General features: G+C 43.5%; 2 protein-coding genes and 1 long non-coding RNA gene across 3 annotated transcripts; 1 reads left to right on the top strand and 2 right to left on the bottom strand.

Moving 5' to 3' along the window:
* Positions 1-384: 384 nt before the first annotated feature.
* On the bottom strand, positions 385-1,121 carry LOC141220416 (oocyte zinc finger protein XlCOF7.2-like). Its single transcript, XM_073666340.1, has 3 exons — positions 1,022-1,121; positions 815-938; positions 385-730 (listed from the first exon to the last, which is right to left on the bottom strand). The coding sequence occupies exons 1-3, from the start codon at positions 1,043-1,045 to the stop codon at positions 609-611; spliced, it is 270 nt and encodes an 89-aa protein (XP_073522441.1). The 5' UTR covers positions 1,046-1,121; the 3' UTR covers positions 385-608.
* LOC141220418 (uncharacterized) lies at positions 1,122-1,906 on the bottom strand. The gene is made up of 3 exons (XR_012288674.1): positions 1,832-1,906; positions 1,331-1,480; positions 1,122-1,201 (listed from the first exon to the last, which is right to left on the bottom strand). It is a non-coding gene; the product is annotated as an uncharacterized lncRNA (long non-coding RNA).
* A 40,648-nt stretch (positions 1,907-42,554) lies between these two features.
* LOC141220420 (uncharacterized) lies at positions 42,555-57,896 on the top strand. The gene is made up of 2 exons (XM_073666342.1): positions 42,555-42,563; positions 51,290-57,896. The coding sequence occupies exons 1-2, from the start codon at positions 42,555-42,557 to the stop codon at positions 52,760-52,762; spliced, it is 1,482 nt and encodes a 493-aa protein (XP_073522443.1). The 3' UTR covers positions 52,763-57,896.
* The last annotated feature ends 14,193 nt before the right edge of the window (positions 57,897-72,089 follow it).

The raw sequence follows: 72,089 nt of genomic DNA, 5'->3' as shown, positions 1-72,089 counted from the left end.
CACATAAAGTGACATCTGTCAGATTTGAAAAATGGGGCCTGATCATCTGCACATTCTACGTACGCTGTCATTTGGCTTTGTAGTTTACAGACCTGGGCAGGTAACGGTCAGCGTCTCCTAATCCCAGGGGTAGGTGGATCCTCCAGGTTGTAAGTTCTATAGAAAAGGGCTTTCACAATTTCCCAAAGTAATTTGAACAGAGGAGAATGTTGTGGTCTAGAGGCAAAATGGTGATCACACGATTGTGATACAGCTGGACTACACCACCGATAAAGCAGCCACAGCCGATGACTGAGAAGAATCTGTGACTTCTCTGTATTTAGTGATTACTACTCACCTGGGTAGTCATATGTAGGAATCTCCTCTTTACACCGCTCATCACCCCTCACATATGTCTCTGTAGTATTAATATGGGTCTGATCTTCACCCTGAAACAAATATGATAAAAGTCAAAGACAGATGGAGAAGTCACATCTATGATCGGCTCTAATCCTGCCATCTCCACCGTTCTCATTACACAAGTATAAAACATAATAATGGTGGATAAAACAAGACTGAATCCAAAAATACAAAACCTTTTCAGCCGTCTACACATCATAGGTGAGATCTCATGACTCCTTCTCTCCATCTACCTGATGATCCTGAGGAACATTGGGACCTTCTTGTTTACAGTCATGTGGAAGAAGAGGACGGGGACATCTATCTGGTGTTGTCCTCTTACTGGATAGATCTGAAGGAAACACATACAGGGACTGAATTCATTCTTTACATACAGATAATTATAGGCCGTGTGTATTTAGTCCTGTCCTATTACCTGGTGATGTGAGGGGCTGGGGAACCTCCATCATGACGTCCTTGTACAGATCTTTGCGTCCTTCTAAATACTCCCACTCCTCCATGGAGAAATAGACAGCGACATCCTGACATCTTATAGGAACCTGACACATACAATGATACCGTCATCTCCCCGATCCCTTCATAGCGTTACTGTATAATGTTCCAGCATTCCCAGCAGTGTCACCTCTCCAGTCAGCAGCTCAATCATCTTGTAGGCGAGTTCTAGAATCTTCTGGTCATTGATGTCCTCATGTATCAGGGGGTGAGGTGGAGGCCCTGTGATTGGGCTCGGGGGTCTTTCCCATCCCTCAGACACAGGGTCCTGACAGCGCTTATTAGAGGTCTTCTTCACTACTGTGTAATCCTGGTTATGGAGAGACACATTAATAAATCTCACTCCAGACATTTCCAGAGTCCTCACCTCTCCAGTTCTGTCCATCTGTTATTCCCATAGATAAGAATGATGTAATGTGACATCATCAGAATCTCTCACCTCTCCAGTAAGCCGGAAGAGGATCTCTATGGTGAGATGTAATATCCTCTCCGCCATCTTGTCTCTGTCCATATCCATCTTTGATGGGTAAATCATAAAAATTTTCTCATATAGAAGATCTTCACTGAGAGGATCCGATATTGTAGAGACCTGGAGGAGAAAAAGATAAGTTGATGGAACATCATAAAAATCCTGTGTAATAACACAACTATTGGAGATAATGAGGGGAAACATATGAGGAGATTTATTATTTTACAGTATTTCGTTTTTTTCTTTACATCTAGTAATAAAACCTATATATTTTAGGACACATACAACAAGCAGTTTCTTCCTTGGAGTATGTAGCTGAATACGTTTCTCATAGACGCACTGTCAGGGAAATATTGAGAAAATATTAACAATTTCTTAAACAGTGTATAATATTTTGTTAAACCCCATTAATGCGGATACATCATAGTATAGAGCAAGTATATATACAAATTGAAGAGAGGTGACACCTACTAGACTCCTGGATGGTGTTCAAAGGTAGAAATTCAAAAGTGTGGAGATATGTTGACTCTGGTTACTTGGGTCTGCAGAAAAGAGCAGAGTGTGGCAGACACAGAGTTATCAGCTGAGAGGGACTGTGGAGTCAGAGATACACAGAATAGAGCTGGACGTAGCATACCTGTGACCCCTAGTTCCTGGTTATAAGGTGGTGCTGCACGTAGTGGCTTAGAGGAACACTGTGTCCACCGCTAGTTCCTGGTGCTGTGAGCGTTGTCAGGGGCAGGATGGTATCAGCTGACCAATCGCCACCAATCCCGCAGTGCTGTGTAGTGTGAACTCCGGAAGTGCACGTGTGACGTCACCGGAAGTGATGCAATGCTCCCAGGAAGCTGTGCGTTCCGCAGGCTGGTGTAAATGCGTTCCAGTGAGCCGGAAGTTTGAGTGCCAGGGAGAGAGAATGTGCGTTCCACTAGTATAGAGCATAAGACCCAATGGGCATGAGCCAGAGCCTTTGTTGGAGTGGAGAAGGATCCAGGAGAGGGGACAAGAGTGTACCAGAGAGGAATAATCTGCAATAAAGGAGACAATATATGAGTAGGATATGGAGATCAAAACATGTATATTATTGACCTATTCAAATTGAAGACCACATTTCCAAATGTCAAATACATTTCAACATAGGGTCACATAAGATCCCTGGGTGACAAGTTTCTCTATACCAATTGTTCAATGAGAACCAAACTCCAAACATAAAAAAAACTTATATAAAAAGCCAGCAGGTCATAGTCCCTATTAAGGCCTTTCGGCTCTAAGGACTGTAATTCATGAATCCAGTAGGCTTCTCTACGTTTGAGAAGACTCACTCAGTCGCTCCCCCGACGTGGTGTCAAAACTTGTTCCAATACCTGGTACTTGAATTGAGAAATACTATGTCCTGCCGTGATAAACTGTTGGCGAATGGGTAACATTAGGTTTTTGCACCAAATTGTGGACTTGTGCTTTGAAATCCTATCCTTTATGGGCTGTGCCGTCTCCCCTACATAGATTCGGCCGAATGGACATTTAATAAGATATACCACATATGAACTGTCACATGTAAAGTACCCTTTTATGTTGCATATTTTGCCAGTTTGTGGGTGATGAACAATGCTACCCCTGAGGACATTGTTGCATTGACGACATTGGAGACATGGGAATGTGCCCATTTTGGGATTCTGCAAAAACCATTGTTTAGGATCTTGGTGCGCTGTGCCCAAATCGGCACGTACCAGAGAGTCTCTAATATTGGTTGCTCTCTTCAAACAAGGTAGGAAAGGTTGTTGGAATGCAGGGATCGTGGGATAGCCGGTTTGTAAGATGTTCCTGTGTTTCCTAATGGTTTTATGTAAGATGTAGATGAAGGGGTGTAACATGTGAACGAAGGGGATTCAGTCCTTAGTGTTTGGACGAACAGCTCTGGAATTCGACGCCTGGGGATGCAAGAAGCTAGGTGGATAGCCTCGTTCAGTGAATTTGGTCGACATTTCTTGTAACCTCTGATTGTGGATAGTTTCACTGGACACAATCCGTTTGACCCTCTGAAATCGTGATGTAGGTATAGATTTCTTCATCGACCTTGGATAAATGCTAGAAAAGTGTAAGGCTGTGTGCCCACGATGCGTTTTTAATGTGTTTCTGCAGCGTTTTTTGCAACTGCGGAAACGCATTAAAAACGCATGGTAGAAGGGCAGCAATGCTCCCCAATGATAATCCGCATGTGCTGTGCACATGCTGCGGAAATTTCCGCTGCGGATTATCATTGCGGAAAAAAACGCAGCACTACCAATTATTTTAGGGAAGTGTTGCGTCTTCGCCGCCATTGACTTGCATTAGACCGCATGGATTACGCATCACTGTATATGTAGATGCGTAATCCATGCGTTCTAATGTGCGGATGCTACCCGGGTGTAGATGAGAGGAGAGTCTCATCCACACCCAGGTACCATTAAAAAATCTGTAAAAAAAGAATAAAATAAAAAATAAATATATATTTACCTTCTGGCGGCCCGCGCTGCGCTCCTGCTTGCTTCCCGGCACTTTTAAGTGGATTGAAGGCCCTGCGCTGGCGTCAGAGTCATGTGATGGGTCACGCGACGCCGACGTCAGCAGGTCTTTCAATCCACTGCTGCCAGCAGCCGGGACTGATCGAAACAAGACAGTGCAGGCAAGTATATATATATTTTTTTATTTTTACCACTCTCTCGGTTCACACTATATAAATCCATGCTGTTTGCATGGATTTATATAGTGTGACCTAGTTGTCACAAGCACTTTCCAAGTGATGCTAATCGCTTGGAAAGCGCTTGTCAATCCACATGCGGAAATGTCAGTGAATAACGCTCCATTTCCGCAAGTCCCTGGCAGGAAAAAGCATGTACAATCCGCATGCACAATCCGCATGTACAATCCGCATGTACAATCCGCATGCGTTTTTTTCTGCCAGGGAGATGCAGAAACGCTCAGGAAAAAATCCGGAGCATTTCTGCATCGTGGGCGCATAGCCTAATAGGCCATTGCGATCGGTGAGCTTGGAATAGAGGTCAGTTGTTAGGTGGCCCTGTGTATCCTTGATCACCACGGTATCAAGGAAACTAACACGGCTTGAATCATATGTCATGGTGAAGCGTCTTGAAACCACAAACGTTTAATGTTGTGGGATTGATTGCGTCAGATAAATGTCTTCTAATACATTTTTTTAGCGACTCTGACGTGCATCCCACATATTGTAGTTTACTCTCTATACATTCTATTAAATGCACTGCTCAAAAAATACAGGGAACACTCAAATAACACATCCTAGATCTGAATGAATGAAATATTCTCATTGAATACTTTGTTCTGTACAAAGTTGAATGTGCTGACTACAAAATCACACAAAAATTATCAATGGAAATTAAATTTATTAACCAATGGAGGCCTGGATTTGGAGTCACCCCCAAAATTAAAGTGGAAAAACACACTACAGGCTGATCAAACTTTGATGTAATGTCCTTAAAACAAGTCAAAATCAGGATGAGTATTGTGTGTGGCCTCTAAGTGCCTGTATGACCTCCCTACAACGCCTGGGCATGCTCCTAATAAGGTTCCGTAAACTCCTGGACAGTCTGTGTTGTAACGTGACGTTGGTGGATAGAGCAAGACATGACCCAGCTTTCGTCCTTCTCCATCACAGCAACATCCCTTTAAAAACATATAAAAACTCGATACTGAGACTCTTGATCACGTCTGCTAGAGCATGTATTCCCTCGCTATGGAAAAGTAACACTATCCCGACAATCTCACTATGGTTCTCCAAAATAAATGAGATTATGTTAACGGAGGAGCTCACCTACACGATCAATAACTTCCATGATAAATTTTATAAAACATGGTTCTACTGGAGTTTAAATCTTCTGTTGATTACCTTGACCTCATAGGGGAAAGCTAAGTCTATACTTAAGGAGCCTCTCCGAAGTTACCCTAACCCTCTTACCCATACATTACTTCCCTTTGTCTTTGTGTGTACTTGTGTTTTTGGTTTTAACTACTCGTTTTTTCTTTTATAGCCCTTATTTGTTAATCAACATGAATATGTAATGACTTAATGTTTAAGTCTGAGTCACCACGCTGGTATATCCTAAAACACATTGAACCAATGTTCTACCAGCGACTCTACTTTGTATTGTGTTTAATTATTTCATTTTCAAATGTTTTGGAAATACTGGTTATTGTTGTGGTTATGGGGTCATGTTTGACCTACTACTTGTTGCACAACTAGTACCCGGTGTTTGTATTTGTATTTCCTTTTCAAAACTTAATAAAGATAAATTTATAAAGGATAATCAAGTCACATTGCGTTTGATATTTGTTTCTTGAAAAAAACTCGGTGAAAGTTTTCCGCCCAGTGTAGAAGCCTTTATGGATACAAAACTCAAACAAAATATGCAGAAGAATTTACAAAGTCTGGAGGATGGATCTCAGACATCAAAAAAACTAAGTTTGAAAGAGATATCAAAGACAACGAGTCAAATTCAATTTACGCATGGAAATGAAACAAACCAAGAGCTACTGCTCTGAAATACAGATCACACAATAAATTCAAAGGAAACAGAGGAGAGCGGAGGTCAGCTTCACAAATCCTAATGTGTCCATGGGTTCCTCTAATTATAATTCTCTGAGGACTTATCTGATGCATCAGTGGGACCAACTAAAGACAGATGGAACAAAAATAAATTCTCAAGTATTCCCCAAAATTCAGCACAAAACAACGGGCGGGCAGAAAGCAAAAACGTGCCCGGACATGTGCGTTCCATGCCGGAGTGCATCACGGTCTCCTATCTGCGAATGCGCATGTTCGGAAGCATGCGTTCCACACATATGGTATTGGATTGCATCCCACCAATATAGAAAAATCCTATCTCTGAGATCAGCGTCATGGGAGACTAAAAACAAGTATTGCACATCATCCCATAATGCAATAGGCATGTAGATCTACTTTATCACTACATAAAATATGGGATGTTGGCCCACAGTAAATTCCTAAATGGTCATATTTGACCCCTATTGCATAATTAGAGATACAGAAGGATCACCACACTTGTTAGTTACTAAATAGTATAAATGGGATATAACTGATAAGAAATAATTCTGATATAGAAGCTCAGATATCTCGATGAAGTACAACAATATGTGATCCCCATTCACAGGGAACTGAGTAGCAATGGGTAGAGTATAAAATCCAAAAATGTAATCCGGAATGGGTCTGTATTCATATAAAACAGGCATAGGAAATTTGCTCATTCAGTCCCTTAGGGGCTCGTGAATCCAGTCTAAAAATCCACTTACTTTCTTTTTTGAGGATACATCTATTGTGATCACCTCCTCTCACATTGGGTTTAACCACCTCAATGATACAAAAGGAGATGTCTCCGGTTTCACTTCAATGTGCACTGTTAATGTGTCTCGCTAATGGGGTGTACTGACCATGGCATATATCACCCAACTGCCCCCCACCCTCCTCCTAGACTCTGTCTTGGTCTTGCCTACATAATCTAGGGGGCAGGTACATGTGGCCATATACACAAGTACTGAGGTTTTACAGTTGGAATAATCTCTCTGAAAATTTTTTTTAGTCGTGGAGGAACTCGAGAAAGATTTACATGGTCTCATCCAATTACATGTACAACATTCTCCAGATCTAAATAAACCGCAGAGATTCTTCTATCTAGCCAAGTCCCCTTGGGTGCAGTTTTTTTGTAGAAACTATGCACTAAATGGTCTCTAATTGACTGATCCTTTCTGAAAGCTATTGTGGGAGTAGATCCCACAGCACCCTCAGGTCTGGGTCAGTCACAAGTATATCCCAGTGTTTTCTGAGGATATTAAAGATGCAGTCACTCTGACTGTCGCAAGTTTTCCTTACTTGTGTTATCTCATCTTTGTCTTGGTCTCTTGGATAGGTATGTAGGAGTGTCTGTCTCTCCCATTTTTCTGCAAACAATAATGTGGAATCCAAAATGTACCAGGAGTACCCTTTTTCCTTGAATCTGTTGTTCAGGTCTATTGCCTGTATATTAAAATCTGTGACATTATGGCTGTACCTTTTCAACCATAAAAATTAGCTCTTGGGTATTCCTCTTTTTATGGGGATGGGGTGGTGGCTATCCCACTTCAATAGTTTATTAGTGCTTGACGGTTTATGGTAGATGAATGTCCCTAGGGTCCCATCCGTTTCTTTCTTGATTAGTACATCCAGGAAAGGCAACTGGTAATCATTAAACTCAGATGTAAATCTCAGGCCGACTCTGTTGAAGTTGAGTTCCCTGACACATTCAAAAGATTATTCACTCGTCCCTGACCAGATGATTAAAATGTAGCCAATATATCTATACCATACCCCAATAAATGGATGCCACCACTTATGATCATCCCTGAATATTGTGGTTTCCTCCCACCAGCCCAGGAATAGGTTAGCATACGAGAGAGCCCAGGGGCTCCCCATCACAGTACCTCTGAGATGGTGGAAGTACTTCCTATTAAAAAGAAAGAAGCTATGAGTAAGAGTGAATTTTAGAAGATCCTCCATGAAGTCATTATGTCTGCTACACTCTATTGATCTCGATTTCAAGAAATGTCTTACTCCTCTGATACCATCCTCATGCGGTATATTACTGTGCAAAGCCTCGATATCTAGTAAGGACTGCTCCCCTACATGCATGTATACATGCTCGAGGGTATACATGTAGGGGAGCAGGCAAAGGCAAAACCATTTTACAGAGGGATTATTCCAACTGCAAGACCTCAGGCGGTACTGGGGGAACATTACACTGTGTGGGGGCATCATACATCCTGCATAAGGGGCATTACACGGTGGGGGGGCATCATACATGCTGCATAAGGGGCATAATGGGGGCATTACACTGTGTGGGGGCATCATACATCCCACATAAGGGGCATAATGGGGGCATTACACTGTGTGGGGGCATCATACATCCTGCATAAGGGGCATAATGGGGGCATTACACTGTGGGGGATCATACATCCTGCATAAGGGGCATTACGCTGTGTGGGGGCATCATAAATCCTGCATAAGGGGCATAATAGGGGTATTACACTGTGTGGGAGCATCATACATACTGCATAAGGGGCATAATGGGGGCATTACACTGTGTGGGGGCATCATACATCCTACATAAGGGGCATAATAGGGGTATTACACTGTGTGGGGGCATCATACATACTGCATAAGGGGCATAATGGGGGCATTACACTGTGTGGGGGCATCATACATCCTACATAAGGGGCATAATAGGGGTATTACACTGTGTGGGGGCATCATACATACTGCATAAGGGGCATAATGGGGGCATTACACTGTGTGGGGGCATCATACATCCTGCATAAGGGGCATAATGGGAGCATTACATTGTGTGGGGGCATCATACATCCTGTATAAGGGGCATAATGGGGGTATTACACTGTGTGGGGGCATCATACATACTGCATAAGGGGCATAATGGGGGCATTACACTGTGTGGGGGTATCATACATCCTGCATAAGGGACATAATGGGGGCATTACACTGTGGGGGGCATCACACATCCTGTATAAGGAGCATAATGGGGGCATTACACTGTGTGGGGGCATCATACATCCTGCATAAGGGGCATAATGGGGGCATTACACTGTGGGGGGCATCATACATCCTGCATAAGGAGCATAATGGGGGCATTACACTGTGTGGGGGCATCATACATCCTGCATAAGGGGCATAATGGGGGCATTACACTGTGTGGGGGCATCATACATCCTGTATAAGGGGTATAATGGGGGCATTACACTGTGTGGGGCAGTAAAGGGGTCCTGTCCTATGAGAACAATACGTTTCCTCCCTTCCTGTTTCCATAGTTGGGTCGTATGTATGTATTACAGGAAACAGAACAAAAACCTTATGATTCCTATAAAGGGGCAACACAAGACCCCAAAAGAGTCTCCGTGCTGAAGGGGTTAATGCCCCCTGCGCCCAGTAATGGGGGTCTCCACATACCTCCACCCGCAGAGCCGCCACCACATATATGGCTGCTCTGTGCGCACAGGAGCTGTGATGAGGTCACAGGAGGGGAGGAGTCAGGGGTCACATGATCAGGGGCCTCAGTGGATGCAGGACTCTGCTGTGCTGGTTGTCATGGTGCTGGATGAGCTGAAGTTTATGTGTGGGGTCAGGAGGGGTTTACAGTGTGGATGTAGCAGAGCCGCGTGTGTACGAGGTGTACGGAGCGGAGCCGGGCGTGTACGAGGTGTACAGAGCAGAGCCGTGTGTGTACGAGGTGTACGGAGCGAAACTGCGTGTGTACGAGGTGTACGGAGCAGAGCCGCGTGTGTACGAGGTGTACGGAGCAGAGCCGCGTGTGTACGAGGTGTACGGAGCAGAGCCGCGTGTGTACGAGGTGTACGGAGCAGAGCCGCGTGTGTACGAGGTGTACGGAGCAGAGCCGCGTGTGTACGAGGTGTACGGAGCAGAGCCGCGTGTGTACGAGGTGTACGGAGCAGAGCCGCGTGTGTACGAGGTGTACGGAGCAGAGCCGCGTGTGTACGAGGTGTACGGAGCAGAGCCGCGTGTGTACGAGGTGTACGGAGCAGAGCCGCGTGTGTCCCCGCTTTCCCCCACATCTCCCAGAATAATGCAAAGTCACGTCCAATTATTATGGGATGCAATAGGTCCTTAACGACCGCCACTTCATGAGATGTGGTGCCACAGTCCGTGTTTACATCCACCGGGGCTACTGGATAGTTCTTAGAGTCCCCATGGATACACCGGACACGCACCACCTTCCCAGGAATCAGTCCATGAGGGAGTGTGGCCCTTATCAGGGTCTCCAAACTTCCTGAGTCCAATAGTCCAGAGACTCGTGCCCCGTTTACTGACACTGAGCATGCCTGAGGACCCTCGCCATGTTGAGAAACTGCGTTGCAGGCGGGGTAGGCAAAATAAGAGCAACGTCGGCCCATGTTGCAGTCCATTGGCTCAGAGTTTACGGAACACCGGGCGGCAGTATGGCCAGGGGTATGACATCTTCAACACACTATATTATGGGGTGGAACCTTGGGCACCAACTCAGACCCCTCCTGAACTCTGACGCCCCCCAGGTGTGGCGCTAGCTCCATCCTTTTGGTTGTCCGCTGCCTTTTGAGAACCCCAGTATTGAGAGGCTACGACCCCTTGTTTTCCCAACGGACTCTCAACCGCCTGGTATCTTTCCACCAACCCCACCAAGTCATCGGCATTATGGGGATCTCCCTGGGCAACCAAGGATTTCACCAACTTTGGAAGAGAATGTATAAACCTGTCTATAATGACCTTCTCCACCATCTGTGCTGGGGAAGAAGATTCTGGTTGCAACCACTTTTGGACCAGGTGTAGGAGGTCGAACATCTGGGACTGGGGAGGTTTGTCACTGCAATAGGCCCAGTGGTGCACCCGTTGCGCCCTGACAGTCAGAGTCACTCCTAAGTGTGCCAAAATCTCAGTTTTCAACATAGCGTACTCTTTCGCATCCTGCAAGGCCAAGTCATAATAGGCTTTCTGCGGCTCGCCTGTCAAATATGGCGCCAGCACCTCCGCCTACTGCTCCGGAGACAATTTTTCCCGCTCTGCCACCCTCTCAAAGACAGTCAGGAACGCCTCAACGTCATCACCCAGGGTCTTCTTTTGTAATGCTCTTCTTACCGTCTTCCTGACGTATGAGTCATCACCTGGATCTGAGGATGTGGCGGTCGTCCTGCCACGGTTCTGCTCTGCCAAGATTTCATTTGTCTTTGCTGCTGTTGGATCTGCTGCATCAGAAGTTTGTTTCCTGCTGCAGCATGCTCTGCTGGTACTGCTGCTGGTGTTGCGCTTGTTGCTCCTGCTGTGCTTGCAACAAATGTTTAAGCAGGTACTCCATTTTGTCCGGCGACACTTGCTGGCTTATGGTGGACTTCACCCAGGACATATATGTCTTCTTGAAGTAGTCACACTGCAGCTTGGGATCTGTGCCCGTGCTTCTAGCACCAATTGTAGGGATTTGTACTCACTGAGCCGCGTTGGAGGTAGGCACAGATTCACACAGTGATGCAATCCGCGAGTTCAAACAAACTGGTGGTTTATTTAGTGTCCATACACCAGTGAGGAAACAAAAGTAACAGCCTTTTCCTGGCACAAAAAGGAATAACAGAACAAAGCTCAAAATAATAAGTCCATGCGACCAAAAGTTTGGACACACCTTCTCATTTAACGATTTTTCTGTATTTTCATGACTTTGAAAATTGTACATTCACACTGAAGGCATCGAAACTATGAATTAACACATGTGGAATTATATACTTAACAAAAAAGTGTGAAACAACTGAAAATATGTCTTATATTCTTGGTTCTTCAAAGTAGCCGCCTTTTGCTTTGATGACCGCTTTGCACACTCTTGGCATTCTCTTGATGAGCTTCAAGGGGTAGTCACCGGAAATGTTTTTCACTTCACAGGTGTGCCCTGTCAGGTTTAATAAGTGGGATTTTTTGGGCTTATAAATGGGGTTGGGACCATCAGTTGTGTTGTGCAGAAGTCAGGTGGATACACAGCTGATAGTCCTACTGAATAGACTGTTACAATTTGTATTATTGCAAGAAAAAAGCAGCTAAGTAAAGAAAAACGAGTGGCCATCATTACTTTAAGAAATGAAGGTCAGTCAGTCCGAAAAATTGGGCAAACTTTGAAAGTGTCCCAAGTGCAGTTGCAAAAACCATCAAGCGCTACAAAGAAACTGGCTCACATGAGGACCGCCCCAGGAAAGGAAGACCAAGAGTCACCTCTGTTTCTAAGGATAAGTGTATCCGAGTCACCAGCCTCAGAAATCGCAGGTTAACAGCAGCTCAGATTAGAGACCAGGTCAATGCCACACAGAGTTCAAGCAGCAGACACATCTCTACAACAACTGTTAAGAGGAGACTTTGTGCAGCAGGCCTTGATGGTAAAATAGCTGCTAGGAAACCACTGCTAAGGACAGGCAACAAGCAGAAGAGACTTGTTTGGGCTAAAGAACACAAGGAATGGACATTAGACCAGTGGAAATCTGTGCTTTGGTCTGATGAGTCCAAATTTGAGATCTTTGGTTCCAACCACCGTGTCTTTGTGCGACGCAGAAAAGGTGAACGGATGGACTCTACATGCCTGGTTCCCACTGTGAAGCATGGAGGAGGAGGTGTGATGGTGTGGGGGTGCTTTGCTGGTGAAACTGTTGGGGATTTATTCAAAATTGAAGGCATACTGAACCTGCATGGCTACCACAGCATCTTGCAGCAGCATGCTATTCCATCCGGTTTGCGTTTAGTTGGACCTTCATTTATTTTTCAGCAGAGTGATGGGGTGCTACGCCAGATGACCTGGCCTCCACAGTCACCAGACCTGAACCCAATCGAGATGGTTTGGGGTGAGCTGGACCGCAGAGTGAAGGCAAAAAGGCCAACAAGTGCTATGCATCTCTGGGAACTCCTTCAAGATTGTTGGAAGACCATTTCCGGTGACTACCTCTTGAAGCTCAGCAAGAGAATGCCAAGAGTGTGCTAAGCAGTCATCAAAACAAAAAGTGGCTACTTTGAAGAACCTAAAATATAAGACATATTTTCAGTTGTTTCACACTTTTTTGTTAAGTATATAATTCCACATGTGTTAATTCATAGTTTTGATACCTTCAGTGTGAATGTACAATTTTCATAGTCATGAAAATACAGAAAAATCTTTAAATGAGAAGGTGTGTCCAAACTTTTGGTCTGTACTGTATATAATCTGTACTGTATGTACATAGGGTCAGTATGTATATATTCTGTACTGTATGTATGTATATATTCTGTACTGTACGTGTATAGGGTCAGTATGTATATATACTGTACTGTATGTATATAGGGTCAGTATGTATATATTCTGCACTGTATGTACAGTACAGACCAAAAGTTCGGACACACCTTCTCATTTAAAGATTTTTCTGTATTTTCATAACTATGAAAATTGTACATTCACACTGAAGGCATCAAAACTATGAATTAACACATGTGGAATTATATACTTAACAAAAAAGTGTGAAACAACTGAAAATATGTCTTATATTCTAGGTTCTTCAGAGTAGCCACCTTTTGCTTTGATGACTGCTTTGCATACTCTTGGCATTCTCGTGATGAGCTTCAAGATGTAGTCACCGGAAATGGTTTTCACTTCACAGGTGTGCCCTGTCAGGTTTAATAAGTGGGATTTCTTGCCTTATAAATGGGGTTGGGAGCATCAGTTGTGTTGTGCAGAAGTCTGGTGGATACACAGCTGATAGTCCTACTGAATAGACTGTTAGAATTTGTATTATGGCAAGAAAAAAGCAGCTAAGTAAAGAAAAACGAGTGGCCATCATTACTTTAAGAAATGAAGGTCAGTCAGTGTGAAAAATTGTTAGAACTTTGAAAGTGTCCCCAAGTGCAGTTGCAAAAACAATCAAGCGCTACAAAGAAAATGGCACGCATGAGGACCGCCCCAGGAAAGGAAGACCAAGAGTCACCTCTGCTTCTGAGGATAAGTTTATCCGAGTCACCAGCCTCAGAAATCTCAGGTTAACAGCAGCTCAGATTAGAGACCAGGTCAATGCCACACACAGCTCTAGCAGCAGACACATCTCTTCAACAACTGTTAAGAGGAGACTTTGTGCAGCAGGCCTTCATGGTAAAATAGCTGCTAGGAAACCACTGCTAAGGACAGGAAACAAGCAGAAGAGACTTGTTTGGGCTAAAGAACACAAGGTATGGACATTAGACCAGTGGAAATCTGTGCTTTGGTCTGATGAGTCCAAATTTGAGATCTTTGGTTCCAACCACCGTGTCTTTCTGCAATGCAGAAAAGGTGAACAGATTGACTCTACATGCCTGGTTCCCACCGTGAAGCATGGAGGAGGAGGTGTGATGGTGTGCTGGTGCTTTGCTGGTGACACTGTTGGGGATTTATTCAAAATTGAAGGCATACTGAACCAGCATGGCTACCACAGCATCTTGCAGCGGCATGCTATTCCATCCGGTTTGCGTTTAGTTGGACCATCATTTATTTTTCAACAGGACAATGATCCCAAGCACACCGCCAGGCTGTGTAAGGGCTATTTGACCAAGAAGGAGAGTGATGGGGTGCTACGCCAGATGACCTGGCCTCCACAGTCACCAGACCTGAACCCAATCGAGATGGTTTGGGGTGAGCTGGACCGCAGAGTGAAGGCAAAAGGGCCAACAAGTGCTAAGCATCTCTGGGAACTCCTTCAAGATTGTTGGAAGACCATTTCCGGTGACTACCTCTTGAAGCTCAGCAAGAGAATGCCAAGAGTGTGCAAAGCAGTCATCAAAACAAAAAGTGGCTACTTTGAAGAACCTAAAATATAAGACATATTTTCAGTTGTTTCACACTTTTTTGTTAGGTATATAATTCCACATGTGTTAATTCATAGTTTTGATGCCTTCAGTGTGAATGTACAATTTTCATAGTCATGAAAATACAGAAAAATCTTTAAATGAGAAGGTGTGTCCAAACTTTTGGTCTGTACTGTATATATTCTGTACTGTATGTATATAGGGTCAGTATGTATATATTCTGTACTGTATGTATATATGGTCAGTATGTATATATTCTGTACTGTATGTGTATAGGGTCAGTATGCATATATTCTGTTCTGTATGTATATAGGGTCAGTATGTATATATTCTGTACTGTATGTGTATAGGGTCAGTATGTATATATTCTGTTCTGTATGTGTATAGGGTCAGTATGTATATATTCTGTACTGTATGTGGCTACTTTGAAGAACCTAGAATATAAGACATATTTTCAGTTGTTTCCCACTTTTTTGTTAAGTATATAATTCCACATGTGTTAATTCATAGTTTTGATGCCTTCAGTGTGAATGTACAATTTTCATAGTCAAGAAAATACAGAAAAATCTTTAAATGAAAAGGTGTGTCCAAACTTTTGGTCTGTACTGTATATAGGGTCAGTATGTATATATTCTGTACTGTATGTGTATAGGGTCAGTATGTATATATTCTGTACTGTATGTGTATAGGGTCAGTATGTATATATTCTGTACTGTATGTATATAAGGTCAGTATGTATATATTCTGTACTGTATGTATATAGGGTCAGTATGTATATATTCTGTACTGTATGTGTATAGGGTCAGTATGTATATATTCTGTACTGTATGTATATAGGGTCAGTATGTATATATTCTGTACTGTATGTGTATAGGGTCAGTATGTATATATTCTGTACTGTATGTATATATTCTGTACTGTATGTGTACATTTATAAAGATAAGTGATCTAGTGATCGTACACACACACGGCTCCACTCCGTACACACGCGGCTCCACCCCGTACACACGCGGCTCCGTACGCCTCGTACACACACGCGGCTCCGCTCCGTACGCCTCGTCCACACGCGGCTCCGCCCCGTACACCTCGTCCACACGCGGCTCCGCCCCGTACACCTCGTCCACACGCGGCTCTGCTCCGTACACCTCGTCCACACGCGGCTCCGCCCCGTACACCTCGTCCACACGCGGCTCCGCCCCGTCCACATGCGGCTCCGCTCCGTACACCTCGTACACGCGCGGCTCCGGTCCGTACACCTCGTACACGCGCGGCTCCGCTCCGTACACCTCGTACACGCGCGGCTCCGCTCCGTACACCTCGTACACGCGCGGCTCCGCTCCGTACACCTCGTACACGCGCGGCTCCGCTCCGTACACCTCGTACACGCGCGGCTCCGCTCCGTACACCTCGTACACACGCGGCTCTGCTCCGTACACCTCGTACACACGCGGCTCCGCTCCGTACGCCTCGTACACACGCGGCTCCGCTCCGTACACCTCGTACACACGCGCCTCCTCTCCGTACACCTCGTACACACGCGGCTCTGCTCCGTACACCTCGTACACGCGCGACTCTGCTACATCCACACTGTAAACCCCTCCTGACCCCACACATAAACTTCAGCTCATCCAGCACCATGACAACCAGCACAGCAGAGTCCTGCATCCACTGAGGCCCCTGATCATGTGACCCCTGACTCCTCCCCTCCTGTGACGTCATCACAGCTCCTGTGCGCACAGAGCAGCCATATATGTGGTGGCGGCTCTGCAGGTGGAGGTATGTGGAGACCCCATTACTGGGCGCAGGGGGCATTAACCCCTTCAGCACGGAGACTCTTTTGGGGTCTTGTGTTGCCCCTTTATAAGAATCATAAGGTTTTTGTTCTGTTTCCTGTAATAGATACATACGACCCAACTATGTAGACAGGAAGGGAGGAAACGTATTGTTCTCATAGTACAGGACCCCTTTACTGGCCCCACAGTGTAATGCCCCCATTATGCCCCTTATGCAGGATGTATGATGCCCCCACACAGTGTAATGCCCCCATTATGCCCCTTATGCAGGATGTATGATGCCCCCACACAGTGTAATGCTCCCATTATGCCCCTTATGCAGGATGTATGATGCCCCCACACAGTGTAATGCCCCCATTATGCCCCTTATGCAGTATGTATGATGCCCCCACACAGTGTAATGCCTCCATTATGCCCCTTATGCAGGATGTATGATGCCCCCACACAGTGTAATGCCCCCATTATGCCCCTTATGCAGTATGTATGATGCCCCCACACAGTGTAATGCCCCCATTATGCCCCTTATGCAGGATGTATGATGCCCCCACACAGTGTAATGCCCCCATTATGCCCCTTATACAGGATGTATGATGCCCCCACACAGTGTAATGCCCCTTATACAGGATGTATGATGCCCCCATTATGCCCCTTATACAGGATGTATGATGCCCCCACACAGTGTAATGCCCCCATTATGCCCCTTATACAGGATGTATGATGCCCCCACACAGTGTAATGCCCCCATTATTCCCCTTATGCAGTATGTATGATGCCCCCCACACAGTGTAATGCCCCCATTATGCCCCTTATAAAGTATAAACCTGAAGGTGTGAACTGGAACATAAATTGATGTGCATGCAAAATGTAAATGCATGTTCACACAAGGCCATTAGACAAAGAGAAACCAAAGACAAGAAAAATACCCAAATGATTAAAAGTAAATATAAATCGCACAGTGCAAAAATAATAATAAATAATAAAGGGTATTTAGTTAACATAATTTTGATCAAAATAATGTAAAAGCTGTCCCGCCACGTCACGGCATCCCTTGTGGGACAGTCCTAACTCTAATATTAAAAACCTTACCATTTGTCAAGTGACATACATATGGACAAGGACAGAGAGACTGGATCCCTGGTGCAAACATAAAACCGAGGCAGGATCAGCGTCCCAGCCCAGACAAAGGGTGGCCACACCCTTTTATATGCACTCAAGCATACTAACTGCAAAGAAAAAACCTGAAGGTGTGAACTGGAACATAAATTGATGTGCATGCAAAATGTAAATGCATGTTCACACAAGGTTTCCCTTATAAAGTATGTATGATCCCCCCACACAGTGTAATGCCCCCCTTATGCAGTATATATGATGCCCCCACACAGTGTAATGCCCCCATTATGCCCCTTATGCAGTATGTATGATGCCCCACACTGTGTAATGTTCCCCCAGTATCGCCTGAGGTCCTGCTGTTGGAATAATCCCTCTGGAAAATGGTTTTCCCTCTGCCTGCTCCCCTCCATGTATACCCTCGAGCATGTATACATGCATGTAGGGGAGCAGGCCTTACTAGATATCGAGGCTTTGTACAGTAATATACCGCATGAGGATGATATCAGAGGAGTAAGACATTTCTTGAAATCGAGGTCAATAGAGTGTAGCAGACATAATGACTTCATGGAGGATCTTCTAAAATTCACTCTTACTCATAACTTCTTTCTTTTTGACAGGAAGTACTTCCACCAGCTCAGGGGTACTGCGATGGGGAGCCTCTGTGCCCCCTCATATGCTAACTTATCCCTGGACTAGTGGGAGGAATCCACAATATTCAGGGATGATCATAAGTGATGGCATCCATATATTGGGGTATGGTACAAATATATTGACTACATTTTTATCACCTGGTCAGGGACGAGTGAACAATCTTTTTAATTTGTCGGGGAACTCAACATCAATAGAGTGGGCCTTAGATTTACATCTGAATTTATTATAATAATAATTTTTATTTTTAAAGCGACAACATATTCTGCAGCACTTTACAATTTAGGGGGGGACTTATACAGATAATACAGACTTTACAGAATAAGCCTAACTCAGATATTAGAAGGAGTGAGGGCCCTGCTCGCAAGCTTACAGTCTATAAGGAAATAGGGGAGACACAAAAGGTAAAATGTACATATATTGTATAATACAGCCTTAATATACTAAATAGGGTAAGTACATAACACTACATGAACTGGTCGCCAGCCAGTATGTGTACAGTACAGGCAGAGGCAATTCAGTGCATGGATGGTATGAGCATGATTTTGAAGAAAATTTAAATATGGGCCAAACTGGGACAGTTAGATAAGTGTGTTGAGGTGATAGGCCAATCTAAAGAAATGGGTTTTTACAGCACGCTTAAAACTGTGAGTATTGGGAATTAATCAAATTGTCCTGGGTAGTGCATTCCAAAGAATTGGTGCAGCATGCGAGAAATCTTGGAGACGGGAGTGAGAGGTTCGGAGGAGGATTTTAGTTTTAAGTCATTAGCAGAACGGAGTGCACGGGTAGAGTGGTAGACTTAGACGAGGGAGGAGATGTAGAGTGGTGCTGAATCGTGGATAGCTTTGTGGGTAAGAGCGATAAGTTTATATTGAACTCTGTATTGGATGGGCAATCAGTGCAATGACTGGCACAGGGAAGAGGCATTGTTGTATCGGTTGGTGAGGAATATGACCCTGACTGCTGCGTTCAAGACGGATTGGAGAGGGGAAAGTTTAGAAAGAGGGAGACCGATAAGTAAAGAGTTGCAATAGTCCAGACGAGAATGAGTAAGAGTTTTTACAGAGTCAAAAGTAAGAAAATTTCTGATTCTAGAGATGTTTTGGAGGTGTAGATGACACGAGCGAGCGAGTGATTTGATGTGAGGAGTGAAGGAAAGATCTGAATCAAGTATGACCCCAAGACAGCGGGCATTTTGCTGGGGAGTAATGATGGAGCCACAAACAGAAATGGCAATATCAGGCATAGATAGGTTAGTGGAGGGAGGAAATATGAGTAGTTCAGTTTTTGACAGATTCAATTTTAGACAGAGGGAGGAAATAGTGTTAGAGACAGCTGAAAGACAATCACTGGTATTTTGTAATAATGCAGGGGTGATGTCCGGAGAAGAGGTGTATAATTGGGTGTCATCAGCATAGAGATGGTACTAAAAACCGAATCTACCGATTGTTTGTCCAATAGGAGCGGTGTATAAGTAGAAAAGAAGGGGGCCTAGTACTGATCATTGAGGAACCCTGACAATAAGGGGAAGGGGAGAGGAAGAGGAGCCAGCAAAAGACAGTGAAGGAGCAGGCAGAGAGGTAGATCCACAGTGTTGAATGCTGCAGAGACATTCAGGAGAATCACCAGTGACTAGTGACCATTAGATTTGGCTGTTAGATCATTAGACATTTTAGTGAGTGCAGTTTCAGTAGAATGTAAAGAGCGGAAACCAGATTGTAAAGGGTCAAGAAGGGAGTTATCTGAGAGATTGTGTATTAGACAGGAGTGGACCAGTCATTCCAGGAGTTTAGAGATAAAGGGAAGATTGGAAACAGGTCTGTAGTTAGCAGCACAGTTCTGGTTGAGGGATGTTTTTTTAAGTAATGGATGTATGCTGGCGTGTTTAACCCCTTTATGACCCAGGGCGTATTAGTACGTATCTGTACCCTGGGCCTTATGGGCCTGATACGTATTAATACACCCTGGCGATTTCGCCCGCACACAAGCGGTGCGGGCGAGATCGCCGCCGAGTGTCAGCTGATTGTTACAGCTGTCACCCAGTGCTATGTGCAGGGAGCAGTCCCGCACCGCTCCCGGCACATTAACCACTGAAATGCGATCGAAATCAATCGCAGCATTCCGGTGGCAAGAGGAGGTAAGCGCGATACTTACCTTCTCTGCCGGCGTCCAGCGGCATCTGAGTCCGGTCCCGGATGTTGCCATGGTGACCTGACGTCATCATGACAACATCCGGGACACCAGGAGGCAGGAAGTTGCTTTGGTCATGCACAGTGCACGAGCAAAGTAACTTTTCCCTGTGCAGCGCTGACAGGCTGCATGGCATGGGGAGCTGCTGCTCTCTATGTCATGCAGCCGATCAGGCTGCAAAAAGTGAAAGTCCCATAGTGGGACAATGTGTAAAAGTAATAAAAATGTCAGAAAAAAAAATGAAAAAAAAAAATAAAAATATATTGTACCCATAAATAAATAATCTTATGGAAAAAAAAAAATAAACCAATAAAAGTACACATATTTGGTATCGCCGCGTCCGGAATGACCTGACCTATAAAACTGTCCTGCTAGTTAACCCCTTTAGTGAACACGATAAAAAAAAAAACCGATGCTTTATCATCATACCGCCAAACAAAAAATGGAATAAAACGCGATCAAAAAGACGAATGTAAATAACAATGGTGCCGCTGAAAACGTCATCTTATCCCTCAAAAAACAAGCCACCATGCAACTCCAACGGCCGAAAAATCAAAAAGTTATAGCTCTCAGAATAAAGCGATGCAAAAACTATTTTTTTTTTAATAAAATAGTTTTTCTTGTGTAAAAGCGCCAAAATATAAAAAAATATATAAATGTAGTACTGCTGTAAACGTACTGACCCAAAGAATAAAGCTACCTTATCAATTTTACCACATGCAGAACGGCATTAAAAAAAACTCAAAAAACCAATTCCTGAATTGTTGGTTTTTGTTCATTCTGCCTTCTAAAAATCAGAATAGAAAGCAATCAAAAAATGTCACGTGTCCGAAAATGGTACCAATAAAAATGTCAACTTGTCCCGCAAAAAACAAGCCATCACATGACTGTCGGCCAAAATATGGAAAAATTATAGCTCTCAAAATATGGCGATGTAAAAACTAGTCTGCAAAAAAATGTGTCTTTTAGTGTGTGACAGCTGTCAGTCATAAAAACCCGATATGAATCTGGCATCACTGTAATTGCACCGACCTGAAGAATAAAGTCGTCTAATCACTTATACTGCACGAGGAACGGCGTAAAAAATAAACTTTATGGTTAGGGTTGTGCTAGGGTTAGGGTTGGGGTTGGGGTTGGGCTATCGTTAGGGTTGGGGTTGGGATTTTTTCAGAAGTAGAGAAAAAAAAATGACGATATGGTGACGATATGGTGACTAATCCCCGCATGGTTTTTTTTTGGGTGTCTAATAACCGTGAAGCATGCGGGTCGGGGACACGAGCATGTCACTCGAGCACCCGCGATACATGGTGCATATCTGAGCACCCGATGCAAACTCAAATAGCGAGCACTTGCACTCAAGATTAATGACAACTTATTGAATATGATGACCTAATGTTATCAAATTCTGTGTCGTTCCTCTGGGTTCAAAATGTTCACTATACCCCTTGATAAAATCTTTGAGGTGTGTAGTTTCCAAAATGGGGTCACTTGTGGGGGGTTTCCACTACGTAGGCACATCAGGGGCTCTCCAAACGCGACATGGCATCCGCTCTCGATTCCAGCCAATTTTGCGTTCAAAAAGTCACACAGTGCTCCTTCTCTTCTGAACTCTGCCTTGTGCCCAAACACTGTATTTTCTCCACATATGGGGTATTGGCGTACTCAGGAAAAATTGCACAACAGTTTTTGGGGTCCATTTTCCCCTCTTACCCTTGTGAAAATAAAAAATTGGGGCTAAAACATAATTTTTGTGGTAAAAGTTTGATTTTTTTATTTTCACAGCTCCATGTTATAAACTTCTGTAAAACACTTGGGGGTTCAGGGTGCTCACCACACATCTAGATAAGTTCCCTGAGGGGTCTAGTTTCCAAAATGGTGTCACTTGTGGGGGGTTTCCACTGTTTAGGCACATCAGGGGCTCTCCAAACACAACATGGCGTCCGCTAATTATTCAAGCAAATTTTACATTCAAAAAGTCAAATAGCGCTCCTCTCCTTCTGAATCCTGCCGCATGCCCAAACAGTGGTTTTCCCGCATATATGGGGTATCTGCTTACTCAGGAGAAATTGCACAACAAATTGCATAGTGCAATTTCTCCTGTTACACTTATGAAAATGCAAAATTGGGAGCTGAAAAACATTTTTGCTGAAAAAATGTGAACATTTTATTTTTACGATTCAATGTTATAAACTTCTGTGAAGCACCTGGGTGTTCAAGTTGATCACCATACATCTAGATAGGTTCCCTAAGGGGTCTAGTTTCCAAAATGATTCTCATTAACATATTGCCTGTTGGCAAATAGAACCCCCAACTAAAGCTCTATAAAACTTAACTTTTAATAATTAAATCCATATTATAGTAGTAATTTATATTAAAATTCCAATATAGGCGCAGGTAGTGAGGACTATCAGGATTATTCAATTGGCATAACTGTGTATCCAATAGCCACCCTATCTATTTCCATTATCATATGCCTGTGGCCGCGGACCACTTATTGCACTATTCCCTACCTGTCCTATTGTAATCTAAAATTATAGCCTCCCCGACATGTTTCGCCTAACCGGCGTCTTCAGGGGATAGAGGCTAAATGACACCCAAAATGGCCGCCAGGTAGCTTTTATCACCTCTGTTTGGGCTCTAAGCCAATGTGTATTGTTGTAGCCATGTGCCAATAGAATAGACTCTCCTATTTCCAATCATGAAGATCATATCATTATAATGTTACCTACCATTTAAATGATTGGAGGATAAAGCTGTCATTCAGGCCAGAAGGAACCACATTGGTGGAGATTAAAGCGATATATCAGCATTCTCATAATAGCCTGAATGCCTCAGTTTCAGGAACCAATCTGCATTAACTTACCTACATCCAATCCACAAGTGGGAGGTAGTGTTAAACGATTGCTGCACTTGCGTGATCAGCTGACTCAAAATAGGAGGGATTCATGTCATGGCCGTCACATGCTCCAATCGAAACACGCCACATAAGCAAGGTCCTTTTCTTGATACGTATCATTTACTACGTCTGCACAATTTGTCCAAATCAATAGAGGAGATGCATAACAGGACCTTTGCTTACTCCAATCTGATTAGGCCACATAGGCAAGGTCCTTTTCTTTATGCACATCAGTTATGAAGTCTGCACCATTGGTCCAACTCAATAGAAGGCATATATAGCAGCACCTTTGCTTACTCCAATCAGATTATGCCACATAGGCAAAGTTATTTCCCTTAGCATATTCATTTCTGCGGTTACTAAGGTAACAAAAAAAAAAAAATATATATATAAAGGTCCTGACACATATGGTTTCTATATCTTTTTTTTTTTTCCTTTTCCCCTTTCTCCTTTTCCCTTCCCTTTTTCTTTTTCTCCTTTTCCTTTCTTTTTTTCTTTTTCTACTTCTACTTTTTTAAGTAGTAAGGGATTTACCTATACATCCTTCTTATAATTAATCGATGTGAAGCCTGCAAATATAATATAAAATAAAATACTCTATTGAATATTGTTATTATGGTATAGTAATTTTAATGCACCCTGATTGAAACGCCCATATACCCAAAAATCTAGTTACCTTTTTTGCAGTCATATTTTACTCTTAATTATGATCAATAATGAATAGGATATCATTGCTATTATCACTATATAGGTTAAGCAATAATTATTTATAGGTTTATTAACCATAGTGGAATGGAATATTGATATAAATGGAAGTGTTTATCCCCTTATAGCTATCTGTGATATATTGACAATAAGAAATCTCTGTTGTATGCGCAGTGAAGTCTAATTACTCCAAGAAATTAAATTAGAGCGTAAATAAATCAAGTAAATAGACATGCACATTGTGTAAAAGGAATGATATAACAGGACGTTGCTTACGTGGTACCGCGTGACTAGAACATGTAAAGGTCCTGATATGCATGATCTTTAATGATCCTAGTAACCTGTGCAATTATAGAAAGAAATATGAAAAAGACCTTGGCTACGTAGTACCACGTGTTTAAAAAAGAAGTAGAAAAAGAAAAAAAGAAAGAAAAAGGGAAGGGAAAAGGAGAAAGGGGGGAAAAAAAAAAAAAAGATATAGAAACCATATGTGTCAGGACCTTTATATATATATGTATATGTATGTTTCTTTTTTTTTTTGTTACCTTAGTAACCGCAGAAATGAATATGCTAAGGGAAATAACTTTGCCTATGTGGCATAATCTGATTGGAGTAAGCAAAGGTGCTGCTATATATGCCTTCTATTGATTTGGACCAATGGTGCAGACTTCATAACTGATGTGCATAAAGAAAAGGACCTTGCCTATGTGGCCTAATCTGATTGGAGTAAGCAAAGGTCTTGTTATGCATCTCCTCTATTGATTTGGACAAATTGTGCAGACGTAGTAAATGATACGTATCAAGAAAAGGACCTTGCTTATGTGGCGTGTTTCGATTGGAGCATGTGACGGCCATGACATGAATCCCTCCTATTTTGAGTCAGCTGATCACGCAAGTGCAGCAATCGTTTAACACTACCTTCCACTTGTGGATTGGATGTAGGTAAGTTAATGCAGATTGGTTCCTGAAACTGAGGCATTCAGGCTATTATGAGAATGCTGATATATCGCTTTAATCTCCACCAATGAGGTTCCTTCTGGCCTGAATGACAGCTTTATCCTCCAATCATTTAAATGGTAGGTAACATTATAATGATATGATCTTCATGATTGGAAATAGGGGAGTCTATTCTATTGGCACATGGCTACAACAATACACATTGGCTTAGAGCCCAAACAGAGGTGATAAAAGCTACCTGGCGGCCATTTTGGGTGTCATTTAGCCTCTATCCCCTGAAGACGCCGGTTAGGTGAAACATGTCGGGGAGGCTATAATTTTAGATTACAATAGGACAGGTAGGGAATAGTGCAATAAGTGGTCCGCGGCCACAGGTATATGATAATGGAAATAGATAGGATGGCTATTGGATACACAGTTATGCCAATTGAATAATCCTGATAGTCCTCACTACCTGCGCCTATATTGGAATTTTAATATAAATAACTTTTAATAATTAAATCCTTATTATAGTAGTAAAGTTTTATAGAGCTTTAGTTGGGGGTTCTATTTGCCAACAGGCAATATGTTAATGAGTTAAATTGCCCCTACGCTGTCTCTGGCTGAACAGTGTTGGCTAGTTTCCAAAATGGGTTCACTTGTGGGGGGTTTCCACTGTTTAGGCACATCAGGGGCTCTCCAAACTTAACATGGCGTCCGCTAATTATTCAAGCAAATTTTACAATCAAAAAGTCAAATGGCGCTCCTTCCCTTCCGAGCCCTGCTGTGCGCTCAAACAGTGTTTTTTCCTCACATATGGGGTATCTGTGTGCTCAGGGGAAATTGCACAACAAATTATGGGGTCCATTTTTTCCTGTTACCCCTGCGAAAACAAAAAAAATTGGGTCTAAAGTAACATTTTTGTGAAAAAAGTTAAATGTTAATTTTTTTTCTTCCACATTCCAAAAATTCCTGTGAAGAACCTGAAGGGTTAATAAACTTCTTGAATGTGGTTTTGAGCACCTTGAGGGGTGCAGTTTTTAGAATGGTGTCACTCTTGGGTATTTTCTGTCATAAAGGCCCTTCAAAGTTACTTGAAATGTGATGTGGTCCCTAAAAAAAATGGTTTTGTAAATTTTGTTGTAAAAATGAGAAATCGCTGGTCTACTTTTAACCCTTATAGCTGCTTACTAGAAAAAAAATTTGGTTCCAAAATTGCGCTGATGTAAAGTAGACATGTGGGAAATTTTATTTATTAACTATTTTGTGTAACATCTCTCTGATTTAAGGGCATAAAAATTAAAATTTTGAAAATTAGTTAGGTGAGTGGTGGCAGCTGGAGAAAGGGACTGAAGGAGATGTGAAGGAATAGGGTCACTGGTGCAGGTGGTAGAGCGAGAGGAAGTAAGGAGCCTTGTCACTTCTTCTTCCGTGACTGGTTTGAAGTCAGAAAATGAGCAAGATACAATGTGGGAGGGAGGAGCATGCATAACATTTGGGGATTGAGAAAAAAATTTCCTGTCGGATATGGTCAATTTTTTCTTTGAAATAATTGGCGAGATCTTCAGTGCTGAGGTCGGTGGTTGGGGCCTGTGCGGATTGATTAAGGAGAGAGTGAAAAGTGTCAAACAGGTGTTTAGGATTATTGGACCATGAGATGATGAGGTTGTTAAAGTAGGTTTGTTTGGAGAGGTGAAGGGATAGGTTTTAAGCATAAATTTATAATGGAGGAAATCTTCGGCCAGACAAGATTTTGTCCACAGCCGTTCGGCACACCTGGAGCACCACTGGAAAAAATGTGTTTGCAGCGTGTTCCAGGGTTGTCGCCGTCTGTGCCGAATTGTTCTCTGTCTAGGAGGTGCGCCTTCATCCAGGGCACATTGCAATATTTTGTTATAATGCTTCAGTGCAGAGTCAGGGCATGAGAGGGAGGAGATTGGGGCCAATGATCATTGCAACGTTTTCATAAATTTCTGGGTGTTAATGGCATGTATATTTCTATAAGTGTGGAAAGTGGGGGTGTCTTGAGCAGGGTGACAGTTCTTGACAGAGAATGAGAGAAGGTTGTGATCAGAGAGCGGAAGAGGAGAGTTAGTAATGTCATGTATTGAACAGAGCTGGGTGAAGATCAGGTCAAAGAGTATTTCCATCTTTTAGTGTAGGAGAATTAGTAAGCTGTGAAAGGCCGAAGGAGGAAGTTAGCGATAAAAGATGAGCGGCAGATAGGTAGAGGGAATCGCCAATTGGGATGTTAAAGTCTCCCATGATGAGGGTGGGGATGTCATAGGATAGGAAGTTTGGAAGCCAAGTGGCAAAGTGATCCACAAACTGACGGGAGGGGCCCGGAGGGCGATACACAACCGCCACTGGCAGGGAGAAGGGCCGGTAGAGTCTGACTGTGTGGACCTCAAAAGAAGGGAAGAAAAGTGAGGGTACTGGGGGGATAACCTGAAAAGTACATTTTGTTTAAAGGAGCAGACCAACACCAATTATTACCAGTTGCCTTTCCTGTATGTACTGATCAAGAAGGATTGTAATGGGACCATAGGGACACTCATCTACCATAAACCTTCAAGCACTAATAAACTATTGAAGTGGGATAACCACCACCCCCATCCCCATAAAAAGAGGAAAATCCAAGGGCCAAATATTACGGTTGAGAAGGTACTGCTCGAATGTCACAGATTTTAATATACAGGCAATAGACCTGAACACCAGATTAAGGGATGAAGGGTACTCGTGGTACATTTTGGATTCCGCATCATCATTTGCAGAAAAATGGTCTTATCCATCAGCTTATCTTTTTCTCATTCAGATCTCTAAAATACCGGATCCTCTCAGTGAAAGTCGTCTATATAAGAACATTTTCCTGATTTATCCAGGAAAATGATGGACAAGATGGTGGAGAGGATATTACACCTCACCCTAGAGATCCTCTTCCGGCTTACTGGAGAGGTGAGAGATTCTGATGGCATCACATTACATCATTCTTATCTATGGGAATAACGGATGGACAGAACTGAAGAGGTGAGGACTCTGGAAATGTCTGTAGTGAGATTTATTAATGTGTCTCTCCATAACCAGAGATTAATCACGGGGCCTCCACCTCACCCCCTGATACATGAGGACATCAATGACCAGAAGATCGTAGAACTCACCTACAAGATGATTGAGCTGCTGACTGGAGAGGTGACACTGCTGGGAATGCTGGGACATTATACAGTAACGCTATGAAGGGATCTGGGGGATGACTGTATCATTATATGTGTCAGGTCCCTATAAGGTGTCAGGATGTCGCTGTCTATTTCTCCATGGAGGAGTGGGAGTATTTAGAAGGACACAAAGATCTGTACAAGGATGTCATGATGGAGGTTCCCCAGCCCCTCACATCACCAGGTAATAGACAGGACTAAATACACACGGCCTATAATTATCTGTATGTAAAGAATGAATTCAGTCCCTGTATGTGTTTCCTCCAGATCTATCCAGTAAGAGAACATCACCAGAGAGATGTCCCCGTCCTCTTCTTCCACAGGATTGTAAACAAGAAGATCCCAATGTTCCTCAGGATCATCAGGTAGATGGAGAGAAGGTGTCAAGAGATCTCCCCTATGATGTGTAGACGGCTGTGAAGGTCTTGTTTTCAGTCTTGTTTTATCCACCAGTATTATATGTTTTATACTTGTGTAATGAGAACGGTGGAGATGGCAGGATTAGAGCTGATCATAGATGTGACTTCTCCATCTGTCTGTGACTTTTACAATATTTGTTTCAGGTTGAAGATCTGACCCATATTAACCCCTTAAGAACCAGAGCATTTTCCGTTTTTGCTTTTTTCCTTTTTTGCTCCCCTTGTTCCCAGAGCCATAGCGTTTTTATTTTTTGGTCAATATGGCCATGTGAGGGCTTATTTTTTGCGGGACTAGTTGTACTTTTCAACGCCATTACTAGTTTTACCATATCGTGTACGGACAAAAGGGAAAAAAAATCCAAGTGCGGTAAAATTGCAAAAAAAGTGCAATACCACAGTTGTTTTTTATTTTTATTTTTTACCACGTTCACTGAATGCTAAAACTGACCTGCCGTTCTTATTCTCCAGGTCATTACGAGTTCGTAGACACCAAACATGTATAGGTTATTTTATATTTAAGTGGTGAAAAAAAAATCCAAAATTTGGTAAAAAAAAAAATAAATAAATAAAAAAATAAAAAAAAATAGCGCCATTTTCTAAGACCTGTAGCGTCTCCATTTTTCGGGATCTGGGGCTGGGTGAGGGCTTATTTTTTGTGCGCCGGGCTGACGTTTTTATTGATAACATTTTGGGGTAGATCCGATGTTTTGATCGCCCGTTATTGCATTTTATTGCAATTTTGCGGCGACCAAAAAACTTAATTCTGGCATTTAGAATTTTTTTCTCGTTACTCCATTTACCGATCGAATTAATTCGTTTTTTAGATTGATAGATCGGGCGATTCTGAACGCGGCGATACCAAATATGTCTATGTAGGTTTTTTTTTTTAATATTTTATTTTGAATGGGGTGAAAGGGGGGTGATTTAAACTTTTATATTTTTTTAATATTTTTAAAAACTTTTTTTTTTCACTTTTTGCTTGCTTCAATAGTCTCCATAGGAGACTAGAAGCAGCAACTATCCGATCGCCTCTGCTACATACTGGGATCAGGAGATCCCCTGCATATAGCAGAATTGGTCCTGTGCTATGAGCGCCGGCCACTAGGTGGCGCTCATAGCGACCAGCTCATGACAACCACAGGCGTCTGCTGCAGACCCTGGGTTGTCATGCGCACCCATCGGTGACCCGCAGTCACGTGACGGGGTCGCCGATGGGCGGGGCTTAGGACGCGCTTCCCGGAAGCGCGCGTTAAATGCCGCTGTCGGAGATTGACAGCGGCATTTAACATGTTAACAGCCGCGGGTGGATCGCGATTCCACCCGCGGCTGTTGTGGGCACATGTCAGCTGTAAGAATCAGCTGACATGTGCTCGGTTCAGTGAGGGCTCAGTGCAGCAGCCCTCACTGAACGGGGGGATGCAATTTGTGCGTACTAATACAGCATGGGTTGCAAAGGGGTTAATACTACAGAGACATATGTGAGGGGTGATGAGCGGTGTAAAGAGGAGATTCCTACATATGACTAATCCTCTTCACCCTCGTCCACAGTTTATGGACTAGGCCACAGGTCGGGTATGACCTGCCTTTCTTCCCAAAAAATCCCGACTCTAGGCCCACCACCAATGGACTTTTTTTAAGATGAGCTTCCAAAACCGCCTGAATAGTCCCTTTCACCGCCCTCAGCGCCCACCCTCTAATATGTTGGGACTGTGCTGCCAAAAAGTATATCCACGGGGTTGGTAAGGCGAGACCCCCCTCTTCTTTCGGCCTCTGGAGAGTCTCCAGCTTAATCCTGGGTTTTCCTCCACTCCAAAGCAGATCCCTAAATATTGAATTAATACGCTGGAACACCGACCAAGGAATCCACACAGGGGAGTTATGTAAAACATATAGCAATTTTGGCATCATCACCATTTTAAGAAGATGGTGCGTCTCACCACCGAGAGGCGCATTTTGCTCCACGTAGATGCTTTATATTTTAATTTCCCAATTATTGGGTATGCATTCAACTGAAAGTACTCCTTTACTGGTAGTGTTATTGTAATTCCAAGATATGTAAACTCTCGTACTAATCTAAGTTGTGTACGTTCTACGTGTTCAACATCTAAGCCATCCAAAGTATCTATTTCCATAATATGAGATTTATCCCAATTAATTTGTAACCCAGATAACAGACCAAATCTAGTGATGATAGCTATTGCACCATGTAATGATGCCTGAGGGTCCTGTAAGAATAATAAAATATCATCTGCGTACAGCGCTATCTTCTCCTCAACCATTCCATACCAAAATCCCTTTACCACGTCTGACTGTCTTATTACAGAAGCAAGCATGGCTCGGGGGGCTGTTCCTGGAGGCTGGGGTCTCAGTGGGACTCTATGAGCTCGCTCTACAACAAAGACCTTCGACAGTTTATCAGCTCAAAATTTTTCCAACAGCAAATTCTCAAAAAATTCTGTACGGTTTGATCCTTCTGCTTTTTCCGGGACCCCCACTATCCTGACATTATTATGTCTCGACCTGTTTTCCAAGTCGTCATTTTTAGCAATAACATCAGTTAACAGCTTGTCCTGCTTTTTTTGAGCAGCTTGTACACATATTATAGTGTCCTCAGCCGTGCTCACTCTTTCCTCCACCTCTCCTGTGTGGACATCGGCTTTCTGCATGGCAGCTTTAATATTAGTAATTTCTGCTTGCACACCAGTAACCTGCTTTGACAGCTTAGTAAGCGTTTGTTTGCAATATGACACCACAGTGAACACATCTTTCAGGCTATGTGCCCACGATGCAGAAAATTTCTGCAGCATTTCTGCATCTCCCTGGCAGAAAAAACACATGCAGATTGTACATGCATTTTCCCTGCAGAATACATGTGGAATACATGCGGATTCACTTGCGTACCCACATGCGTTAACGCATGTGTTTCCGCATGCGGACTGACAAGCACTTTCCAGGCGATAGCATCACTTGGAAAGTGCTTGACAACTAGGTCACACTGTATAAATCCATGCAAAAGGCATGGATTTATACAGTGTGACCGTAAAAATAAAGCTATACTTACCCCCGATCCCCCGCCGCATGTGCTGTCGCACTCGTCCTGGCTTCTTCTGGGTTGCCGGCATCTCGCGAGACAGCCTGCGGTCACATGACCGCGACGTCATCTCAGGTCCTGGAAGGAGAAGCGCTGCAGGGGCCGGCGGACAAGTGAATATAAACTTTATTATTTTATTCTTTTTTTTTACAGGTACAATGGTACCCAGGTCTGGATGAGAGTCTTCTCTCCTCCAGACCTGGGTACCATCCGCACATAGAGACGCATATAATCCGCTTGTACAAATGTACAGACGCGCATTATATGCGTCTCAATGCAAGTCAATGGCGGCGCTTCCGCAAAATTAATGAACATGATGCGGATTTATTTGCGCTGCAGAATCGCTGCGGAAAAATCTGCAGCATGTGCATTGACATTGCGGAATGCCATTGGGGACCATGGGGTGCGGATTACCATGCGTTTTTGATGCGTTTCCGCTGCGGAAATTCCGCAGCTGAAATGCATGAAAAACGCATCGTGGGCACGCAGCCTCAAAGTGGGTTCTCCCACATCAGGATCAACATCAGACTCCACATTTTTGTCCTGCCCATCATCTCCAGAGCCATCAGCCTCACAGTTCACTGTACCTATTGTACTCTGCTGATCCTCCATGTCATTATCTGCCCCAGCCTCCCACTCTGAGAGTCCAGCTTTATTGTCACTTGCTTCCACCCTCGCAAACTTCTCCAGGCGTGCAGCAGCCGACATCCTCCTGGAGCATGCTGTGTTCGCTCTGGACGCCTCCTCCTGAGCCACGGCACCATCTTGGCCCCTACCTCCTCTTCCAGGGTCGGGATCCCGCTGCCTGGTGCGGGTCATTGCGGCAGTCTTGCTTTCCAGGAACGCTCCCCGGGATGTCAGGAGACTTTCCCCCAGGATCCGGCAGTATTTGAAAGGTTTTGCGGTGCCCTGGCTCAGCGCATACAGCTACGGTCGGCGGGAGAGTTCCAGACCTTTAGATGTGGAGAAAGTTGTACATGTAATTGGATGAGACCATGTAAATCTTTCTCGAGTTCCTCTACAGGTAAAAATTTTTTCCAGAGGGATTATTCCAACTGTAAAACCTCAGGACTTTTATATATGGCCACATGCACCTGTCCCCTAGATTATGTATGCATGACCAAGAGGGAGTATAGGAGGAGGATGGAGTGCATTTGGGCGAAATACTCCATGTTCGGGATACCCCATTAATGAGACACATGAACAGTGTACATTGAGGTGAAACCGGAGACATCTCCTTTTGTATCATTGAGATAGTTAAACCCAATGTGAGAGGAGGTGATCTCAATAGATGTATCCTCAAAAAGGAAAGTACCGTATTTTTCGGACTATAAGACGCACCGGACCATAAGGCTGAGTTCACACGATGCGTATTTCATGCATTTCCGCGGCGTTTTTGCAGTTGCGGAAACGCCGCGGAAACGCATGAAAAACGCATGGTAGAAGGGAAGCAATGTTCTCCAATTGAAATCCGCATGTGCTGTGCCCATGATGCGGATTTTTCCGCAGCGTAAACGCTGCGCTCAAAAATCCGCAGCATGTCATTTAATTTTGCGGAAACGCGGCGTTTTCGCCGCCATTGACTTGCATTAGAACGCGCCAATTCCGCAAGACTGCATCTGTACTTGCGGAATTGGTGCGTTCTAATGTGCAGATTGTACCCGGGTGTGGAGGAGAGGAGAGTCTCATCCACATCCAGGTACCATTAAAAAAGCTGTAAAACAAGAATAAAATAAAAAATATATATATACTTACCATCTGTCGGCCCGCGCACCGCTCCTGCTTGCTTCCCGGCACTTGAAGTGAGTTGTAGGACCTGCGGTGACGTCAGAGTTATGTGATGGGTCACGTGACGCTGACGTCGGCAGGTCTTTCAATTCAAAGTTGCCGGGAGAACGGAGTGAGCAGGACAGCGCGGGCCATCGGAGGTAAGTATATACACTCTCTCGGGTCACACTATATAAATCCATGCTGTTTGCATGGATTTATATAGTGTGACCTAGTTGTCAAGCACTTTCCAAGTGATGCTAAAATCGCCTGGAAAGCGCTTGTCAATCTGCATGCGGAAACGCATGTGAATCTGCATGTGGATCCGCATGTATTCTGCAGGAAAAACGCATGCACAATCTGCATGCGTTTTTTCTGCCAGGGAGATGCAGAAATTTTCTGCTTCATTTCTGCATCGTGTGCACATAGCCTTAGAAACACCTAGGTTTTAGAGGAGGAAAATTTAAAAAAAATTAAGCAAAAAATGTGGTCATGATGCACTTTTAAGGGGGAGGGGGTCTTCTGCTGACACTGGTATAGGGGTATTGTCCCCCAATTCTGACAATATCCCCCATCCTGGTATATATGCCCCCCCTTTCCTTTTATACGTGGTCCCCATCCCCATCCTGGTATTCCTGGCATCCCTCCATTCTGGTATGCATGGAACCCCTCCATCCTGGTATGCATGGCACCCCTCATCCCTATCCTGGTATGCATGGCACCCCTCATCCCTGTCCTGGTATGCATGGCACCGCTCATCCCTATCCTGGTATGCATGGCACCGCTCATCTCTGTCCTGGTATGCATGGCACCCCTCATCCCTATCCTGTTATGCATGGCACCCCTCATCCCTATCCTGTTATGCATGGCACCCCTCATCCCTATCCTGTTATGCATGGCACCCCTCATCCCTATCCTGTTATGCATGGCACCCCTCATCCCTATCCTGTTATGCATGGCACCCCTCATCCCTATCCTGGTATGCATGGCACCCCTAATCCCTATCCTGGTATACATGGCACCCCTAATCCCTATCCTGGTATGCATGGCACCCCTAATCCCTATCCTGGTATGCATGGCACCCCTAATCCCTATCCTAGTATGCATGGCACCCTTCATTCTTTATCCTAACATGCATGGTCCCCCTAATCCCCATCATGCTGGACATAAAAAAATAAATAAACACTCCTACTCACCTCTCTTCTCTCCTCCAGCACTGCGTCCTGTCTGCCCACACTGATCTCTGCATGTGAGCCGCGCATGACGTCACTGCCATGCGCGGCTCACAAGGAGAGATGAGCTGCTGGAAGTCATTGCTCCCCACGCTGGGACTGTGTGCGCGGGGAGCAGTGACTTCACTCTCCTTCATAGCCGGCACACAGCGGAGCCGCCCTACGGCTCCTGCTGCTGCCGGCTATCTCGTGTGCCCGCTCATTAAAGGGCATGAATATTCACCCCTCCCCACACCCATGGGCTTGGAGAGAGGTTGAATATTCATGCCCTTTAACAGCGGCACAGGCGATTCCGGCAGTAGCAGGAGCTGCAGCGCGGCTACACTGTGTGCTGCTATTAAGGAGCATGAATACTCAGTGCTCCCCACGCCCCATGGGCGTGGGGAGCAGTGAATATTCATTTTTTTTAGCAGCGGGGACAATGTAGGCTGCAGCAGGCGGCTGCTGCCTCCTGTGCCCCGCTCCTCCACCGCTACCACTGCCCCCACACCCCATGTGTATGTGTGTGTGTGTATATATATATATATATATATATATATATATATATATATATATATATATATATATATAATATACACACACCCCCAACATAAGCCGCAAAATTTTGGAGGAAAAAAGTGCGTCTTATAGTCCGAAAAATACGGTAAGTGGATTTCCAGACTTGATTCATAAACACCTAAGGGACTCAATGAGCAAATTTCCTATGCCTGTTTTGTGTGAATACAGGTCCATTCTGGATTACATTTTTGGATTTTATACTCTACCCATTGCTAGTCAGTTCCCTGTGAATGAGGTTCACATATTGTTTTACCTCATTGAGAGCTCTGAGCTTCTATATCAGAATTATTTCCACTTATACTATTAAGTAACTAACAAGTGTGGTGTTCCTTGTGTATCTCTAATTATGCAATAGGGGTCAAATATGACCATTTAGGATTATACTGTGGGCCACCATCCCATATATTTTGTAGTGATAAAGTAGATCTACATGCCTATTGTATGATGGGAGGATGTGCAATACTTGTTTTTAGTCTCCCATGACGTTGATCTCAGAGATAGGATTTTTCATTTGGTGGAATGCAATCCAATACCATATGTGCTCCGGTGTGGAGTGCAGACATCTGGGCATGCGCAATCGTGGACAATGATCCTAGATGCACTCCGGTGTGGAATTATAACTACGGCCATGCGCAGTCACAGGTATGAGTGGCGCGGCGGCAATCAGTTTATCTGGCATTTCAGTGTAAAGCACGTCACTTCCGGACATGCACACTAGGGAATGGACATTATCGAACCTCTAGCTCATGAGAAGTAGTGCAGGTGCAGTACATTATTGTAGACAGACTCCATTCTGTATATCCTGTGACAATTCACCTCTAGGAATGGGAATGGGCCTCCTAGTCTGGGAGGGGTTTTGGATGAAGTGGGATATTTAAACATGGACACCTGGCTATTAGGCAGACTATGCTGAACATCATGAATTATCATCCCTGTATCAAGCCTCCTAATGAACCTGTTGGGGAATTGCGTTGAGGTGGATTATTGAAACATTCTCTGAGTACCATACCCTTTCCTTTATACATATTGTAGGGGTTTTACTCACTTGGATGCGACGGGAGGAAAACATGAGGCATGTTCCTTTAAAAGTTCATGTGGGTTTATTACTTCATAAACCCAGAAGCCAAACATAAAAGCAAATAGCCTTTAGATCAGGCAAACAAAGTAATTGTCCTTAGCAGGTCTCTGCTCAGCCAGGCCTGTGTGGCACACAAGCTGGGGTAGCGTCCAGTGTCCTGGCTTGGTCTGAAGACAAACATACACAGGAGGCCTTCTACCTCCAAACACACAGACCATGTGCCAAACAACTGACTTCATTTTATAGGCTGTTAACCACACCCAGAGGTGAGGTATGTGGGTAGCTGGACTCGCCCATTCTTTTCTAGTTACCCGTAACCTGGCTCCCAGGTGCACCAACCGATCCTCTTAGTGCTTATGTGCCCTAGAGAAACACTCCAGGCCAGACCAGCCATCTCTGTGACACATACCTCCCATCGACTACGCGACCATTAGCCACCTTACAATACCCAGATACGTATCTGGTTTTATGACTACCCCACGGCTGATTAAAGGGAATCTGTCACCCCCTGGGACTTATCTGACTTCTACTATGGGCATACAGGTCATAGCAATGTGAATCTATACATCTATGCCTCATATTAGAGTTTCTTTTGCTGTGAAATGGCTTTTTATTATTCAGTGAAGATTCCAATGCTTGCTGGCCGAGGGACGGGAAGAAATCCTCGCCTACTGTGTTAATTAAAATATTTCCCACCTCCCCTGCACGTCACAGTGCCCTGTGACGTGCAGTCACCATGTCCAGATCCCGCAGCTGAGTGATTTTTACAGTAGTGACGAACTTGTACTGTGTACTAAGCAGTTATAGTACTGAAGGGATCTTGTGCCCAGGCGCCGGGAAGTCACCGTCACTCACCGGCACCTGCACACAAGATCCCTGCAGCACTATGATTGCCTACTACACAGTACAACTGCGCCTTCCATAAAAAGTGAAGTGCGCGGGACCTGGACATGGTGACTGCACGTCACCGGGCACTTCTTCCTGTCCACCGGCCCACAAGCATCGGAATCTTCACTGAATAAAAAGCCTTTTCACAGCAAACAGACCTCTAATATGAGGTATACAGGTAACTATAGATTCACATTTCTATCACCTGTATGCCCATATTAGAGGTCAGATAAGTCCCAGCGAGTGACAGATTCCCTTTAATCAGCCGTGGGGTAGAAGGTGGAGTGAATTCCCTTTAATAAATATCCACTTAGCCCCATTCTTGGTGCAGGTACTAATGAATCCAAATGATAGTTGGATAGTTAGGGGTGTATCATCCATAGCATCGGCCCACACGGCCACTATGGTGCCTGTGAAAAAACACAGATTTTGAGTTTGGTTTAAATTGGTATCCATGCGGCACATAGACGCATGTTTACTATGGCCATAAATCAGAAAAAAAATATAAAGAAAAATGATCATAAACCCTGCTGTAAATAAATAAATAAAAAGTAAAAGTGCATTTAAATAAAATAGGGTTCTTAGTAACACTGTTTTTGATCAAAAATAGCATGAAAGCTATCCCACCATGGCATGGTGAACCCATTCGAGATAGTCCTATTCTGTATAATATTAAAAACCTTACCATGTGTGAAAGCCTCAAACTTCTGCGCGTTAATCAGACATGAGATCTAACGTGATAGAAGATTACAGTCCGGGGAAGACGGGAAACATTCATATAGACGACCGGTGGAGATGTAGTCAGTGAAGCACTCTGGCCAAATATGTTTCTAGAGCCGTAGTAGAAGATGAAGATGTCGTCCTATTCATGAAGTAATTATTTCTCATGTCACGTGTAATGAATATCTCCTGCAGTATTGCTAATGCCGATTGCAGTGTCGGTAAATGAGACGAGAATTAGCATTATGGAAGGTGAGTCTTTGAGAAACGAGTTCAGCTACAGACTCCGAGGAAGAAACTGCTTGTTTTATATAGGTTTTATTAGTAGATGTAAAGAAGAAAACTAAATACTGTAAAATAATAAATCTCCTCATATGTTTTCCCTTATTATCTCCAGTAATTGTATTATTACACAGGATTTTTATGATGTTACATCGGCTCATCATCTTCTCATTCAGGTCCCTACAATATCGGATCCTCTCAATGAAGATCTTCTATTTAAGAGAATTTTCCTTATGGAACCATCAAAGATGGATATGGACAGAGACAAGATGGCGGAGAGGATATTACGCCTCACCCTAGAGATCGTCTTCCGGCTTACTGGAGGTGAGAGATTCTGATGACGTCACATTACATCATTGTTATCTATGGGAATAACAGATGGACAGAACTGGAGAGGTGAGGACTCTGGAAATGTCTGTAGTGAGATTTAATAATTTGTCTCTCCATAACCAGGATTACACAGTAGTGAAGAAGACCTCTAGTGAGCGCTGTCAGGACCCTGTGTCTGAGGGATGGGGAAGACCACAGAGCTCAATCACCGGGGCTCCATCTCACCCCCTGATACATGAGGACATCAATGACCAGAAGATCCTAGAACTCACCTACAAGATGATTGAGCTGCTGACTGGAGAGGTGACACTGCTGGGAATGCTGGGACATTATACAGTAATGCTATGAAGGGATCGGGGGGATGACTGTATCATTGTATGTGTCAGGTTCCTATAAGGTGTCAGGATGTCGCTGTCTATTTCTCCATGGAGGAGTGGGAGTATTTAGAAGGACACAAAGATCTGTACAAGGACGTCATGATGGAGGTTCCCCAGCCCCTCACATCACCAGGTAATAGACAGGACTAAATACACACGGCCTATAATTATCTGTATGTAAAGAATGAATACAGTCCCTGTATATGTTTCCTCCAGATCTATCCAGTAAGAGGACAACACCAGACAGATGTCCCTATCCTCTTCTTCAACATGACTGTAAGCAAGAAAACCCCAATGTTCCTCAGGATCATCAGGTAGATGGAGAGAAGGTGTCATGAGATCTCCCCTATGATGTGTAGACGGCTGTGAAGGTCTTGTGCTCAGTCTTGTTTTATCCACCAGTAGTATGTGTTTTATACTTGTGTAATGAGAACGGTGGAGATGACAGGATTAGAGCTGATCATAGATGGGACTTCTCATCTGTCTGTGACTTTTACAATATTTGTTTCAGGGTCAAGATCTGACCCATATTAATACTATAGAGGCATATGTATGGGGTGATGAGTGGTGTAAAGAGGAGATTCCTACATATGACTACCCAGGTGAGTAGTAACCACTAGTAATGAGCGAGTGTATTTGTTAATATTCGCTTTTCACACGGATAGAACGGTATTCGGGTTACTCGTTATTCTGCGAGTATTTGTGTACTCTCTTCGCTATGTTCGGATGTCCCGCCCTGTAGTTTTGGCGCCTTCTTTGCTGCCACTAAGCATGCTGGGCTTCTTAACCAATCACAGTAATGCCGCAGACATCTTGGTTGTGGCATTACTGTGATTGGCTGGCTGCCCAGCGTCATTTGGTCTATTTAAGCCCTGCCGCCACCATTTTGTGCACATTGGATCTGGAACCTGCATTGTAATAGCCTATGGTAAGATCGCTGAGCTGCTAGGTAGAGTGTTTAGGCCTCTTGATAAAACAAAAGCCCTTGTAAGGGCTACCTGGAGTGTATACTAGTTCTGCGTTTAAAGGAGCCGCTCACTAGCTCCATAATACCATTAAAAATAGCTCTTTTCAGAGCTGAAGGCACAAAAACTTAATCAGAGAACAGGGAGGGAGAGATTGTGTATTAGGTAGTGTTCTTTCAGTGTCCATCTTAAAACAGCTCTTGTCAGAGGCAAAGCAATATTTTTCCAGCACACACAGAAGTAGCATTTTGTGCTGCTTTTTTTTTTTTAGCACCGGTCTATTTTCCCTGCTGTTTCAGGGGTCAGAGCCTGGCTTCTGCAGTCCACATTAGTCCACTTAAAAAGGTGTTTGGTGCCCTACGCAAAGCAGTAGTCCAAACATTTCCTACTGCCTGCTACAAAAGAAGCATGCACCAGCCCATTTTAACCGCTATTTTGGGGTGTCAGCCTGCCTTCTGTCCCTATTAGTCCACTTTCAAAATCATTGAGTGCCCTGCACAAAGCAGTAGTCCATACATTTCCTACTGCCTCCTACAATGCACGCACCAGGCCATTTTAACCACTATTTTGGAAGCACCATCCCAAGGACCACCAATCACAAATAGTAGTTAGGCTGGAGTAGGAATACTGTCCTGGTTTGTCCACTGCACATTCTGCATAGGGTTTGTAAAATTTAGCCCTATGGGCTGAGTCATGGTTGACGCAGGAAGCCACCATCCCAAGGGCCTCCAATCACAAATAGTAGTTAGGCTGGAGTAGGAATACTGTCCTGGTTTGTCCACTGCACAATCTGCATAGAGTTTGTAAAAATTAACCATATGGGTTTCCTTCCTTCATCATGGTTGATGAAGGAAGGAAACGGGTTCTTATGGGAAGGGGTTGACGTTAACAGCAGTAGCATGAATCTGCATTTTTGGTGAAGTTAGGTTGGCTTGCTCTCATCTGGAGGGATTACAAACTGTGGAGATATCCAGTCCTTGTTGAATTTAATCAGAGTAAATCGCTCTACATTTTCTGTGGAGAGGTGTGTGCGCCTATCAGTGATGATTGCCCCAGCGGAACTGAAAACACGCTCAGACACCACACTAGCAGCCGGGCAGGCCAGCACCTCCAAGGCATATAAGGAGAGGTCGGGCCAAGTGTTTAGCTTAGACACCCAATAATTAAAGGGAACTGAAGCGTCAGAAAGGACACACGGATGGTCACTTAAGTGCCCCTTGACCATGTTCTGCAACTTATTCCTCCTTGGCATTGTTACAGGCACAGATAGCCTTTACTGTTGTGCTGGTCTATATAGATAAAAATTATTATTATTATTACTGTTGGATAAAATGTGTATCACGCGAGGGTCTTGCCACAGACACCTATACATGAACTGTGCAATGTGGGTCAAGCTGCAAAAAGGCAAATGTTCAGTGTCCCCAACAGTAGAAACAGTACCCACCCTCTTCTCACGCTGACTCGCTTCCTCCTCCTCCACCACCTCCTCCTCTCCAGCCCATCCAGGCTAGGCAGACATGAAGCTTGGGTTGGGTGTCCCCTCTGTAGTATTACCCCTCGGTAGCACAGAAAAACAAGTCCTCTCCCTCCTCATCACCCAATGTTGCCTCAGAATATTGGCTGGGCTGGGTAGTATCACCCATTGGGAAATCTGGCTCCATACCAACATGCTGGGCACTCAAAGATTCCTCTTTGAGATTATGCAGTGATTGTTTCAAGAGACACAGCAGCGGGATGGTTACGCTGATAATAGCCTGATCACCGCTCACAAGGCTGGTGCAGTACTCAAAGTTCTCAACAACCTCACAAATGTCAGCGATACACACTCCCTCAACAGATTTTATGTGTGGTGGCTGACTCTCAGTCTGACCTGTATGCTGAAGCTGGTATTCAGCTACTGCCCTCTGCTGTTCACTAATCCTCGCAAACGTATGATAGGTGGAGTTCCACCGCGTGGGCAGGTCGCAAATGAGTCAGTGACTTGGCAAATTCAAGCGCTTATGCAGCACTGTAAAAGCAGAAAAAGTTGTAGAGGAATGGTGGAAATGGGCGCTAATATGGCTCCCCTTCTCAAGTAGGTACAGCAAGTCACGGAAAGTTTTCAGAAATTTCTGAACTATGTTCAGCACGTGAGCCATGCATGGCACGTGTACCAGCTTGCCGATCTTTAAAGTCGCCACCAGGTTACGCCCATTATCGCAGACGACCGGAGGCCACTGATTGGTCTGTTGTTTTAAAGCTTGCCGCAGCTCTGTTGCAGTGTGTGCTTTCTGACCTAAACAGATCAGCTTCAGCAGAGCGTCTTGCCACTTTGCCGATGCGCTACTGCACAGGTCCCAGCTTGGCAGTGATGGGGAGGATAATTCAGCAGAGGATTAGGAGCAGGAGAAGGGGAGAGAGGAAGTGGAATTTGAAGAGGTGGAGACCCTGACAGAAGTTGGACCTGCTATTCTTAGCTTGGGTGGGATGTGTGATCTTCCACTTTGCGCCTTTGTCCCACCCTCCACCAGGTTCCCCCAGTGTGGCATGACAGAAATGTATCATCCCAGTACACAACAATTTGTCCAGGTGTCTGTTATTAGGTGGACCTTCTCGGTTATGGTGTTGGTGAGAGCACGGTTCAGATTGTTTAACACTTGCTTGTGTAACGCAGGGACGGCACATCGGGCAAAATAGTGGTGGCTGGGAACACTGTACCGTGGGGCAGCCACAGCCAAGAGATCACAGAAGACTGTGTTCCCACAAGCCCAACATCTCCATAGCTAGCAATTTGGCAATGTGCGAGTTTAGTATTTGTACCTGTGGGTGCGTGGCTGGGCATTTACGCATTCTTTCCAAGCTCTCAGGCACGGACAATTGGACACTTTGCTGGCACAAGGAAGTGGATGTGGTTGATGTTTGTTGTGTGTGAGCAACCGCTGCTTGTGGGCAGCAAGTATGAGCACCTGCTTCTTGAACAGCAGATTCTGAAGGACATAGCCCAGGCGACATGGCATAAGTTTCCACCGAACCCAAAAGCACTACAGATACTGGCTGGTGATCAGCTTATGCAGCCTTTGTCTATCCCTTATCCCCTCAAGATGACTGGACTATCATTGTAAATAAGTCCCTGTCCTTTGTGTCACCCCCACCTCATTGTAGATCGTAAGCTCTTACGAGCAGGGTCGTCATTATTTTTCCTTTAATTATTATAGTAATTATATTATTATTATTAATATAATATTATTATTTTTATTATCTTTAGCTGTGTTACTTATGACTGTTGAAGATGAACCTCTGAATTGTAAAGTGCTGCGGAATAGGTTGTCGCTATATAAATAAAGAGTATTATTATTATTATTATTATTATTGGTTTGACCCGCAGACACAGATTTGGTACCTTGGTGTTCCGCCCACCTACTGGGCTGCTTGGCTGCCATGTGGTTTCTCATACTCATGGTGCTCAGGTTGCCTTTTCCATGGCCTCTGCTCAACTTGGTATGGCAGATGCTACAGACAACAATATTTTTCTCTGAAGGACTTTCAGAAAAAAAAATTCCACACAGCAGCTGAACGCCCTCTTGCCCTGACTTGGCGCACAGCGGGGGTTCTCTTGGGAACAGTTGACCCAGTTCTCACTCTGGGCAAACCACAACCCCTTGGTGCCTATGTTGGTCCATCTTCCTCTGTGTTGCTGTCATGGCTATGCGTGCCAACGGTCCAGGTCGGATCAGTGGACTCATCATCGACCACCTCGTCTTCTATCTCATCCTCCTTCCCAGTTGATATTGTAGGCTGACCTGATGGCAACTGTGTCTCATCATCATCAGCCTCCACCTCTGGAGACAGAAAATGACATTCCTCCAAGTGGCTGTCTTCTGGTCGTAGGTCCTAAAATACTTGAGCATCAACGCACGCCACCACCTCTTGTCCCTCTTCAGTGCTGCACAGTGATAGTCCAGAGCCAACCAAAGGATACTTACCAAGCAGATCCTCGGAGTGGCCAAGCTTGGGGTCATATGTCTCCTGTGACTGATAATGGTGGGAGGAAGGAAAACCAGCTTCAGGATTGGAAGGGCCAGCCTTCTGTGTATCCACAGTAGACTGTGTGGTCGTGGAAGTTTTGGTGCTGCTTGACAAATGCGTAGAGGCCTTGTCTGCTATCCAAGACAGAATCTGCTCTCACTCTTGTGGCTTCCACACACGTTTACGTTCCAGACCGGGAACTTTTTCCAGGAACATTGTGGATGCATCAAGCTTCTTCTGACCTGACACAGACTGAGTGCCTTCTCACGCACCACTGACAACACCACGTCCACATCCCTTAACAACAGACTTTTTTGGCATTTTGGGTTTTGTTGACAGATTTTCAGATGTTGATGGCACAAGCCAAGCTAGCTGTCAAAGGCACAGCCAAAATAATGAGTCAACCATGACACAGCCAATAGGACTAATTTTTACAAATCCTATGTACATTGTGCCGTGGACAAACCAGGACAGCATTCCTACTCCAGCCTAACTACTATTTGTGATTGGAGGCCCTTGGGATGGTGGCTTCCTGCGTCAACCATGACTTAGCCAATAGGCCTAATTTTCACAAACCCTATGCACATTGTGCAGTGGACAAATCTGGAATGTACAGTAGTCCTACCAAACTAATATTTGTCATTGGAGGCCCTTGTCACAGGTTGTGCCACATTGTGAGATAGGGAATACATATTCAATAGAAATTTACACTGACTGTTGATGACCGACTGATGGCCCTCTGAAAATTTAAACTGAGGATCACAACTACTACAATACTCCATCGTAGGTAATGTTTGTCAAGGGAGGCCCTTGTCATGGAATCTTCCTGCACCTATGACACAGCCCCCAGCCCCAGAAGTAATTTTTGGAAATACGATGCACATTCTACTGGACCAAGTAGTACAGTATCAAGAAGTCTTCTCCTGCTATATAACCTGGGGAATATTGACAATCAAAATCTGTAAGCAAACCTCTAAGAAGCTTCACCAACCCATCCTGGAGGGGGGGCACCATAAATACTTTGTCCAGTGACTTGCACAAGTGATATATTTGAGCTCGTCATCGAGTTGACTAGTGCAGTTTTATTTTTCCGGTTCACTGAGTTCAGCCATACCTGAGGGTCGTAGTCCGCACTCACTGCTACTTTCTAGTGCTCCATGTATCTTGCCCATTTTCTCTGTAGTCTCTGCCCTTAAATTAGTTAAATAATAGTGAGGGCCCTACAGTATGAATAAGAGAGGGCACTCTCAAGTATACACAAGAGGCACCTCCAAAATTTCTAGAGGAGGGCACTTCAAAATGTGTGTTACTGGGCCACACAAGGGCTCTCACAAAACTCAGCTTTCCTGCTTACTGCAGGCGATCTGAACATTTGAATTTAGGGCTCGAGTCTCACATCGTGGTGGAGGAGGAGGGTCAAGCCCAATGCTACAATGAGCATATTGTAAACTGCTATGGAATGTGTATTCCACTATCTGAGTGTAAGTGATGGAGGGATCGCCCAAATGTCTAAGTAATAGCTGTCCATCCAAAACGCATGTTACAGAGCCACCTGAGGCCTCTCAGGTCAAAGATCTACATACATACTGGTACTTTCTAACTGCTTTTAAAGTGCTGGGGAATAGCGAACTAAAAATGATGTATGACAGACGGACCTACAAAATGTATAAGTCGTGGGCCCTCCCAATTGTAAAAGGCGAAAAAAAGCCACAACAGTATGTGTGAACAAACGCTAAGGCTGTGTGCCCATGATGCGTTTTTCAAGCGTTTACGCTGCGGAATTTCCGCAGCGTAAATGCTTGGGAAACGCTTGGTAAACCTTCCCCCATGGTCTCCAATGCAATTCCGCACTTTCAATGCCCATGCTGCGTATTTTTCCGCAGCGTTTAAGCTGCGCTCAAAAATCCGCAGCATGTCCATTAATTTTGCGGAAGCGCTGCGTTTTCGCCGCCATTTACTTGCATTAGAACGCGCTAATTCCGCAAGACTGCATCTGTACTTGCGTAATTGGCGCGTTCTAATGTGCGGATGGTACCCGGGTGTGGAGGAGAGGAGAGTCTCCTCCACACCCAGGTACCATAAAAAAAAGAATAAAATAAAGATTATATTCACCTTCCGACGGCCCCCAGACTCCTTCTCTTCGCTTGCCGACAGATCGCGCAGGACTGAAGGACCTGCGCTGACGTCACAGTCATGTGACGGCAGGTCTTTCAGTACAGTGTACCCGCGATCTGCCGGCAGCCAGCACAGGAGCGCAACAAGTCTCGGGGCCCATCGGAAGGTAAGTATAGGTTTATTTTTTTATTTTTAACCATTCTCTCGGGTCACAATATATAAATCCATACCATTTGCATGGATTTATATAGTGTGACCTAGTTGTCACAAGCACTTTCCAAGTGATGCTAATCGCTTGGAAAGCGCTTTTCAACCCGCATGCGGAAATGCCAGTGAAGACCGCTTCATTTCCGCATGTCCCTGGCAGGAAAACGCATGTACAATGCGCATGTACAATCCGCATGCGTTTTTTTCTGCCAGGGACATGCAGAAACGCTCAGGAAAAAATCCTGAGCATTTCTGCATCCTGGGCACATAGCCTAAAAGGGGTATTTTTGGGTTTCTCTGATTTATTTAGCCTTATATACAAGTGATTGTGCAGGAAAAACTGTTTCTTAACCTTTTTGGCCTGTTAAATGCAATTTAGGTTAGGTTTGGTAGTTGTTCTTGTGTGTCTGTAAAAGTGGGGTAACACAGCGACAAACTTATTCCCTGAAACCATTTGTGAGTCTGAAATGCATGCAGGCACATTCTACAGGCTCTTCCCATTCTGTTTCATCACTTTCCCATCCATTTCAGCCTTTTCCTTAGGCCCCCAGACCTCTTTGTAGGGTCCAGCAGAAAATTACTCGCATTTCCTATTGACTTACATTGTACTCGCTATTCGGAACGAATACGCGATTATTACAAAGAACTATATATTTAGCGAGTATAGCGATTACGAATATTACGGTACTCGCTCATCACTAGTAAACACTAAATGCAGAGAAGTCACAGATTCTTCTCGGTCACCGGCTGTGGCTACTTTATCAGTGGTGTAGTCCGGCCGTATCACAATCGTGTGATCACCATTTTGCCTCTAGACCACAACATTCTCTTCCACCCAAAACTGTTCAAATGATTTTGGGCATTGCAACCCTTTTCTATAGAACTTACAACCTGGAGGATCCACCTACCCCCTGGGATTAGGAAACGCTGACTGTTACCTGCCCAGATCTGTAAACTATAAAGCCAAATGACAGCGTACGTAGAATGTGCTGACAAGTGAGAAAATCACTTGAAGAAAAATATTATGATGGGCCTGTAAGAGAAAGCGGAGGATAATGATGCTGTTGGCTTCCTAGATTCCTGTTATCTTATTGGATGAATCTACCTTCTCTCCCTTCTGTGCTGCTGAATGTCCTCATATGGTCCCTACAAGACCAGGTCCAGTCTTTCTGACCAAACTTCACTTTTATGATCGACAACATTAAATGTGCAGTGAGGGCCAAGTGTGAATTTCTGTAAAATAACAGCAGAGTTTCCCTTTATCCTGATTTTCAATATCTTTTAAAACCAACTAAATTCAAACAGGATTTCTATAAACTATACAGAAAACATTACACCTGTGCCATGATATATCTCTAAGCTAAATTTAAGACACCTCAGCTCTGTACTATTATAAAAAGTTCTCCTTCAATGTCTAATATTTCTTCATGAAACTCATCTGACAGAAAATATTGTCCCTTACGATAGTTTAGATTGCCAAGAGCCACCGAGCCCCATACTCCAATTACCCCAGAGAGGTTTCACCACTAGTTACTCATTTATTACTGATGAAGACTGTTGAGATTGGTCATTTCAGTAGATGTGTTATTGTCTATACTCACAGTTTTGACTATAGTAGTTAGTGCCCAAAATACTCTGATTTAACCCCTTCCTGCAGCCAGTTTTGTGTTCCTATCTGGACCCATTTTTCAAATCTGACGTGTGCCACTTTATGTGGTGATAACTTTGGAATTCTTCACAAAGGATAATAGGAAACAAATGGATCTTACAAATAATTTTCCATCTTCTCTTGAATCTGACAATACCCTATATATGGTTGTACACTACTGTCTGGGCACATGGCAGGTTAAGAAGGGAAGGAGCGACATTTAGCTATTTGAATGCAGATCTTGCTGGAATAGTTTGCAGACACAATGTATTGGGGACACTGTTCATGGTCACCTGGCAGCTCAAAAGATGGCTACCACAAACAGGCTTGGCCGTCATCTACTCCATTTTCCAGATCCCAGGGTTTGCCTTGCTCATCACCATTTAACCCCTCTACATGGATTTGGACTTAGACAGAGACCCCTAGGCTTGGGCCACAGTGTCACCTGGCGTTCTATTAAGTGAGATGGGAAGAAGAATAGTCAGGTAGCCGGGTCAGAACACAGAGGATAGAGAAAATACAAAATCAGAAGACACAAGAGTAGTCAGTAAACGGGCCGAGGTCACAACAGAAACAAATACACAAGCCGGGAGCTGAGCACAGAGGACTGAACCAGAGGAGAACAAGGCTGGATCTGGCAGCTTCTGGTAATATGCACAAAAAGCAAAGCTACACTAAGAAGAATTAAAATTCCCCCAATATTCAAGAAAAAACACAGCAAAAAAGGGCAGCAGTGTTTACCTGACCAGATGTTCAGAACTAAATGCACTACCAGGGTGCAGTATACCCACATAAAGATGGCGGCTACACAGGTGCAGAATACTGATGAGACAATCACTCACAACCAACCTACAATCACTCACAACCTACCATTTCATGGAGGGGTGACTGCTTGGTATTTGAATTACTCACAAAAAGGTTTGTATAGGGTGCTGTTCACACTTAGGTAGTGCACAGTATCGGCTTACAGCCTATTAGTTACGCCCATACTATTAGATTATGCGGGCTGCCCGGTACTATCCATATATTATATATATGCATTTTTGCACTTTTTTATTCCAGGGTGCAGCCAGGCCCATCAGTGCGGGCATTGTAAACTGTGTCTGTTCCCATGGAGTGCACTTGGATAGTACTGGGCAGCCCACCTAATCTAATAGTATGGCCGTAACTAATAGGCTGTAAGTCGGATACTGTGCATTATCCAAGTGTGAACAGCTCCATATACAAGCCTTTTTGTGTGCAATTCAAATACTACGCAGTCACCCACTCCATGAAATGGTAGGTTGTGAGTGATTGTCTCATCAGTATTCTGCACCTGTGTAGCCGCCATCTTTATGTGGGTTTGCTGCATCCTGGTAGTGTATTTAGTTCTGAAGATCTGGGCAGGTAAACACTGCTGCCCTATTTTGCTGTGTTTTAGCTTTTGGCAATATGCTTTGAGCTTTAGTAGGGTGCGGTACTTTCCAATTGGCTAAAGCAGGGAGCAGATTACTCCAGCTGGACAGCACACACCCATACTGCCAGACTGGATGGTACTACTGGTCCCAGGCACTCTAATCTTACTTGCTGCGCAGAGCCTGCGCCGCCCAGAGCTTCTGGTTCTGACGTCTCTTCCATCACCAGCGCCACCTGCAGGATGAATAAGGCGGCTCCTGGTGACAGAAGCAGACGTCGCAGGAGCAGATCCCAGAGGAGATGGGATACACCATTTGCAGAAACCCTAATGTGGCCAAATTGCAAAAACCAGAGCAGTAGAAATCCCCATAAAGTGACTCCATTTTGGAAATTATAACCCTCAGTGAAATAATCTATAGGAGTAGTGACTATTTTGATTCCACAGGCACTTTCTGGAAATTAGCACGCAGTGGATGTTGGAGAGTGAAAATTAGGGTGAAATTTGACTTTGGGGGAGTGGATATTGCTGGATTGGTTTATAGAAGCCATGTTGGTTTTCAAGAGCCTTTGAGCCACTAATAATGTGGAAACCTCTGTTTTTCCATTGACAGATGATGGACCTGAGTGGGGACTTGTTTTTTGTGAGATGAGTAGAAGTTTTTATTGATATTAGTTTTGCCTACATAACATTGTTTGGTGGCTTTTTATTCCACATTTGGGAGGCAGAATTAACAGACAGTTGAACACTACGATCCACTGGTTCATCCTATGAGGTTTTCTGTTAGACTGTGAACTGTTATTGTCTTGGTGAATAATGACGGCTAACATAGGGCAAAATGAAAAAAAATCACAGAAAAAGATACAGCCTTACCAACACAAATCATATAACAAATGCACTAGCAGGATGCCGCAGACCCCCATGATAAAGGTGGGGGCAGCGCAGGTGCAAAATACTTATGGAGCAACCACTCACAAACCTACCAATTCATGGAGAGGGTGATTACTTAGTATTAAAGATGCACACAGATGAAGCTTGTATAGGACGCCAGTCACACAGGTAGGTGTGATGCCCAGTGTCTGGCTTAGGATAGTGATGATGCCCATACTATTAGATCAGGAGGGCTGCCCAGCACTATATAAGTGCACCCCACATGGACAGACACCCCAGTACACCCAACCAACACTAAAATGCTAATGCATTTGTTATCTGATTTGGTGTTGGTAAGACTGATTTTTTTCTGTGATGTTTTCTTGGTAAATAATGATACTTTTACATAAAGTGCATTTTTACGGAGAGTTTAATTAGAAATATTCAACAATATAAATTTTAAGGATATGTTATTCATAAATAATTGGTTTTATTCTTGGCAGATGTAAATTGCCTCTTCAGAGAAAAAGAGGACTTGAACTCTATAGCGCCACCTATTGGAAGCAGCATTCCTACAAGTCACAATCAACCCTTTAACGAGTCGTGCAATATGACTTAGGATAAAAGGCAAATCAGAATCTCAATTTGCAGACGCGGAGTTTCGGGCTGTTGGCCCTCGTCAGTGCAAAGTATGAGAACTGATTTGGCTGGTGAGAGGCTCTGGACTGAGGTCTAAGGGGTAACCTTTCTCCTTGTAGAGAGTAACTAGTGATGTTGCCCATACTATTAGATCAGGAGGGCTGCCTAGCACTATATAAGTGCACCCCACATAGACAGACACTCCAGTACACCCAAGAAACACTAAAATGCTAATGCATTTGTTATCTGATTTGTTGTTAGTAAGGCTGATTTTTTTTCTTGGTTTTCTTCTTGGCAGATGACTGTACCAGGAGATCAGAGGAACAGCTGACATCTTCAATTTTTAAATCAGATGACCTTGAGATCACACAGGATACAATTGAAGTGAATGCCATTACTCCAGATTTACCATCATCCCTTCACAGCAAAGATCAATCATCTGATACTTTGAAACAGGTCCTGTCTTCTGATTCATTACCGACTACTAAGGAAAATCAAAGTCACGAAATAAGCATTAAAAAACAAACTGCTCCTAAAGCAAAGAAGCCATTTTTCTGTTCAGAATATGGAAATAGTTTTTCCCTTGAAAAGTCTTTTTTTAAACATCAAAACATTCACACAGCAGAGAATAGATTTTTTTGTTTCAAGTGTGGGAAATGTTTTAACCAGAAATCAAATCTTGTTAATCATCAGAGAAGTCACAAGCAGAAGAAGCCATTTTCTTGTTCAGAATGTGGAAAATATTTCACAGATAATTCAAGTTTAATCAGACATCAGAGAACTCACACAGGGGAGAAGCCTTTTTCATGCTCAGAATGTGGGAAATGTTTTAAACAGAAAGTGCATCTTGATAACCATCAGACAACTCACAGAGGAGAGAAGTCTTTTTCCTGTTCAAAATGTGGAAAATGTTTTAGCCAGAAATCAGATTTGGTTAAGCACAAGAGAACTCACACAGAGGAGAAGTTTTTTTCCTGTTCAGAATGTGGGAAATGTTTTAGCCGGAAAACAGATTTGGTTATACACCAGAGAATTCACACAGGGGAGAAGCCTTTTTCCTGTTCAGAATGTGGGAAATGTTTTGGCCAGAAATCAGATTTGGTTAATCACTGGAGAACTCACACAGGGGAGAAGCCTTTTTTCTTTTCAGAATGTGGAAAATGTTTTGGCCAAAAATCTGATTTGGTTAGGCACCAGAGAAATCACACAGGGGAGAAGCCTTTTTCCTGTTCAGAATGTGGGAAATGTTTTGGCCAGAAATCAGATTTGGTTAATCACTGGAGAACTCACACAGGGGAGAAGCCTTTTTTCTGTTCAGAATGTGGAAAATGTTTTGGCCAGAAATCAGATTTGGTTAGGCACCAGAGAACTCACACAGGTGAGAACCCTTTTTCCTGTTCAGAATGTGGGAAATGTTTTAAACAGAAAGTGCATCTTGATAACCATCAGACAATTCACACAGGAGAGAAGCCATTTTCTTGTTCAGATTGTGGAAAATATTTCACATTGAAGTCAAGTTTTATCAGACATTATATAACTCACACAGGGGAGAAGCCTTTTTCCTGTTCAGAATGTGGGAAATGTTTTTTCCAGAAAGCGCATCTTGATAGACATCAGAGAACTCATACAGGGGAGAAGCCTTTTTCCTGTTCAGAATGGGGAAAATGTTTTAGCCGGAAATCAGTTTTGGTTGAGCACCAGAGAACTCACACAGGGGAGAAGCCTTTTTCCTGTTCAGAATGTGAGAAATGTTTTAGCTGGAAATCAGATTTGGTTAAGCACCAGAGAACTCATACAGGGGAGAAACCTTTTTCCTCTTCTGAATGTGAGAAATGTTTTACACGGAAATCAAGTCTTAACAAACTTCAGAGAAGTCACACAGGGGAGAAGCCTTTTTCATTTTTAACTGAAAATTGTATCTTCTTATAGGGATTGTCCACTATTAGGACAACTATTTCTCATTCCTCATGTTTGGCCTTGATAAAATAAAAACACTCATACACAGCTCCCGTTCTGGCGCTGTTCCATTGGTGTCACAACACGCGTTCCCGGGGCTCACATAAGGTTGTTACATCACACAATCCTGCTCCCAATCAATGCCGCCTTTGGACGTATTGAACATCAACAGGAGGGACATGGCATGGACATAGCACTGAGAGAACGCACACACTGAGAGCACTCTCTTCAGACCGTGTTCCTGGGGGAATTATAAACAGCCTCAAACATGACTTCCGATATGGGAAAGAAAGAAGAGATCCGAGGTTAGTCTGAGGTTCTCCACCTCCGTCAGCATGTCTGACATGCAGTGTTTCTTATTGAAAGTCTTATCTTCCTGCTCCGGAGCCATTACTGCCTCATCTCAGCTTGGAAAAGGAAGCAGTCTTAACCCTCATGATGCTAGACAGGTCTGTAAGTCCTGCACCAGTTTCTCTCAATATGTAGGCCTCACAAGAAAACAGCTCCACAAATCTCCCTCTACTCTAACCGAAGCCCACAGATTGAGCAATGCATGCTTCACAGGGAAATTTACTCCCCACCCTGAGCCACAGGGGATTCTGATATGGGGGACGCTATAATTGATTTTTTATTTCATATTTTGCATCTATCCCTACTAAACAATAGATGGAGCAATATATACAAACGCTGGAGACCACATAAAAAACTGAAATACGTCCCCACACTTCTATCCTGTCACAGCTTACTGACAAGGTACAGAGATTAGAGGCTGATGTCGTACAAGTTAGAGGCCATCAAAATGCTCAGAAACTAACACTGGATCTTCACAGCCAGTAAATAAACCATCTGTTTAATATGGTTGATGATCAAGAAAATCACAATAATATCTGGATAAGGTGTATATCTGAAAGCATCAATGCACAAGAGATCATGACAACACTATAGACATTATTTAATAATATCCTTGGTGACCCTATTGATAAGGCTGAAGACTGACAGGGCGCACCGTACATTAGACAATCATGGCCCAGATCCTGAGCGTCCAAGGGACATTATCTGTCACATACATTTTTGTCCTGGTGATTTCAATGAACAAAGCATACAATTGCTCACAGATCTATCCTGAATGACACTTGCTAAAAGAAGGGTATTGAAACCACTACTTGATGCTGTATGGGAAAATGGCCTGATGTACTCCTGTGGTACCTTTCCAGCTGCAAGTACGAAAAAATTGAGCATTGTATACTTTTAAAGATCCAAGCGACATGAGACCATTCTGTGATGTCCTGGATATTACCAGAAGTATTATTATTATTTATTATTATTGCGCCATGGCGCTTTACATGTGAAAAAGGGGTACACATACAAGAACAATTACAATAATCTTGAACAAAACGTGACGGAATCCATATATCTGACAGGCCCCCTGCTCCACCATTGTCACAGAGCGTTCCTGCACATCTTAGAAGGCGTTCAGTTGATAAGGATTCCCCAGACGGGAATGGAACCTGCCAGTCAAAAGAGCTCCTGAAATGAATCTTGTCTTCCCTGATGAGAGACAGTTTGCAGATGCTTACTTATTTCTTTAAGCATATAATTAGATATATCTAAATAGAGTTTTAGGTGCCACTCTTCCACTATACAGAATGTTTCAGTTCATATATTAGACCGGCATATAAGTTGATGTCACATTATTTTACTGTAATATCAGGCTGTATTACTTTGCTTGCTATATATTCCATGGTTCCCCCTAATAGGAACCCTAGGACTGAAGGTTTGACTTGCGCTTCTAACGACAACCCCCAGTTTGGGACTTGCATTGGGATCTGCTTGTTTCGCAATTTCCTACTTTTTTTGATTTATTCATAATCTATACTTCTTAGACACTGAGAGGTAGACGTTACTATCTACCGTCTATACTTCCTCTTTGCTCTTAAATCTTTCTCTCCTTCCCTCCTCCTTTTTTCATATAATAAGGCACAACTCAAAACTTGTTCATTGAATGTCAGGGGACTTAATGGGGTTGTCCACTACTTTGACATTGAAGTCTTATCCATAGGATAGGGCATCAATGTACTGTATGATCGGCCGGGGTCCCGAACCCCCGCGGACCAGCTGTTATCGGTGCCGGCGGCTGCAGCTGCCGGCGGGAAGTCCTTACCTGCGGTGCTTGGCCGTCAAGTTGTAGTGGCCGCCACTTGTAACTGCACATCCGCCTCCCATTCAATTGAATGGAAGGCGAATGTGCAGTACCCTGCGGCGGCCACTACAGATCTACTACTTTCTATTCCAGACATAGATCGAGATCTTAACAAACACATACCTCCCCTCCATGTCAGACCGTGTTTCTACAATAGTATGCGGCAGTGATCACTGTCAGTTGACTTTGGCAAACTTCTATCTCCGTAATTGTGACCTAATTAAGACATGCCGTCAATTCTTAAACAAACTAAAACATTTTGTGGAGGACCTTACCATCATTGGAGGTGACTTTAATATTTTCTTGGATCCTTCTTTAGATGCATCCCTGGGCCAGAGTCAGGAATCTAAATCACTCAAAAGCTTTGCTAAACATGCTCTGGTCTTTCCAACTGGTCGATGTATGGAGGATACTACATCCAGAAGTAAAGGATTATTCGTATTATTCTCCTTTACATAATACATATAGCCGTAGAGACTTTTCATTAATTAGCCATCACTTGCTTACATGGCAACCTACATCTCAGATAGGAACTGCTGTATGGTCAGATCATGCTCCTGTATATTGTAATCTGACTATACCTGACTCCACCAAGGCTTCAGCTGTCGGAACTCAAATGCTAATCTGCTGAAAGACTCACTCTGTGTCTCAGACCTTCTTGAGACTATAGAGTCCTTCAAATATATGAGCATGATGAAACTGCCTTACCATTTCAATTGGAAGCACTCACATGCGTCCTCAGAGGGATACTAATAAACATGGATCCAGGTTAAAAAGAGAGAGCAACTAAAGTCTCCCATTTGCTTGAGCGGATTGATCGCCTTAACAAACAACATAAACGATCTGCTTCCCTCCAGGTATATGCAGACCTGCTTAACTCTAGAAAGGAGTTAAGATGGTTTCATGGATGGGGTACTTGCAAATATTATGTAATTTCAGGGCACCTACTTATGGAAGGAACCAAGTGGAAGCTTCCATTCTCGGTACTAGATTTAGGGCCTCCTCAAGAAAATCACTTAAAATGTCCTACACTAAAGTTAATATTAAAGGTGTGGGATAGGGGTAAAAATATTCTGGGAATTGGAAAATACACAAACTGTTCTACTTTATGGCCCAACTATAACTTACCAGAGCTACAGAAACTAAAAGATGTTAGTGAGTGGGAGGATAGGGGTATATGCATCATGGGTATGTCAGAAGTGACAGACAGTCGCCCTGTAGTTGGTTGCAGAAGATCTCTTCATTTGGCATTACAGACACCTTCTTAGATGTCTCACTCTAGGACCCAGTGGCTACCTCCCTCTAGCTAATTGACACCCAGGCTGGGTGTTTAAATACTGACTATTGCTAGAGGGAGGGGCCACTGATATTCACATGACCCCTTGTGAAGGCTTGGAGCTGGTGCAGTCTGCTTGCTTCCTCCTGGAGCTGAGAGGACGTGTTGCAATCTCTCTGAAGTCGACTCAAACTAAGCTAATTCCCCCGTGTCTGTCTCTCCTTGCTGTCTTTAGTGTTTAGTGGGAACTGACTAGCGCTCATTCCCCCCTTCCCTATACAGGGCCAAGAGCTAGGGAAATACAGATTTTAGGCTCGCGATTGGTGAAAAACCAATATAGGGATGTCAGTGGAGACAGGGTGATATCAGATCAGCCTAGGAGGTCTCCACTCCCCCCTTTCCCTAGAGTCTGGGCTCCCTTTGCCCCTTCCCTTTGTGTTGCACTAAGTCTTTCCCACACCTTGCGTGACAATATGTTTGGTATCACAACTCTTGAGGGATGGATTTTTCAAGAGTTTTGAACAAATAAAGGCAGATTTTAACCTTCCACATAGGAAGTTTTATCAATATCTGCAAACATGTCATGCATATAGCACACAACTTAGGATAAACGTCATACTGATTTATAGATATCACCCAATAGATACCATTTCTACAGCAGTAGATACAAAATGTCTAATATCCCTTATTTATAGGCAGTTACTGGCCCTACGTTTGGATAAATATCCTTTGAAAACTAAGACAAAAACGGAGCAGGATGTAGGTCCCGTATCTGAGGAGCAATGGAGGGAAACTTTGATTTGACACTGAAACTTTCATTGTCAGAGTAACAAAGATTGTCCCAAATTCTTCTCATTCATAGGGTATATAGATCCCCAAGTATTTTTTTTAAAATTTGAATACAAACGGATGACACATGCCCTAGATGTGGTCAAAATGACGCCCACCTGATGCATATGATGTGGGAATATTGGTGACTACTGGAAGGGGGTGATCGCTCTTGTACTATCTGTATCTGGGATACAACTTCAGTTTGAACCTAAAATCTGTATCCTAGGACTCCTGGGAGAGGACGTAGACCGAGACTCCTATATGGAAATAGGTGGCTCAAGAATATTATTCCAAGCCAGAAAGTTGTTGGCACTACATTGGATAGACAATTCTCCCCCAACGATATCAGAACTAAAATCCAGGATAAATAACACTCTATGCTTGGAAAGTGGAGCTTATATAAAAAGGAACGCTCTCAAGAAATTCATACACAAATGGGAGCAATGGTTAATTACCCCAGGTATTGCTTCAGAAAACCTCAGAAATACTATAGTCCATTTCCTTACAGTAAGAGTTTTTATCCTTATATCCAAAGTGTCAGCAAATAATCATAGTCTCAGTCCACACAATTGTCCCTTCTTAGATACAGTGCCTACAAGTAGTATTCAACCCCCTGCAGATTTAGCTGGTTTGATAAGATGCAAATAAGTTAGAGCCTTCAAACTGCAAATGAGAGTAGGTTTTATGAACAGAAGCATAAATCTTACAAACCAAAAAGTTATGTTGCTCAGTTGAATTTTATTAAATTTTAAACATAAAAGTGTGGGTCAATTATTATTCAACCCCTATGTTTAATATTTTGTGGAATAACCCTTGTTTGCAATTACAGCTAATAATCGTCTTTTATAAGACCTGCCCCTGCAGATTTAGCTGGTTTGATAAGATGCAAATAAGTTAGAGCCTTCAAACTGCAAATGAGAGTAGGTTTTATGAACAGAAGCATAAATCTTACAAACCAAAAAGTTATGTTGCTCAGTTGAATTTTATTAAATTTTAAACATAAAAGTGTGGGTCAATTATTATTCAACCCCTATGTTTAATATTTTGTGGAATAACCCTTGTTTGCAATTACAGCTAATAATCGTCTTTTATAAGACCTGATCAGGCCGGCACAGGTCTGTGGAGTTATCTTGGCCCACTCCTCCATGCAGATCTTCTCCAAGTTATCTAGGTTCTTTGGGTGTCTCATGTGGACTTTATTCTTGAGCTCCTTCCACAAGTTTTCAATTGGGTTAAGGTCAGGAGACTGACTAGGCCACTCCAACACCTTGACTTTTTCCCTATTGAACCAGGCCTTGGTTTTCTTGGCTGAGTGCTTTGAGTCGTTGTCTTGTTGGAAGATGAAATTACGACCCATCTTAAGATCCTTGATGGAGGAGCGGAGGTTCTTGGCCAAAATCTCCAGGTAGGCCGTGCTATCCATCTTCCCATGGATGCGGACCAGATGGCCAGGCCCCTTGGCAGAGAAACAGCCCCACAGCATGATGCTGCCACCACCATGCTTGACTGTAGGGATGGTATTCTTGGGGTCGTATGCAGTGCCATCCAGTCTCCAAACGTCACGTGTGTGGTTGGCACCAAAGATCTCGATCTTGGTCTCATCAGACCATAGAACCTTGAACCAGTCTGTCTCAGAGTCTTCCAAGTGATCATGAGCAAACTGTAGACGAGCCTTGACATGACGCTTTGAAAGTAAAGGTACCTTACGGGCTCGTCTGGAACGGAGACCATTGCGGTGGAGTACGTTACTTATGGTATTGACTGAAACCAATGTCCCCACTGCCATGAGATCTTCCCGGAGCTCCTTCCTTGTTGTCCTTGGGTTAGCCTTCACTCTTCGGACAAGCCTGGCCTCGGCACGGTAGGACACTTTCAAAGGCTGTCCTGGCCGTGGAAGGCTAACAGTAGTTCCATAAGCCTTCCACTTACGGATGATGCTCCCAACAGTGGAGACAGGTAGGCCCAACTCCTTGGAAAGGGTTTTGTACCCCTTACCAGCCTTGTGACCCTCCACGATCTTGTCTCTGATGGCCTTGGAATGCTCCTTTGTCTTTCCCATGTTGACCATGTCTGAGTGCTGTTCACAAGTTTGGGGAGGGTCTTAAATAGTCAGAAAAGGCTGGCAAAAGAGATCTTTAATCCACACATGTGAAGCTCATTATTCTTGGTGCCTGAACTACTTCTTAATACTTTAGGGGGACCAAACAGAATTCTTGTGGTTTGAGGGGTTGAATAATAAATGACACTCTGAATTAACTTTTTACGTTTTAAAAAAACAAACAAAAAAAAAACAAAAACAAAATTTGCTGCAGTGCATTTCCCACTTCCAGGCTGATCTACAGTACAAATGTCACAATGCCAAGTTAATTCCGCATGTGTCAACCAGCTAAATCTGCAGGGGGTTGAATACTACTTGTAGGCACTGTATATTCTTTTTCTTTTGATGTCTCAATAGGGAAAAAAATAAGCCGTCAGGAAGTATTCAGATATTTATGTACAAATGTAAAATTACTATTCCAAAACATTGTACTATAGAGCGATATTGGGATTTATATCATTGTAAACCGGTTCTTGTATTGTTTAATTGGTTTTTCTTTCTTTTTATTGTTTTTCTCACAAAGTTTGTATGACAAAAACAAAATGTTGGTAATTCTTTGTTTTGCTCAATAAACACGATCTGGTTGGAAAAAGAAAGGAGCGAAGGTCTTTAATAGATCAAACGTATACAAAATATCAAGATCACATGTGAAGATACTCGTAGGAATTCGCAGGTAAATGTGGTTGCTCATTGACAAGGAGGTTACATCCACACGTGTAAAGGACATGCGTATCCAACATAAAACAAGCACCCGGGCAAGAAACTCATAACCCCACTGACATAGCGGAAGCATTTCATTGCTGTTATAGCTCACTATATAATATTCATGGAAAATACCACGACATGCCACCTAATATTCTTGAAACAAAAATTGACAAATATATTATGGACACTGCCGTTCCTTCCTTACAGACCCCTGAGCAGGAGATACTAGACAAAGCTTTCACTTAACAAGAGATAGGAGAGGCCAATAAATCATTCCCTATCGGGAAGAGCCCTGGACCAGATGGATTCAATAATAGATTTTATGAGATATTTGCACCTCAGTTATTACCATTTTTAGCCAAAGTGCTCAATAATATTTCAGAAGACTCCCCTTTACCCCCCAATCACTTGAGGCTCATATAATGGTTTTATCAAAGTCTGGAAAAGGCACATGATTAAACCCTCCCTTCCCCTTCCCTCTCCTCCTCCCCCCTGTTCCCCTCCCTTATCCATTCCTCCCACTTTCTGGTGGTGGAAGATATAAAGTTGGATAAGTATATTTTTATTATGCACCTGATGAAGGCTGTAAGCAGTTGTGTAAACCAGTGTTTTAATAATATTTTATTTTTAAATTAATGCTCATTGAGGAAATCAAAAGAGACACCGTCCTTGATTCAGTCGTGACAACAGAAGACTGTGCTGATCCTGGTCTCCATTTCTGATTCTTCCACTGTGGGAAACTCCTAATCAGGCCAATTTTTACAATTCTGACCAGTGTCACTTTATGAGGTAATAACTCTGGAACGCTTCAATAGTTTTTTCATGACATTTTGTACTTCATGATAGATAAAAAATTTATTCGATATGACTTTCGTTTCTTTGTGAAAAAATCGTAAATTTGTCAAAAATTTGGCAAATTTAGCAAATTTCAAAATTTGAATTTTCATGCCCTTAAATCAGAGAGAGATGTCACTCAAAATAGTTAATAAATAACATTTCCCACATGTCTACTTTACATCAGCACAATTTTGGAACCAATATATTTTTTTTTATTAGGGAGCTATAAGGGTTAAAAGTTCACCAGCGATTTCACATTTTACAACAAAATTTACAAACCATTTTTTTTAGGGACCACATCAAAATGAAGTGACTTTGGGGGGCCTTTATGACAGAAAATACCCAAAAGTGACACCATTCTAAAAATTGCACCTTTCAAGGTGCTCAAAACCATATTCAAGATGTTTATTAACCCTTCAGGTGCTTCACAGGAATTTTTGGAATGTGGAAGAAAACAATGAACATTTAACTTTTTTTCACAAAAATGTTACTTTAGACCCATTTTTTTTATTTTTGCAAGGATAACAGGAAAAAATGGACCCCAAAATTTGTTGTGCAATTTCTCCTGAGTAAGTCGATACCCCATACGTGGGAGAAAACCACTGTTAGGGTATGTGCCCACGTTGCGGATTACAAGCGTTTAGGCTGCGGAATTTCGGCAGCGTAAACGCTTGTGAAACGCTTGGTAACCCGCACCCCATGGTCCCCAATGAGAAGCCGTAATTTCAATGCCCATGCTGCGGATTTTTCCGCAGCGCTTTTGATGCGCTCAAAAATCCACGGTATGTCCATTAATTTTGCGTTTACGCATGCGGAATTGCCTTGTCAATGCAATAAAAAACGCAAGGCAATTCCGCATGTCCCAAACGCATCATAAACGTGTGTAAAACGCTTGTCAAATTACGCAAGCGTTTTTCTGGGGAAAGACATGCAGAAATGAAGCAGAAATTTTCTGCTTCATTTCTGCAACGTGGGCACATAGCCTTAGGGCGCACGGCAGGGAAGGAGCACCATTTGACTTTTTGAATGTAAAATTTGCTTGAATAATTAGTGGACACCATGTCTTGTTTGAAGAGCCCCTGATGTGCCTAAACAGTGGAAATCCCCCACAAGTGACCCCAGTTTGGAAACTAGACCCCTTAAGGATTTTATCAAGGGGTATAGTGAACATTTTGAATCCAGAGGTACAACACAGAATTTGATAACATTAGGTCATCATATTGAATAAGTTGTCATTAGTCTTGAGCGCAAGTGCTCGCTACTTGAGAGAGAGAATTGCAGTGTTCATATGTCCACCATATTAAATCAACTCCTATAAATATGACATAAGAACTATGGTATGATAAAATATAACATTTATTATCAAAATCAGATAAAATCACATAAAATGTCTTTAGAAGGAAGAGAACCACAAGAGAAGAAATATGTAGATGAGCGTAGTTATTATTTACAGGAATGCCACACAAATGCGGTCACTTAATGAGTACTCTGCATTAAGATTTTGCAGTACAGAATAAATAAATAATTTCATAAATAAATAAATAATGATGTATGTAGAGAGAGAATGTAAAGTGCTTAGTGCATGATACCCTGCTCTACGCTACCCTGGATGTGACCAATGATATGAAATGTAATATTGTGGACATCAACAGTGATGTCACTGACAATCACACAGAATTATATGCCAGAAGTCATCAGAGCAGGTGACATACATGATTAATACTGTTTGGCATGCATGACAACAGATCAAAAGGATATCCTCGTCAAAGCCAGTGGCGAAACGCACGTTGGATCCGGTCAGCACTCAGGAGGTTAGTAATACCCATCATTATTTTACATTATTTGCCACCTTTTCATCTGTTATCATGCACTAGGCACTTTACATTCTCTCTCTACATACCTCATTATCTATTTATTTATGAAATTATTTATTTATTCTGTACTGCAAAATCTTAATGCAGAGTACTCATTAAGTGACCGCATTTGTGTGGCATTCCTGTAAATAATAACTACGCTCATCTACATATACTCCCTAGCCTGACCTTTCTTCTCTTGTGGTTCTCTTCCTTCTAAAGACATTTTATGTGATTTTATCTGATTCTGATAATAAATGTTATATTTTATGACACCATAGTTCTTATGTCGTATTTATAGAAGTTGATTGCTCGCTACTTGAGTTCGCATCGGGTACTCAGGTATGCACCAAGTATCGCGGGTGCTCGACTGACATGCTCGAGTCCCCAACCCCACGTTTCATGGTTGTTAGACACCTAAATAAAACATGCGGGGATTTTTGGGTGTCTAACAACCGTGAAGCATGCGGAGCAGAGACTCGAGCATGTCACTCAACCACCCGCTATACTCGGTGCATACCCGAGCACCCGATGCAAACTCAAGTGGCGAGCACTTGCGCTCAACACTAGTCACCATATCGTCATTTTTTTTTTATTTATGTTTGAAAAAATCCTAACCCCAACCCTAATACAACCCTAACCGTAACATTAACTCTATCCATAACCCTAACCCTAGCACAACCTTAACCCTAACACAACCCTAACCCTAGCGTTTATTTTTACACTGTTCCTCGTGCAGTATAAGTGAGTGGACGACTTTATTCTTCGTGTCGGTGCGATTACAACGATACCAGACTCGGGTTTTTATGTTTGGCAGCAGTCACACACTAAAAGACGCTTTTTTTTTGCAAAGACTTTTTATTGGTACCATTTTCGGGCAAATTACATTTTTTGATCGCTTTCTATTCCGATTTTTGGGAGGCAGAATAAACAAAAACCAACAATTCAGGAATTGTTTTTTTTTTTTTCTTTATGCTGTTCCACGTGTGGTAAAATTAATAAGGCAGCGTTATTCTTTGGGTCAGTACATTTACAGCGATACTACATTTACATTTTTTCTTTATGTTTTGGCACTTTAAGGCTATATGCATACGAAGCGTTTTTACTGCGTTTCCGCTGCGTTTTTTCCGCCGCAGAAATGCTATGAAAAAGCTTGTTAATAGGTCTGCCAGGTATAGCAATGGTAATCCGGACGTGCTGTGCACATGATGCGGAAATGTCCGCTCCATTACCATTACCATTGTAGTAAAAACCGCAGCATGACCATTGTTCGGGCATTTCCACCGCAAATTTGCGCCCATTGACTTGCATTTAACCGCAGTAAACCCACAGGTATAATATCTATACTTGCGAATTTGCTGTGTTTCAATTAAAGCCAATGGGCGCAAATTTGTGCTGTAAACACGATGCGGGTGGTACCCGGGTCAGGAGAGGAGGACTACAACTCCTCTCATCCGACCGTCGCTCCCGCTGATAACAGCGAGAGCAGCGTGGCTGGGATGAGAAGTAGTCTGCTCTGCCCATCCCGCAAGCCCACGGTAAAAAAAAACTTACCACTGTGGGAGCATTCTCAAGAATGCTCCCACAGTGGTAAGTTCACCAGGGCTGATCAGCTGATCTTCAGCTGATCAACCCCAGTGACCTCCTGCAGCCACATGTATACTGCCAGGAGTGATTTTACACTCCTGTCAGTATACACTTATGTCTTCTACAGCAGTGACATCAGTGATTGCTGATGTCACTGCTGTAGAAGTGACCCGGATCGCCGTGGGACAAACGTTGGCGGTACGTGGACTGCGTCGTTGACGACGGAAAGGTGAGGGATATGGTTGTTTGTTATTTTGCCTTTTTTTTAAGAAGATCGATGGCTTCGCGGACAGAGGGTAATAAAAAAAAATGTAGACCAGTGTGTTTTTTATTTCATTAAAATACTTTATTCTGGCCATGTCTTTTATTGAAAAAGCTGCAACCATTTTATTACGTAGTTAGTAATGGGGGCGTCTTATAGAAGCCCTCCATTACTAACCTGTGCTTCCCGTCAGCCATCAATACAAGGCTGACGTGAACCCCAACCCCATTACCCCACTCGCCACCGTTACAGGGCAGTGGGAAGAGCGGAGGCTAAGCTCCAGATTTGGCGCATCTTATGAATGCGCCATTTCTCGGACTGCTGACGGGTGATATTAATAACCGCGGAGGGGGCTAGTATTCATGTCCCCTTCCCTGGCTATTAATATCAGCCCACAGCTGTCGGTCTAGCCTTTGCTGGTTAGATTTTATAGGGGGACCCCGCGTCAATTTTTTTTCTGGAGTCCTCCTGTAATCTAGCCAGTAAAGGCTAAACAAACAGCTGTGAGCTGATATTAATAGCAAGGGAACATTTTTGGCTAATGGCCCCTTCCCCGGCTACTAATATCAGCCTCCAGCAGTCGGCTTTCCCTCTGCTGGTTATAAAAATTACGTGGGAGCCCACGCCATTTTTTTTAAAATTTTAGGCTCTGTGCTCACGATCCGGATATAGCAGTGCTTTGGACGCATATTTTTGCTGCGTCCAAAGCGTTGCATTCTATTGAACGCAGGTAGATCCGCATGTGTTCACTGAACCATGCAGATTTACCACATTCTATACATTCTAGTGGTCAAATTTCTGTTGCGGAAACTAGCGACTCAGCAAGAGAATTTGACATGCTGCGGTCCTGAAAAAACGTGCCGCATGTCAGTGTCCACGGATGATCAGCAGCCTCTCATGCATGCATAATGGACATGGGATTTCTAGAGATCCCATCCACTATGCTGTAACATCTGGACGCTGTGGGTTTGGCGCTGTATAAAGACACAGCTTCAAACCCGCAGCTGCTCCTAATCGTGGCCACGTATCCAAAGTCACCCACAACCTGTCAGTTTCTGAAGCAGACACGCTAGTCTCCACTGCAGATTTTGACTGAAGTGTCATTATATGCGGTGGATTCACATATACCGACATCAAAAGTGTGGCATTAGAACACCGCGTTTTGGGCGCAACAAAAATGTGCTCCGTCCAAAGCGCTGCTGAGTGCTCTGATCGGGGGACGTAGCTGCTAAGGAACCAGCTGTGAGAAGCCGCATAAATTATGTGAATAGAAATGCTAATGACGATTGGGTGAATGGGATTAGCTGACACCTAGCTCTTTTCATGACCAAACCTAATTAAAGTAAAGGAAAGAGTTAAATAAACACATTGACACAGAGTAAACACTTTACTTGCAATACAACTGACACATTCTTTAATCATTAAATTAACCAATATACTCACCCCTGTTCTGAAGGTAATCCAAGGGTTTAAGCAAATAACTTTATTTAGCGCCATAAAGCATTCACGGATGTACAAAAACGCTTAAAAAAATACGTCAAAAACACACAGAATTTCCGCATGCATTTTTGCTGCCAAGGAGATGCGGAAACGCACCGGAAATTTCTGCTTCAAATCCTGATCGTGCGCACATAGCCTTACATAATAAAAACTATTTTATAGAAAAAATATTTTTTTTGCACAGCTTTATTCTGAGAGCTATAATTTTTTTATTTTTCGGCAGATGGAGCTGTATGTCAGCTTGTTTTTTGCGGGACAAGATGACTTTTTCAGTGGTAGCATTTTTATTTACATTTGTCTTTCTGATTCCGTTTTATTCCATTTTTCATTTGGCGGTATGATAAAGCATAGTTTTTTGCTTCTTTTTTGTTTACAGTGTTCACTAAGGGGGTTATCTAGTGGGACAGTTTTATAGGTCAGGTCGTTCTGGGCGTGGCGATACCAAATATGTGTACTTTTTCTTTTTCATAGTAATATTAATTTATGGGTACAGTATATTTTTATTTTTTTTATTTTTTTATCATTTTTTATATATATTTTTACAATTTTTTTTCACTTTGACACTTTTTTGCACTTTTACACTTTGTCCCACTATGGGACTTTCATTTTTTGCAGGCTGATCGCTTGCATAGCATAGGGATGCAGCCGCATCCCTTATGCCATGCAGGCTGTCAGCGCTGCTGACACAAGTTAGATAGAGTGTGCACTGTGCACAATCTATCAAACTTTCTAGTGCCTGGTTAACGGATGTCGTCATGACAACATCGGGTCACCATGGCAACGATTGGACCCCATGCTCGGTGCAGGACCGAGTGTCAGCTGTCAAAATCAGCTGACACCTGGCGGCGATCTCGCTCGCACAGCCTTTATGAGGGTGCGATAGCCAAGGCGTAATAATTTGTGCCTGGTTGTTAAGTCCCAAGGTGCAGGTACGTATTATTACGCCCTACGTCAGAAAGGGGTTAATTACTCAGGTAGGTCCTTGTACTAAACTTCTATCTTGCATACACAAAGCAACACAAAGGGACACCAGAAATGGCCCTCTACCCTTTACTGGGGTTGGGAGAAGGAATTGGGTAGTCAAATTTCATAGGCGGATTGGCAAAAACATTCATACTCTGCCACAAATTATGTATTGCCATGCTCAGAAGAAAAACTATAAGATTCTATCTACATGGTACCGATGTCCCACTATGCTACATAGGATGTTCCTCTCTGTGTCAGACTTTGCAGGCGGTATGGTGGTGCAGACGGGTCTATGTTACATATATGGTGGGAATGCCCATTATCGTCGGATTCTGTGGACTACTTCGGACCTGCATGCGTTTTTTCTGGGTTTTAATAAATGAGTGAACCAGGAACAGTGTTGGGGCGTGTTAATTCAAATTAAATATTGTTTTGTGTGTATTTTTATTTTTGATTACGGAGTTAGTAATGGGGTAGTCTGATAGACACCCCTCCATTACTAACACCAGGGTTTGATGTCAGCTGTGAATTTTGACAAATCACAGCTGACATCAACCCCAAGATACTTTATGCTGATTGTCAAAGCATCAGTGCAACTCATGTGAAGCGCGACTTCTGGGGCAGCTGTGGACTGGTATATTTAGACTTGGAAGGGCCCAATAACCAGGATCCTTCCCAACCTGATATCAGCTCTCAACTGTCTGCTTCACCTTTGCGGGTTACAAAAAATAGGGGGACCACATGTTGTTTGTTTTAATTATTTATTAGGTTAAACAAGGCTAAACTCCCTTTAGTTCCACATAAAGGCTCTAAAGCAGAGGTCTCAAACACACGGCCCCTGAGGCAGGCATCTGCGGCCCGCGGTGCACCACAAGTCTCACCCTAGTAGAGAGGAGGAGTGCGCCGTTCCGTAGTGGCTGTGGCCCTGCCTGATCCCTCTGGCGCAGCGTGATGACATCCCTCTGGCGCAGCGTGATGACATCACGCCAGTGCATAGAGAGCGGAGGCGTGACTTTCTTCCCCATTGCTGGATTTTGCAGGTGACATACGCTGTGGCTGTGCGTGTACAGCAAGATGATAGCGCCAGCTAGCATGCAGAGCCGAAACTATCATCCGCTGAGGTAAGCTGTACATCACAGCTGACAACCTACTTTAATGGCCATGATTGACCCCTTAGATACCGCCATCAATTGTGACAGCAGAATCTCTATGGCTATTTCAGGGGAGGGGCTTACTCTTAAGCCTATGGTAACCTGAGGCCAAGTAATGGCCTTTGGGTTAGCCATCTTTGGCGCCTGGAATATGCTGAGTCCTACATGTGAACTGTCAATATAAGACAGACAGACAGACCTAATATTCTGCAGTACAGAAGTATTGCAGGATATTAGATCAGTGACTGTAAAGTAAAAGTTAAAGCTAAAAAAAAAAAAATCTAAATAAAGTATGAAAAAAAAGTATTCTGCTACTAAACTTGAAAGTGAAAAAAAAAGTACACATTTGTTGTATCTCACCATATGAAATGATCCAAACTATAAATCTGTACAATATCCCTGGCTTACTGTGCTTTCACATTACGCTCAATGTCCCCATCGGGGCATACGTCCGGACTCCCCCACAAAACGGGATTCAGACATATGTGCCCATGGGGCCATATACTGTAATGGTGCCGACAGAGCGAAAGTGTGTTCTGCCGGCATCATTTTTGGAAGTGTACACATACTGGAAGCAGACATTCAGATGCAGTCTATTATGTCTGAGTGTCCGCCTCCTGTAGGCGTGCACTCCAGAAAATTATGCAGAGCGCACGTTTGCTCTGCCGGCATCATTACAGTCTATGGCCCTGTAGGCACATATATCCGTATCCAGTTTTCTTGTAGGGTTCGAACGTATGCCCCAACGGGGACATTGAACAAGAGCGTTTTTGCAGCGTTTTTCACCCATAGCAATAAGAAAGTGGGAAAACACTGATTTTGCAGCTTTTTTGGTGAATAACACTGTTTTATTAAACGTACTGTAGATTCCTATAATCTCCACAAAAAAAGCCACAAAACCTGTTTTTTAGGCCGGTTTCGCATATATTTCCGTTACCGGAGATATCAGTGTCCGTGTGCATTTTACATGTTGCATCCATGTGCGGCCCATGTGCTGCATCAGGATCACACATACCAGCGCCTGAGAATCAGCGTACAGTTAGCGCTGTTCCCAAGCACCGGAAGCTGAACGCGGCCCTCATCATAATTCCTTGCCTGCGCTGCAATCAGCACCAGCAGGGACAAGGATGAGGGTAGTGGTAGTGTCTGCTCCCGCTGTGTCCCTGTGTAAAATTAAGAATAAAATAACAAAATCCATATACTCACCTCTCCTAGGTGTCCCCCGCTGTAATCCTCTGATGCCGAGGAGCCGGGGAGAATGAGTGGCTCCGGAGCTGAGCTCAGGAGCCGTGTCCTGTCACTCACTGAGCGCAGCTCCGAAGCCGCTCATTCTCCCCGGCTCCTCGGCAGCAGCAGTCAGAGGATTACAGCGGGGGACACCTAGGAGAGGTGAGTATATGGATTTTATTATTTTTATTCTTATTTTTACAGGTGGACACTGCGAGATCAGACACTACCACCGTCATCATTGTCCCTGCTGGTGCTGATCGCAGCGCCGGCAGGGAACCATGATGAGGGCAGCATTCAGCACCCAGCGCTTGGGAGCAGTGATAACTGTAGTGCTGATTCCCAGACACTGGTTGTATGTCAAAAGGATGTCATCCGTGTGGTACATTTTGCGGACCGTGCATCTGCAAAAAAGCAGACATGTCAGTATGTGGAGCTCACGGACACACGGTCTGTGGAAACACACTGAGATGTGCACAGACTAATTCATTTGAATGGGTCTACGTGTATCAATATCTCCAGCACGTGTGGAAACTGTCACCACTCGTACTTGAGATATTGACATGTGAAAGAGCCCTTATAAGCAAGAGCAAATTTTGGTTGCAGAGAAAACACTGCAAAAACGTAATGTGTGATCATAGCCTTATGATGAATAAAAAGTAATAAACGCACCAAAAATGTAGCTTTTCCATCATACTGACAGAAAATAGAATAAAAAATTATCAAAAAGCCATATACCAAAAATGGTATAGCTGAAAACGTCAGAGAGAGGAATAATCTGCAGGTAAATAGTGTTACAACGTTTCCTGGCAGCTTTACTAAAAGTTCAGCTACTGGGAAACTGAACTATATTTCTTTCAAGAGCCATCGGCTTTCAGTCATGCAAGGAGTTGCTTAAGCCTGCTTACTACACTATGAGTAGTTGCTGTAAGCACGCTCCAGCACTTGGGTTGCCAGCTCAGTGTGCAGCGCATCTGTGCGGAGAAAATCAGAAGTTCTGGGGCGTGCTTACAGTATAGTTAGCAGTGCTGTGAGCCATGAATGTAACTTCTCCTATGACTGAAAGCCCATAGCTCCCGGGAGGAAATAAGTTAATTCTATCCTGGTAGCTGCACTTACAGTAAGACGGCCATGTAGCATTGTAAAGATATTTACCTGCAGATTTACCCTATATCTCCAGGTAAATAGCGTTTTCTGACATTACAGGTTCTCTTTAATATTGACATGTATGGCATTACTATGGTGAGAAACAACATAAAGAGATTCTGCAGGACTTAAAGGGATTGTCCATTGCTTTTATATTGATGGCCTATCCTTTATAATGGCTGCAACTGGGTAATGCAAATCTACGCCTATTCAATAAGAGTGGATATGAAGTGCCCAGCCGTGGCCACTATGCAGTTGATGGAGCTGTGTAGTTCCCTCCGCAAGTGAGCACATACCACGGGCACCGGGAACTGCTGATCAGTGGGGGGAGCTGGATGTTGCATCCCACCGATCAGATATCCATCACCTGTCCTAATGATAGGCCATCAAAATAAAATCGTCTGACAACCCCTTTAATGATGGAATGGCCACTTCATTGAATAAATCAGTGATATGAGATCAGTGGGGTGCGGGCGCCCGGCACACCCCTTTATCAGTTGAAAACTGCTCTGGCAGTGAACTAAGCAATGTATGGGCAGAACACAGCAGCCTCATATATTGCTGAGGCCCCTTTCACATTGTGTTCTTGCCCATGTTCGTTGGTCCCGTCGGGGCTTATGTCCGAACCAATATAAAATGGGATTTGGACGTATGTGCCGACGAGGGCCATAGAATATATAATGGTGCTGACAGAGTCAACGTGTGCTCTGTCCTGCATCATTTTCAGGTGTATACACCTACTGGACGCAGTCTACTATGTCCGAGTGTCTGCCTGAAGTAGGCGATGCACGACAGAGCGCATGTTCACTCTGCCAGCACCATTATAGTCCATACTCTGCATACGCCCGCAGACTATGATGCATTTCTATGGGAGCAGGATGGAGTTGTTAACAGACATATTTTCAATACACAGAGCACCTGTTTAACATCATAAATGGCATCGTCATCAAAAAAGCGCAAGATTGCTGATGAAAAACGAATATTTCAGGAAAAGTGGGAAAACTTATATTTTGTCACAGAGGTCGGAGAGAGAGCCCGGAGTCTGATTTGTCTTCATTTGTCGCAGCTTAAGGACTACAATGTGCGTGGACATTACATGACGCAGCATGGAGGACAGCATGGAGCAATGTCTGGCAAACAGAGAGGAAAAGCTTCAGCAGATGAAAGCGTCTCTTCAAAAACAGCGAAACTTCCCAAGTATTAACGGGTCAAGTGAAGCTTCTGGAAAAGCGAGTTACTCAGTAACATGAGAGCAAATCATTCACGACCATTTACTGAGGGTAACAGATACTCCATACTGTGCTGTGTTCATTCGTGGGGTTGATGAAAACCTAAACATAACCGAGGAATTATTGGATTTATTACCAATGAAAGGCACAACGACCGGTCGAGACATTTTTAAAGAGCTTGAAGGTTGTATTAACCCAGCAGGACCGCCATGGGATAAACTGGTGTCTGTGGTAGCGGATGGGGCACCAGCAATGTGTCCTGAAAACATTGGTGTTGTGGGATTATTGAAAGCAAAACGAAGCCAGCGTTCATTGTCAGGTCCTTTCAGTGCTATACACCGCATTCTGCATCAGGGGGCGCTGTGCGGAAAAAGTGTACAAATGAAAGAAGTTATGGACTTTGTGCTTAAGACTGGTAACTTTATACGGGCA

The sequence above is a fragment of the Phyllobates terribilis genome, unplaced genomic scaffold (assembly GCF_046119375.1).
Source record: "Phyllobates terribilis strain yellow unplaced genomic scaffold, ASM4611937v1 Scaffold_292__1_contigs__length_2399606, whole genome shotgun sequence".
NCBI lineage: Eukaryota > Metazoa > Chordata > Amphibia > Anura > Dendrobatidae > Phyllobates > Phyllobates terribilis.
Note: the sequence above shows the minus strand (reverse complement) of the source record. Positions and strands in the feature narration are given on the sequence as shown.

Bases quoted from the DNA above. Each gene is read 5' to 3' on its own strand.
- LOC141220416 (XM_073666340.1), bottom strand. From the start codon at position 1,045: ATGATTGAGCTGCTGACTGGAGAG. The intron at 939-1,021 runs GTGACACTGCTG...TGTATGTGTCAG, and splicing joins TTGAGCTGCTGACTGGAGAG to GTTCCTATAAGATGTCAGGA. The intron at 731-814 runs GTAATAGGACAG...TGTTTCCTTCAG, and splicing joins CCAGCCCCTCACATCACCAG to ATCTATCCAGTAAGAGGACA.